This window comes from Callionymus lyra, chromosome 1 (genome assembly GCF_982586985.1).
Source record: "Callionymus lyra chromosome 1, fCalLyr1.hap1.1, whole genome shotgun sequence".
In the NCBI taxonomy this organism is placed as follows: Eukaryota; Metazoa; Chordata; class Actinopteri; order Syngnathiformes; family Callionymidae; genus Callionymus; species Callionymus lyra.
This window is the reverse complement of record NC_141818.1, coordinates 27,508,040-27,568,987: the sequence shown is the minus strand read 5'-3', so window position 1 is coordinate 27,568,987 and position 60,948 is coordinate 27,508,040. Positions and strand designations below refer to the sequence as shown.

At 39.0% G+C, this 60,948-nt stretch overlaps 2 protein-coding genes and 1 long non-coding RNA gene across 7 annotated transcripts; 2 read left to right on the top strand and 1 right to left on the bottom strand.

The window, feature by feature from the left end:
• The first annotated feature begins 344 nt into the window (after positions 1-344).
• On the top strand, positions 345-24,001 carry atf7ip (activating transcription factor 7 interacting protein). 2 transcript variants are annotated; one of them, XM_087798909.1, is made up of 14 exons: positions 345-807; positions 16,140-16,192; positions 16,786-17,255; positions 17,341-17,713; positions 18,129-18,304; positions 18,402-18,539; positions 18,618-18,689; positions 18,765-18,886; positions 20,492-20,553; positions 20,936-21,619; positions 21,984-22,106; positions 22,174-22,251; positions 22,341-22,423; positions 23,185-24,001. In XM_087798909.1, the coding sequence occupies exons 3-14, from the start codon at positions 16,788-16,790 to the stop codon at positions 23,635-23,637; spliced, it is 2,832 nt and encodes a 943-aa protein (XP_087655035.1). In that variant the 5' UTR covers positions 345-807; positions 16,140-16,192; positions 16,786-16,787; the 3' UTR covers positions 23,638-24,001. The 2 variants fall into 2 exon arrangements, with proteins under 2 accessions (XP_087655035.1, XP_087655027.1); XM_087798901.1 differs by having other exon boundaries at positions 16,782-17,255.
• A 4,340-nt stretch (positions 24,002-28,341) lies between these two features.
• Positions 28,342-28,699, bottom strand: LOC148088700 (uncharacterized). Its single transcript, XR_015712811.1, has 2 exons — positions 28,539-28,699; positions 28,342-28,450 (listed from the first exon to the last, which is right to left on the bottom strand). It is a non-coding gene; the product is annotated as an uncharacterized LOC148088700 (long non-coding RNA).
• LOC148088699 (uncharacterized) lies at positions 28,636-35,804 on the top strand. Of its 4 annotated transcripts, none has more exons than XM_087798866.1 (4): positions 28,636-28,723; positions 30,493-30,587; positions 30,718-30,805; positions 30,946-32,312. In XM_087798866.1, exons 1-4 carry the CDS (start codon positions 28,676-28,678, stop codon positions 31,096-31,098), a joined length of 384 nt encoding a protein of 127 aa, XP_087654992.1. In that variant the 5' UTR covers positions 28,636-28,675; the 3' UTR covers positions 31,099-32,312. The 4 variants fall into 4 exon arrangements, 1 of the variants encoding a protein (XP_087654992.1); XR_015712809.1 differs by lacking the exon at positions 28,636-28,723 and adding an exon at positions 34,699-35,804 and having other exon boundaries at positions 30,506-30,587; positions 30,946-34,658; XR_015712810.1 differs by lacking the exon at positions 28,636-28,723 and adding an exon at positions 34,699-35,804 and having other exon boundaries at positions 30,507-30,587; positions 30,946-32,595.
• The last annotated feature ends 25,144 nt before the right edge of the window (positions 35,805-60,948 follow it).

The following is a 60,948-nucleotide window of genomic DNA, read 5'->3' as shown; positions in this document are numbered from 1 at the left end:
GGCTGCCTGTTTGATCACGTCCAGAAAATAAATAGATTGAAACCACGTGTTTTAAGAAGAAGAAGAATAAAAAAAATCAATTTTAGGTCAAAAAGGCGCCGGATTCATTGCATTTGTCTGTCTTCATGTAAACGCTGACTTAGTGATCACATGAGGTGACTAAGTGACATCAGAGAACAGGAGTGTTTAAGATGGCAGGCAGCACAGATGACAAGTCAAACTACAGACGCACACGGACACATAGACAAAGCAGAACAGCTGGAGAGCAGTTGCACAAACTCCTCCCACATCGACGAGACTCCTCCCCTTGGGCGCGAGAGCGGCTCCCCTCCCCCTCCATGCTAATGCTTCTGTGCACTGTTGCTCCTCCAGGCTGCCTTGAGCTTCTGTATGAACCTCCATGCTAGGAGCTAACATACCTTGAGCTGCATATGAGAATCCACTCGCAGGTGCTCACGACTCGCGGAGAACTAGACACCGCGCTCAGCGAGACTGACAGATAGTCTACCCCCGCCGTCTACAGCAACCGACGGCTGACGTCCGGTCTTGGTCGGGAAAGGAGGAGGAGTCTATCGGTGAGCAGGCAGGAGCGTTGTCGGTGAATCCATAACCGCACAGTCGGTGGCACAGGGCTCTGGGTTTTACGCATGCTGGCTGGAATAAGAGGACTTTATGCCAGATCTGTTCGTCACAGTGGCCGCTGCAGTTCCCCGTGATAGTTCTGCGTTGTGTTCGCGAACGACCGGATAGTGACTCGCAACGGAAACGGAAAATCGCGGGAAGATCGCTGAACAACGCGTATTGCCGGTGAGTCGCGGTACTGCAGCTAGCATGCTAGCTAAGTTACTGGTGTTGCCCAGCAAATCAGGATTTGATGTTTTCGTTGCTTAAGCATGTTTACATTTGATTATCTTTCTTGTTTTCTTAATAACACTTTTGTGCATATGTGTAATAACGAATTCTTAGAATATTGTTTACAATATAGTTTAAATAAATGTTTTGTTTTTTACCACTTTCTTGGGAAGTCTTCAATAATGACTTAAAATGTTTTTTTCTTAGAAAACATTTATGTAATGTATGTAATATGTACATTCAAGTATTTTAATGAATTCTAATAACTATTTCTCAAACCATTTACTTACAATGTCAATAACAGAAATTTAAAAAAAAATGCAAGAAGACATTTTTGTTTTTCAAGAAAAGAAAAATGACGGTGCGTTTTCAATTTTAAACCTTTTCTATTGGTATTAACCAATTAAAAATACATATATATTCTTACAAAAATCAGATAGCAAATTTTGATTCCTTAAAAGTCTCGTGTGTTTATTGATTGGTGACAACAAATTCCCAGTTTAAATCATCAATTTGAGTGCACTCTCAAATTGGAATCATATCAATGTGTTTAAAAAAATCATTAAAATTGTATGGTCTGCACTATCTACATTTTATCATATATTATTTTAGTAGTTGAAAAATTAATTTTATCAGAAATATTTTTTCTTTTCTATTCGTTCAGGTAAATTGATTGAACAAGTGGCAGAAAGTAATGCTTTTAAGTTGAAATATTTGGTAACGCTATAGCTTTTCACTTAGTTGTGTAAGATGTTAGCAACTGACAAACTAGTAGTTCTCAATAATAAATTATTATAAACAAATACTTAAACCTCATTCTAGCATGAATTAGTCATAGATAATCGGGCTCAGTGTTACAATTAGACTATACAAGTTTTGTTATTATATGATATACATTACACTAAATGTTACCTGGTTGGCCTTCGGTGATTAAAAACACAAACCACAAAATGTAACAAAAAATTTACTGTAGAAACAGTGAGGAGGATATTTTCTTCGATCTAATGGCCTTTACTGAGGAACAAATAAGGCATCATGCATTACATGATTTAAAAAAAACGCAGAAAATAAACTTAGCCAAAAATCAAGTTGTATGTTTTACGTAGGGTTGCCTTGATGAAGTGAGGCAGGCTAAAAATGCAGTGAGTGGAAAACTGCTGCAACTACACCCCCCTCCTAGCCTGAAATGGTACAGCCCAGTAATTTTCCATGCACCACTTTGGCCTTGTGGGTGTGGCTTAAAGCCCACTGTTATAGTAGGAGTACACATTTTCATTTCCTTTGATTTTCTTCCTAAAGAAAGGCCAAAATCTACTGTCCTTTAATGGGTTGTTCAGATGACCTACCTGTTGACTGAATATGTTGTCTTACAACAAAGTTACTGTTAGTCTGCCTGGAGAAATCACTGGCCACAAAGTTGAATGCAAATGCTGTTTTTAATTTAAAATATTTCCCTCCAGTGAGTGTCTTATGTTGTTTATAACATAACCCTCATTTTCATGCTGAGAGGCAGTGTTGAGAAGCACAACCCACCTTCTATTTGACATGAATCCATTGAAAATAGTGGTCATCTTATTTAGAACTCATTTTGAGCATCCAGTTGCTTTGATTATTCTTGAGACACTCCTTTATTAGCTGCAACCCTCAACGCTTTAAGACAGATTTCTAATAATACAAAGAATTAAGGAGGTTAAAAAAAAGGGAGGAGTTTGTTTCTGAGTCACATGCATCCAAACGTGGAAGGAGAATTCCCCCACTGAAACATTTGTCTGTAGTAACCACTGGTGCATTACTTTTCCTTTAAATGTAAGATACAGATTTTATTTAATAGCTGGATTAAATGAGCACATGATCCATACTGGATCATATAACATAATTGAAAAGACATTCAGTGACAACTATTCTAGACACATTAGATAAGGATGATTATAATACTATATCCTTATTCAACGCGTTTTACTTCTACGACATGTTTTTGCAGACTACATTGATCCTTAAGTGTAGTTTGAAGGACTCTTTTTCTATAGATGATCATACACGCATAAATTTATATCGCATGATATGGACCGTTCTGAATCCTCATGATTTAAAGGTTTTGATTTTTTTTTTTCTGCCAGAAATACACGGCACACAGCATTTTGTCATGTTAGGCAAATTGAGTTTGGTCCTTGCATCCCTATTCTGCTTCCCATGTCGGTTATACAAAATATGCTTTGTGAAAGCTTTATTCTTGTTTATTAACTGATAAAAGATTGTTCTTTGTTATTTAGATACATTAATGTTATGTAGTAAGTAACCGCGTCAGTAGCCTATCGTATCTTTCAGTAAAATATCTCATCAATACAACTGCTGACCATTGTCAAAGTAAACCTGTTTATTTCATGTGTTGGTAAGCCAGGCTTGCCAGACAAATGATAAGATGATAGAAGTGGATGCGTTGGAACTAGCATGAAGTTTGTTTGCCTTTTACAACAAATTGTGTGACCGATTGTCCAGCCAATTTACAATCCAAGCATAAAACCCACCTTTGGGCAGGCATCCCCAAGACATGTTGCATACACTTGCTATCCACATTATAATTTGTCTTTTATGTACTGAGTTATCAAGTCTAGTGCAAGTAAATGAGCAGGTGCAATTATTTTACTTTTGGAACCAAGGCTGGCCGCAAGAGTCGGAGACATGTATAAGCATGAATACATGCTGATGATGATGATGAGACTAGTGCTGTGTCTCATATCGCATACTTCTCTAAGTATGCATCAGGATACTGTACGTACTAACTAATACGGACATTCTTGACAGATAGTATGTCTCAAATCAAACAGTGCCGCTACGTACTAACAGGAAATGATGCAACAGCTTCTACTTCTACTTAACGATGATTGCAACCAGCTGTAAGAACATTATCACTGACACCTGCTGGCAGCATGTTTTGCAAGTTTGGATCTAGAAATATGAGAAACAAAATATTCGCATGATATTTACATCGGTATCGGCACCCAAGACGTGTAATCCTCCTACTGCTATATATATGTATATGTATATATGTATATATATATATATATATTTGTATATATTTGTGTATATATGTATATATGTATATATATATATATATATATTTGTATATATTTGTGTATATATATATATATATATATGTATATATGTATATATGACGCAAGTTCCCTTTACAATGGCAACATCACTAAGATGACTGCTGTTTAGGGTAGAAAGTGACCGTCGATCCATTCCCTGGGCGTTTAAGTACGCCAATTTAGTGTGCATGGCGCACTACATTTCGCATACTAGGAATTCAGTACGCAAGTATGCGATTTGAGACACAGCTTAGGTAAAACTTATGCTGTGTCTCAAATCGCATACTACTCTTAGTATGCTAGACGTTAGTATGCATCAGTTTAGTGTACGTACTAACTAGTACGCAAATTCTCCACAGATAGTATGTCTCAAATCAAACACTGCTGCTACACACTAACCGGAAATCACATGACAGCTTCTTCTTCTACTTCTATTTAATAATGTTGCAACCAGCTGTTTGAACGCTATCGCCGACACCTGCTGGCAGCACGTTTTGCAAATTTGGAAAAAGAAATAAAGAAAAAATATGAGAATCGAAATATTTGCGAGATATTTAGGCTGGTATCCGCACCGAAGACGTGTCATCCTTCTCATGCCGCTGAAAATGCACCTGTAAGTATATATATATATGACGTAACTTTTGTTTAAAACGTCATTAAGATGGAGCCGTTTAGGGTGGTTAGTGTCCATCGAAAATTTTGCATACTAAGAATTGAGACACTAACGCACTAAAAATACTAACTTTGAGTACGCTAGTATGCGATTTGAGACGCAGCATTGGTCACCATTAGGGATGCAAATTATCGATTCATTCATTATCTTATTGACCGATTAGCAATTTTTTGATATGTGGTAGGGCTGCACGATATATTGTAAAGAAAATCCATATTGTGTTATTGGCACGTGCGATATGCATATCAAAGACATGTGCGATAATTTTTTTAATTGTATAAATCAGGCATTTATTAAATATGCACTTAGACCAATCAGTGTAACGTTCTGTAAAGTTTTACTTCTATGTCTCGTTGTTGTTTATGTCTCGGTCTGTCTGTAAGATGTGCGGCACAGCTTGCTAGGCTCAGTTGCTATGTTTACCGTCTTGCCGGCGTGCTGACTTAGCATGGCTAAGTATATACACGGAAGTAAGACTAACTTGTGAGCACTACTCGAACGCGAGTAATCGAGCCAGCCACTCATCTCTTTCAACCACCTTTGCTAAAGCAAAATATTGTAAGTACTTTTAATCTCGTCTGTTGTTTTCAGCGTTCTTATAATATCGCAGAACTTCCAAACAAGTTGAAACCTGTCCGTCTTTGTATGCTAATGAGCTAAGTTTTCAGCGCCAGGTCATTTATAAACTCTTATGTGTGCCTGTACAAGGAGGTGGGATTTATTATTGATTTGGTGATATCGCAACGCGCCAGCGGCTCCTCTCTGATGTCGCTCAGTTTTTGTATCGGTTTCCTGTGAAAATGAGCGAAAGTTATAAGTGATATTTTTCTCCGATAATGATTGCACTGAAGCGTGGAAATAAACAAAAGGGAAATATCGCATCGTTTCCCCCTGACCTCTCCTACAGTACTCGCGGCTAGATTTTTAGATGAAAGAAAACGATATCGATATCGCAATTCAAGACACCAATATCGAATATTGCACTTTTTTCCAATATTGTGCAGCCCTTATATGCTGCAATTTGTGAACCTGAATTTCCTTCTGATTATGTTCCATCTACTGTATACGTAACATAAAATGCTATCTTATAAGTTATGATATAAAGAAAGAAATGCAAATTATATTCCATAATCAAAGATTTATTCATCTGCAAAATTGGAAACATTAATAACAGCACAGTAGCATACAAACATTCTTGAACAGAATAATACAATAAAATGTATGCTATTTTAACTTATCAATTCACTCTTAGCAGCATGATAAAAGAAAATACAGAATACATGTGGACTATCACAAACATTTATAACCCTCCTTAAACTGGGAAATGTGAAAATATCACAATTATGTTAGAATAACTTAAAATATAGCCTGCATGCCTGTCACATACCATACGTCCCAATACTGTAGTGATTGTAGGCTGAGAACCACTCGCTGCTCGTAGCAGGGCTGGATGTGTTGTATTTAATTGATGATGATTTAAAACCTACAGGAAGCTCCTCTGCATGTTCTACCAGTCTGTGGTGGCCAGTGTCCTGTTTTGTGGTGTGTTGGGGAAGGAATGTGTCCAAGAGGAGTGTCAACAGGTTGGACAGGTTGATCAGGAGGGCTGGTTCTGTGGTTGGAATGAAGCTGGACTCATTGGTGACAGTTGCTGAGAGGAGATCTTGATTCATGACTGTCCATCATGGATGATGACAGTCATCCTCTGAACACTGTCATCAGTGAGCAGAGAAGCAGATGAAGTGCACGAATGCTCCTTCCCAGATGCAACACTAATCGACTCAGGGACTCATTCATTCCTCGTGCTATTAGCCCGTTTAATTCTGAGTTTAGGGGCAGAAGTGGAGTGAAAAGATTATTCTATTCCATGTTAATCTTTGTATTTTTTGTCTTTGTTATTTTTTCTTTGATCTATGTTCTTTATCTTTAGACTTAGATTGTGTCATCTTACACTTTCTTTTAATAGAAACTTTGTTCTTGTTTTTTATGAATCTATCGTCTGTTGCTTTGTGCTGGCTGGAAAAACAATTTCCCGAAGGAGACCTCCAGAGGGGTCAATAAAGTGTTATCTATCTATCTATCTATTTAGCTGGTAGTTCAACAAAGTCGTGGAGTTTTAGTACCTTACAATGCTGCCACTTATCGTGCATTTGGAGTCGTTGTCATCATTTATTAACTTAAAGTGATTGCGCTCTGTTTTGCCCTATTCATCCTGTGTCAGTGTTGTTGTCTTTTCTAACTGACAGGTAAGAAACAGAATTATTCAGGGAGCACTGTCTCCTTATCATTAGTGGATAGACATATTTTGACTTTCATTATTGTTGACTTTCATGCGGTCGACTGAAAGTTTCTCTGGTCTCTACAGAACAGCAAAGTTAACAGCTTCGTTTTGTTTCGTCTTTCTTGTTTATACATCTGCTCATATTCTTTGTGATGGTTCGTCTTTAGATGCTTAACAAACTGAGTGGTGTTGAATGTTTTAGCTTGATTTGTCCTCCAACACGCATTGTCACATCTTCACTGCAGCAGAGTCACTGCTGTGAGTTGCTGCTTGACATGCGCCGCTGCGTGACATCAGCGCAAATGTAGTTATTTAATTGCTTCGATCCCAGCTTTTTCAGCGATACCCGATCCGACCTCGAGAGGCCGGATTGGATCCTAATATCAGATCAGTGCATCCCTACTTAAAACGTTTCGTTTTGCAGTGCATGGAGAGAAGCCTGTTGCTCAGTTACTCTTCTGAGCAGCCATAAGGACATGCAGAGGGTGTGGAGGTTTACTTTGGATACCATGCATAATATTTGTGGGGCTTTTGCATCTTGTATCGAAGCCTCGACAAGAGTAATTGTTCTGGAAAAAACTTAAATAAGTCTGTAGTTTAAGAACGCTGACTGGCCAACATTGACACTAGGTAACTGAGAGCTTCCAGTGAAGACTGGAAGCGCTTCTAGACAGGCATGCCTGGATCGAATATGACAATATTTTCTTTCTATTTATCCGACGTCCAACCCGACTTTGAGAGGCTGGATCAGACCGTGTCGGCTAGGGGGAAGGTTTTTTTTATACTGATGAGTACACTAGATTTCCATGATCAACTATATATATATTAGATTATATATATGTTATATATATATATATATATACAGGTACATCTAAAAAAAATTGAATATCATGAAGAAGACACAACCATCTACCAGGAAATCTCCCTCTGCTGACAAGCTTTATGGAGATTTCGATTTCATTTTCCAGCAGGACTTGGCACCTGCCCACACTGCCAAAGGTACCAAAGGCTGGTTCAATGACCATGGTGTTACTGTGCTTGAATGGCCATAAAACTCACCTGATCTGAACCCATGGAGAATCTGTGGGAAGATGAGAGACACCAGACCCAACAATGCAGATGACCTGAAGGCTGCTATCAAAGCATCCTTGGCTTCCATTACACCTGAGCAGTGCCACGCCGCATTGATGCAGTCATTCATGCAAAAGCAGGCCCTACCAAGTATTGATTGCATGGAAATGGCATCCTTTTCAGAAGCCTTACATTTCGGTTTAAAATATCCTTTTTTTCATTGGTCTTATTCTAATTTTCTGACACACTGCATTTGGGTTTTCATTATCTATTAGCGACAATCCTCGAAATAAATGTTTTAAATGTTTACTCTATGTGTAATGAATCTATATAATATATGGGATTCACATTCTGAAATGATAGACAAAAAATATTGAAATTTTGTATGATATTCTATTTTTTTTTTTATGTACCTGTAAATGTGTTGCGGGATACTACGTCCTGCAATATGATGCGATATGATATGAGTCCATTAGTCTGTAAATTACTCGAACTACGGAACTCTTGAGGACTGCAAACCGGATACCTTTCGAAGTCCCCTCTCATCTTAGCAGTCTCAAGCGTATTACTGTAAGTCTGTGATGGTTCCTGTACAGTGAGACAAGTCATGTGGAACCCTCTTAAAAACAATCATTGACTGCAAGTGAAGATAGGTGTGTCCTCTGCAAAGTAATTGTTGAGCTCCTAAGATGTTCCGTTTCCCTTGCTTTAGGTCTGTCAAGGCAATTTAACCCACACTATTGTTGTATATGTTGTGTACCGTTCTGGTTAGCTAAGAAATGTAAAGAGCTCAGCTCAAATGTAATGTGGTAACAGAAATGGCAGCATCCCAACAGGGGTATTCTAGAAACTTACTTGTGACTATTCACAAGGTTCTTAAGATGACACAAGGGTGTTTTCTCTATATTAAGGTGAACTGGACGCCCCAAAATCTGTTTGTGGTGCCACTTCTGATGCCTCTGTGGCAAGGTGTACATCCTTCCTTGCTCCCAGAAATGCATATTTAGTGGCGGAGGATCACAAGGGTTAAATCTTATGGCATCTTTTTTTTTTTTTTTTTTTTAGCAAACTTGCTTTAGAGCATTCTTCAAGACAGGGTGCATGATTTTCCAAAACATTTGAGCATCCTCCATTTTGAATTGAAAAGTCCCACTCAGACGGCGGACTACCTCTGGGTCTGTGTTCATAGGGGGTTGCTGAAATGCACAACTGGAGGAGGAATCTGTATGTTTTCTGCATCACTGGAGTCAGTCTCTGAAATTAATTAAACAAGGCAGTGCAAGTTCAATATTTAAGCAATGATTTGGCACAATGATTGAAGAGAAAGTTGTCAATGCCATTATACAGGTCCTTCTCAAAAAATTAGCATATTGTGATAAAGTTGATTATTTTCCATAATGTAATGATAATAGTTGAACTTTCATATATTTTAGATTCATTGCACACCAACTGAAATATTTCAGGTCTTTTGTTGTTTTAATACTGATGATTTTGGCATACAGCTCAAGAAAACCCCAAATTCCTATCTCAAAAAATGAGCATATTTCATCCGACCAATAAAAGAAAAGTGTTTTTAATACAAAAAAGTTAAACTTCAAATAATTATGTTCAGTTATGCACTCAATACTTGGTCGGGAATCCTTTCGCAGAAATGACTGCTTCAATGCGGCGTGGCATGGAGGCAATCAGCCTGTGGCACTGCTGAGGTGTTATGGAGGCCCAGGATGCTTCGACAGCGGCCTTAAGCTCATCCACAGTGTTGGGTCTGGTGTCTCTCAACTTCCTCTTCACAATATCCCACAGATGCTCTATGGGGTTCAGGTCAGGAGAGTTGGCAGGCCAATTGAGCACAGTAATACCATGGTCAGTAAACCATTTACTAGTGGTTTTGGCACTGTGAGCAGGTGCCAGGTCTTGCTGAAAAATGAAATCTTCATCTCCATAAAGCTTTTCAGCAGATGGAAGCATGAAGTGCTCCAAAATCTCCTGATAGCTAGCTGCATTGACCAGACCATCACTGACTGTGGGTACTTGACACTGGACTTCAGGCATTTTGGCATTTCCTTCTCCCCAGTCTTCCTCCAGACTCTGGCACCTTGATTTCCGAATGACATGCAAAATTTGCTTTCATCCGAAAAAAGTACTTTGGACCACTGAGCTACAGTCCAGTGCTGCTTCTCTGTAGCCCAGGTCAGGCGCTTCTGCCGCTGTTTCTGGTTCAAACGTGGCTTGACCTGGGGAATGCGGCACCTGTAGCCCATTTCCTGCACACGCCTGTGCACGGTGGCTCTGGATGTTTCTACTCCAGACTCAGTCCACTGCTTCCGCAGGTCCCCCAAGGTCTGGAATCGGCCCTTCTCTACAATCCTCCTCAGGGTCCGGTCACCTCTTCTGGTTGTGCAGCGTTATCTGCCACACTTTTTCCTTCCCACAGACTTCCCACTGAGGTGCCTTGATACAGCACTCTGGGAACAGCCTATTCGTTCAGAAATTTCTTTCTGTGTCTTACCCTCTTGCTGAGTGTCAACGATGGCCTTCTGGACAGCAGTCAGGTCGGCAGTCTTACCCATGGTTGCAGTTTTGAGTAATGAACCAGGCTGGGAGTTTTTAAAAGCCTCAGGAATCTTTTGCAGGTGTTTAGAGTTAATTAGTTGATTCAGATGATTAGGTTAAGAGCTCGTTTAGAGTACCTTTTCATGATATGCTAAATTTTTGAGACAGGAATTTGGGGTTTTCTTGAGCTGTATGCCAAAATCATCAGTATTAAAACAACAAAAGACCTGAAATATTTCAGTTGGTGTGCAATGAATCTAAAATATATGAAAGTTCAATTATCATTACATTATGGAAAATAATCAACTTTATCACAATATGATAATTTTTTGAGAAGGACCTGTATACTCTTTGTTTCATTATGTATCAAGACAATCTAGAGAGGATAATTTGGGGGAGTTTTTACAGGGAGGTTTTACGGTTTTGCTGTTTAAGATCTAGATAAATGCTCTCCCTCTCACTACTTCGAAAGGGCCATACCATAATTGTCATGAAAAGAATCTTCTTCTCCTCTTTTTTTAACTACTGTAAACTTAACTAGCTTTGCCGTTTGTCTGTATGACTGCGAGTTGCTTTATCGTTGTCTTTATCGTTTTTAAATCTGTTTCTGATGTTCTCTTATCTTTAGCCTCTTTTGAAAAACCTTTTTTTGTGTATGTTGTCCATGCCTTGCGAACAAGTTCTGGCTCAGTTTCCGTTGTGAAGGTGGATTGTCGGAGTGATTGAAACATTATCTATTATCAATTTGTTTGGTGACATTTTTTCTAATTTCATTTGTATTAAACATTCCTAAATCTGTAAGCGGCACCAAGTTGGTTATGGTTTATTGCTGAATTGACATGTTTTACCATTTTTGGTTCAGCATCATTAATATAGCTAAGATCGAGACATGCTTTAATGCATTTCATGCTAACAAGAGAGGTATGCCCAATCTGACCAATATTTCCTGATTTGGTAGCGATATCCAGCTACAAGAAATCTTGAAATAGTAATATTTATCCGTCTAGCTATCTATTTTTGCTCCATTATTGGAAGCAAAGTTGCACATTTCAACTATTACTTTAGCTTTTTATTTTAAAGCTATACAAAACTCTCATGACCTTTTGCATTATGACGTTCCATTTGTGGATTTGCGTAAACATTGCACTTTCATGAGAACTGTTTTTTCAGTATCCCAAATCTAAACTGTCTGTTGCTCTGATAAAAATGAATTAGAATCTATTTAACTCTACAAGTAAAAACCTATAAAGATTTTTGTTTCACTGCTTGCCTCACAATATAACTTTTAGCATTCACCACAGAGAATATAAAGTTTCCTTCAGGGAAAGTCTGCTGATCAGATAAAGGGTTTCAGTTTGCTGCAACTACGTCGAGCAGCAGGAGTGGTGGCCATTTTGTGAACGCAAGTTTCGCCGGCAATCCATCAGCAGCAAATGGTGGGGGATGGGAATGTGGTACCTTAACACGCAGTTAGTTGTTAGTTAAAGCGCCAACAGTTGTCGTTGGGAAAGTGTTTTACTTCCACTTTTTATTCAGTCTTGTTGCAGATACACCAAACAGATTGAAAAGACTCAAATGCATGTTTGATAAGAAGGTACAGTTAAGCTGTATCCTGTTCTAAATTTCCCTATAACACAAATGGGATCACAGTATTTTTAAGTCCTACCCTGCATAACACCCCTGTGCTTCTTTGGTTCAGTCCTTCTTCGCCTGTATAACACGGCGGTGGAGCAGACTGCTGGTATGGGGGATGGGTGGCGAAGTCACCTCCTTACGATTTTTTTTTTTACTTCAAATTTGACCGTAGCGCTAGCTATAGTTAGCCCATCACACCTCAAATGTTAGTCCTGTTACTGGACTTGTGGGAAAGAAAAAAACTTACCTGAACTCACCTACTTTAAACAGTTTAGTTTTAAGACACCCCCCCGGATTATGTTACTCAATTATTAATATACTTGTGTTGTATTTTTACATGACTTATTTGTCTGCTGTTCATCTCTTAATACGGTTCTTTTGTATCATTTGTCTATAGACAAGCGTGGCTGTCCTCTTTATTGAAACTCTGCGCTCCCTCCCTCCCTCTTCCTGTTTTTCTTCCCTTTTTTCCTTCCACCCAGCCTGAGCTAGCTCAGCTTTATGATCAATGAGGAATTTTTTTCAAGTTAAGCTGGCTTGAATTTATTTAGCACTCGTGTAGGTTTTCAAATATTAATGAAAAAATGTGTCTACTTATCTAAATAAATTCTACATGTTTTTCTGGAGACATTTCACGTAATATCAAGTGGAAGGTTTAGAGTGAAAATAAGTTTGCCGTATTATTCACGTTCACCAGTCTGCTGCTGAGAAATGCTTATTTACTAATGGACGACTGGCAGTGTTTGTAAATAGATTTGCTTTCTTGGTAGCTTGTTTAACTCGGCTCTGTCGTTAACAGTGCTGGGCTTTCTTCACCTCTTGTCTTACAACTAGTGCAGTGAAAAGCCACGAATGCTGATTAAATAAGAATGTCGACGTTTTGATGTGATGGAATAGAACAGCTCTGTATGAAACTGCGGATATTGAAGAATTATTTTACATATCTGCGACAATACGCTGTTTGTATCAATAATGCAAGTTCTTTGACATGAAAGCTGCACGTATGATCACATCAGTGATTATGACGCTTTCTAAATTAGATGGATAAAACTAGTTATTATCTGATTGCTAAAACAATTATTCTGTCCGTCACTACCTTCATAACATTTGATTATTCTTGATGTGTTGAACGATGATTTTCTTGTATATCATAATCTCATGAACCCATGCAGACTCGTTTCCGGGTATGTGCGCAGAGCAGACTAGCGGACATTTTGAGTCTCAGTGTATCCAGATGCTTGTAGTGTTGGTGGGGAGGGTTGTACGCTCCTCCTGCACATAATGTATGATGGATTGGAGATTTTTCTGTTGAATATCTTTTAATAACTCACTTTAACCGGAAGGTTGTCTAAGGAATTCAAGTCTGTCTCATATGTAAACACACACCGTTTGAATTGCAGAAACTCTAAGGGGACGACATGACTCGGTTTTTTCACGGTTATCATTTTTTTTGTGTTTCACTAGATGAACCTTTTATGCCCAGTGGGCGGAGTTTGTAAGAGGATCTGCTCTCGACTGTGCTCAGCATGCTACTCGCAGCAGCGCTTGTGGCCATTTTATGATTCCGCAGTAACAAGTGGGGGATGGGCATAGAACGCCCAGGAATTATTTGTTTACTCTGACATTACCTTAGTTTGAGCGATTTATTTTCTGTCTAGAGTAGATTCAATTGCATACTTGTTTGTGTTATGTAATCATATTATTCTGTTTTCAAAAATCCTATGCAAACTACAATTTGAGTGATTTACTCTCACTTTAACTTTTTTAATTCTCCAGCAGTGTTCAAGTTTATTCATAATTTCAGATTTTCTTTGTTCCTTCTGAGTAAGGAGCCTCCCCCATAGTGCAATGGTTTAGTCTGTTGAGCAGTAGCTTTAAGGGGAGAGGCCGGGCCTGCCATAGACTCTATAGTGACCTGATCTTATTTCTTCTTTTGCGCAACGCACGTTGGTCCAATGTTAATAAGCAGTTACAGGTTTTTAATTCAAGCCACATGAGTTTTCTTTCGAGGTTGTCGCCTTTAATGATTAATATGAGATTTTCTTTCTTGAATGTTATTTTGCTTTAAAAGGGGGACAGTAAGAATTTAGAATAGTGTTAGAAATGTTGTATTGAAAGTATTCATAACATGATACTTCCAGGCAAATATGTGTTTCTTAAAGCACCATCACGTTTTTTTCTTTTTGCATTTACCCTCCCCCACAGGCACCCCCTTCACCCACATGGTTTAGTCCATTCTGGTTAAAAAGAAGCACAGAGTGTGTGCATGTGTGTGAGAAAGATGGGGGAGGGTGGCTTCGGTGGTTTATACATGTAAGCTGTGCTTTGATCTTAGGCTAGTCTATGGTTGAGTTCCATTTTGTGATATTTTATATAGTCTTTTATGCTAAATGTAGAGGAGAAATGAACGTGTGAAATTATGAGGGCTTTTTCCGCAAAGCTGTTTTAATACATAAAGTATCACATTTAACATTTAGCCTCTTTTTTATCCTTGTTGGTTCGGAACAATTGAAGAGCTTTTGAAAAAACAACACAACCTATTTGAGCATTAGTTGCTCATAGAACGATATTCTGTCTAAAATGTTGTTGTCGACATGTGAGCAGAGTTGATGGTAAAAAGTACAAAAGAAAAACTACTTCTTTTTTTCAATTATAGTGTTGTGCTATCGTTGCTTGAATGGGTGACACTTTTAAAACAATGTGATTATTGTATTTAGATCAAAACTCCAACTTTACCTCTAACTGTTCAGAATTTTTCAAGACCACCCTCCTTGTCTGGATGAATGGTTTAGTCCATGCAGCTGAAAAATGACACCTTTCTAGTATGTGCTAGAGTTGGGGGATGGGGGTTGCTAGGGAACTTTGGGCAGTTACTATGTGATGTTGATGATTTAAACTGTCACGCCCGAAATAAACAATTTATTCTTCCCTAACAATTTAGTGTTTTTTATGATAACTGAAGCTTATATTAAGCAATACATCCTAATATAAGGGCTGTGATTATCAGAAGTTTTGATTACAGTTGATTTCATATAACACATGAACTTAAATAAAGTTATGTGAAGTAAATCCTACTAATGTCTAATCCTAAATATGTACATGTTTTCTTTAAATTGATTGAGACCCCTATGTAGGACACACCCCTATAACCTATAAAATGGACTATTCCTTTGGGAGCCCCTCCCTCGTCCTTTCATGCTGCGCTGCCTGTGTAGGTCACACAGCTCGGCCGCGTTCTTGTTTATTTTCGTAGCTGTATGAAACGTCTTCCCTACGTTAGTTACCTACATTGTTAGGGCTTTACATTTCCCCTTATTATGACTAGAACATTACTTTTTACATTTTCTGTACTAGTTTAGCTACTCTCTAGTTTGACTTTATATATTTAAGATTTTATATTTGTCAAAAAATGCTTCAGAAGTAAGTGTTTCCCGCTAAATGGGTATACAATTCTTCTTCAGAAGTTTCAGAGCATTCAAAATGTTTTATGAGATATTCCTGAAAGCTGCTTGAATCCAGCTAGGTAAATTACAGTCAGTCAACATGAGGCAACAGCAACCCTGACAGCCATTTTAAGTTTCTGCACTGCATCTATGTGCAGTAGGCAAAGCTGCGCCTTGAAAGAGAGAGGGTGGAAAGGCCGACTGGACGGTACAAGCCAAAAACAGTATCTATTTATGTATTCTTTTGAAAAGTTTTCTTTGTACACTACATTAATAAATGCAAAATAAAGGAGTTTGAATTTGAAACCTTTAACAATGTGGGGTCCACAGTAGTTTGTCTTTGATTGTATTTTATTGTCTGAAAATTATAGTTATACATCTTAGGTCGCCCCTTGTTACTTGAGCTAATAACGTAAAATTAAGGAAATGTAAAAATTCTTGCTTTGGGCTGTATTTCCAGCCATGTCAGACATTCACTAAATAAACTCAGAAGATATTTCGGGTAAATATCTCTCATTCTTATTATGTTTTCTTCATAGGTTATCAGCGAAGTCTCTGGCAGATCCATGACAGGAAGATATATTGCTTAAAGGTAAGTGTCCTTATCTTTAACTCATGAACTGATTGATAGTGGTGTTTATACAAAACATCATACAATTAGAGCTCTAGGTACTAGATCGTTTCCATGAAGTTGTGCCTTAGTGCCTTTAATGGGAAAGCAGACCATAAAATGAGGCTTGCATACATTTTTTAGGATGTCTTATTAACTAGCTCTACATCAACATCCCGCAGAAATCTTTTCTGTTGACAACCCCTTTGCTTTCTGCCAACACAGCCTTGGCTGTGATTGGCTGAGGTTAGGTCCAATGGGATAAAGCAGAGAATGAATCAAATATGATTGCTTGGCTTTAAATTGGTGCTAAAGCCCAGAAGTAAGGCTTTAAAAGTTGTTGGGCATGAAAATTGTTCTACAGTACGAGAAGTCAAATGCTTCAAAAAAGGTCTGCAGTGCAGAGTAGTCAAAGGGAAATGGCTGAATAAATGGCATTAGACATGAAAAGGCTCCACAGTGTCATCTAGTGTTTCTTGTAGGCTGCTGCAACCATTTTGTTCCCCTCTGGTATGGATTGAATTTCTTATCCTGTGTCTAAACAGTTTCACCTTTAACCTTGTTTCCTCAGGCAGTGATGGAAATTCTTGTGACGGAGGAGAAAAAGAAGATTTTTCGTGCTAGGAAAACCATGAAGATAAGTGACAGACAGCAAAGGGAAAGTCTTCATGGTACACTGTTGACTGCACCTCCTGCCTTGCCTGAACCATCTCCACCAGCGCTGGTTAATGGCTCTCACAAAGAGGAGCTCCCTACATCAGGGGACACTGAGCAGAACTGCAACATGGACTCTAACTCGCTCTCGTCTGTGTCGCCGACCTCACAAAGCTCCCCAACCCAGTTCCTGTCCTTAAATCTTTCCCCATCCTCGGTGTCCTCACAAAGCCCAAAAGAGAAAGAAGACTCGGTTTCTTCCCCAGCGTCTCCATTCCATTCCCTTAACCTTGAATTGAAAAAGATGGAGGAAGAGGATGACATTACAGATAAACCAACTCCTTCACCCGAATCAACTGAATTAAAGGATCAAAAGAATAATATTTCCAAGGTGAGCTCACATTTCAAATCTGTAATACTTTGAAAGAAAGCTGTCCAGGAGGAGTTTCACTGATGATTTTAAAAATATTTTCCAGACTCCAAGCAATGACCAAACTGTGGATTCAGATACTCCCAATGGTGTTGTCCCATTGTCGCCTCAATCAAGTGCAGTGCCTGGTTGCACAATGGAGACAAAAACTGAAAAAAAAGACTCCACAACCTCTATAGCAAAAAGTTGCTCGGCCAAATCCACCACTTCCAAAACATGTCACGCCCAGCCAATTACAGAGTTAAAACGTGGAAAAGGTGACTATGCAGATGAGGTGAAAGAGGAAAGTGACCAAGATGTAAAGCAAAACTCTCTGGAGGACAAGATGGATGTGGATTTTGTGAAAGTAGAGATCAAAACTGAAAAAACAAAAGAAACAAAATCACTCCGTCCATCATCCACTCCTTCAGCAAGTGCAGGTTGGTCCACTGGAATTCACCATGTACAATACATCAGAAATGTGCTGTTTAGAAAGGCAACAAGTAATGAGTATAATTGTTGTTTTGTGTACAAATGAGAAGTGAGTGCATGAAACGTAAGTATGTTCTTTTATAAACAAAGGTTTTTAAAGCTATATAGTTACGTTTACTTAACTTGTTTAGATGTAACTTTTTCTGGTAGCATTAGTAATCAAGAAAGTGCTGGTTGAAATGTATTTTTGAATTGACTACTGAATTTCCTTTTTACATACACAATAAAAAACACATAGTTAAGAAAACAGCTCAGCAAGAACACCATCTTTTGATGGTAAAAACATGTTGAATAAATGAAGCCTTTATGATTTGTGTCTGTGATTTTTGTATAACATTTAAATTTTTCCTCCTAAATCACCAGTGACGGATGATGCCAAGGGCTCTACCTCGGGAATCAAGCGGACTTTATCTGAGAGCCATGAAAATGAATCAATTGTGAAACGAGAGTTAAAGAAGCCAAAGGTGGATAACACATTGCAGGATGAACTGGAAGTTAAAATAACCACAAAAGCCAGGGATCACCTTAAACTTGAAAAGGTTTGTGCACAACTACTCTTTGTATTATTTCTACATACTTTTAAAATCCTTTTTTTTTTTTTTTTTTTTCTAAAAAACTTTATTCCTTGCTCTTCAGATTGTGCAACAACTTGTGAATGAACGGCTGGAGAGCCTGCAACAGACCTTCTTCGAAAAACACTTTAAAGAGCTTAAAGGGAGAGTGGACAAAATTGACTGTGCTGCTAAACATCAGTCCGCCATAAACCAGCTACAAGTATGCTTTCAAGAAATGTTGAATGCATTTTTTTGGAAAACCAATGAATCTAAATTTGTATGCACGTCTGTCTCACAGGGCAAAATAGCCCGTCTATCAAAAAAGTTTGGAGAGGCTAATCAGGCTTCAGAAAACAAAAGGAAACAAGAGGTTAGTTGAGTCATTGAATCTGTGTCTTGTTTCTTTATTAATGACTCCTGAATAAATACTTATTTGTCTTTGTAGGCAATAGCTGCTGCTGCTGCACAAGCTGCTGCTGCTCAAGCTGCTGCTTCAACAGCTGCAACAGCCTCGATCGCTACTGCTCCAAAAACTTCAACTCCTACAAACATGTCACAAGCACAGCGGTGAGTCATTTTCATGTTTCACTGGTACGCGTTCAAGACCACGTGTTAAGAGGTCATTACCAGCAGTGTGTTCAAAGCTTGCAGCGGGCTAAATGGATTTTCTTTGTTGTTGTGGCTTTTGTATGAACGTGACAATACAGGACTGCAGCCTGTTTTTTTTTTTTTCTTTCTTGGAAGCCTTCATTGCCTAAGTTGTTCACAATGTCCCAGGAGGGTTTTAGAAATCTCTAAATGTTGAAACCTTTCACTCTATTTTCATGCCCTTTTTGTAACTATTCTCCTGTCAAGGTCATCCATATAAACCCCACCTAATATACGTTTCTACTGACCCGTTCTAAATATTAAACAAACACTGGCCCAGCTCGAGATTTGCACCTGCAACGTAACCCTACACTGGTCCAGGTCCTGAGTCTTGTGACGTTCTACAATGTGAAGCCTGAGCGTTTCCTCCGAGTGTAGTTTAAACTGCACCTCTCCTTCCAACAGCGTGCTCCGTCGGCAGACTGTTGAGCCGCAGTCCGTGGATCCTGGAGAGGCTTTGGCGCCCTCTGATGGGAAGACTCCTTCTTTCAGTTTCCAAAAAGAAGAACAGGGGACAGATAGGTCACCAGATATGTCCATGGCAAGAAGGCTGGCAGAAACAAATGAGGGCAAATGTAGAGCGGACATTAACCTCCGAAAAATCACTTCCCACTTGGAAAAAGTATTGTTCCACAACTGCCAGAGGAACTCAGAAACACCCCGGGCTGAACGCTACGCCTCTTACCTCTTTCGCTACTTGGTTCCATACGACACCTACTGCAGCTGGGTTGCAAAAGTCAACTATATTGGATTACTGGGCAAAGAGGCACTACCTATAAATCTGCGCAGGACCTTGAGAATGTACATTGAGCGACGATTTCCTGCACTTTCCTCAAACAACTGGAGAGCAATTCGAGACGCTATCAATGAAATACTGCGTGTGAGGAGGAAGTCAGATTTTTTTAGAGAATATGATGAAAGGACTACAGTATTTGTATGAGTCATATTCTAGCAATGGGTATCCTGGGACATTGTTGGACATTCTAAATAAACTGCTTATCGCGTGGTCGCCTCACAGCAAGAATGTTGCTGGTTCGATTCCAGGCAGAGACAACCTTTCTTTGTGGAGTTTGTATGTTCTCCCCGTGTTGCGTGGGTTTACTCCGGCCACTCCGGTTTCCTCCCACAGTTCAAAAACATACAGAGGTTGATTGGGAACTTTGGGAAATTGTCCATAGGTATGAGAGCGTGTGTGAATGGTTGTCTGTCTTTGTGTGCCCTGCCTCTTGCCCTATGATACTGGGATAGCCTCCAGTCTCCCCGCGACCCCGACCCCGGGATAACGCGGTAGACAATGAATGAATGATTTTTTTGATGACTTGGTCAATCTAAAAAAAATGTTCAAAGCTGCGGGTTTGATTCTTGACGCGGCTATCGAGAACTGAGAAATGTACTGGTGTCGTTTCAAATGGAATAAACTGATCTGATCTTAAGACTTGAGATCAGTAGTCATTGTTCTGATTTAAATTATATCGTGTGCATGTGCTTGGTAAAGACTCTAAGCCAAAGCATCTTTTTAAACAGGCTGGTCCGGGCTTCTATTGAGCTCAAGCAGACTCCAAGCATTCCTTCTCCCAATAGCAGTGGTAAGTGTAACACTAAACATGTGTATTTATTTTGTCCATATTTCAAACTCCATCATTTTAACTCACAGTAGCCTTGGTGAAAGTGAAAGTAAAATCATCATGTTCTGCAATTATTAGCCAACGCTAAAGAAGGAATAACACTAAATCATATGCAGTTACCTAAACGATGAACGAAATAGTCATAACATCCCCTACTTGGATGCAGTCATAACTGTCCATGTTCACATCCCCCTTAAGTTGTGTTCTTTATTCTGCCCCTTCATTCATTAGTTCTGTTGTTTTTCACTGATAGAGCTAATGAGTAAATGGTTTTTCAGAAATATTCTTGACATAAAAAAAACAACTCAAAATTGTCTGTAAACTCGCCTTTCTTTTCTTGCAGTAACTTCAGCTTCAGTAGCTTCCACTCCAACAACCGTGCCAGTTACAGTTTCAGGAGTAGCGGCTCCATTAACAGCTCCAAGTTCAATGTCAACAGCCACCAAAATAGTTCAACAGGCCCCTATCCTCCAGCTGATACCAACTTCCAACTCCAATGCTGTACCCACCTTGGGGACTGGAATCAACAGCTCAAGTTCTGCAGGAACTTATCTTCTTCAGGCACCCAGTGGAAGTAGCATGATGACTGGTGGGCAGCAGGTCGTGTTCGTCAATGTGGCAATGTCGCAACCAGTGCCCAATTCCCTGGTCAAGTTCCAACCAGCCAACACCTTCAACAACGCAAAGACAACTGCTACAGGGACGACGTTGATATTCAAGCCTGCACCGATCACCACCAGTGCTGCAATGTCTGCTCCAACTGTTGCGATCCCAGCGCTCCAAACCACAGCTGGCCAGAAACCTTCTACGCAGATCTCACTCCCCCGAGCTGTATATCAAGGGGGCACTGGTGCAATTGTTACTCCTCATGCTGGAGTTTCTGTAACAACAGCCAGAAACCAGACTCAGTCTATCTCGCTGGCTGGGGCTCTGTCTTCGACATCTTCTCTTGTTACTTCTGTACCAGCAGCAACAGGGTCCACTGCCCCTGGACCCCCACAAGGAGTGTCACTTACATCCAAGACCGGTACGTGACCCCTAATTTGCATGCATTAGCCGATTAGACCTTTATTAATTCCTAAGCTTATGAATTAATATAAAGTTTTCTTTTAAGTCAGTAGCACACTGTTTGCATTATTTTAATTGTCTTTCCATTTCATACAATGGTTATGTTACAAAAATCCCTTAATTTAAAATGATGTTCTAAAAGTCTAAAACTATTTCAGTTAGGTTGGCTGCTTTTTTAAGTTGCTCAATAAACTCTAGCACTAGTTTCTAACCCAACCCTTCAATAAACTTTTAATGAAACGTAATATTGGACTGGCGTTGTTGAAGCTTGTGCATATTGCATCATAACTCGAACTGAATTAATGGTTCTGGTGCTTTCTCAGACAACCAGGCCTCTGGACCCTCTACAGCCAAAGCACCTGCAGCACCAGCGGCATCCACAGCACCTGCAGCTCGCCCCAAAGGCTCAGTCATTGATCTCACAGAGGATGATGATGATGTGCAAGGTAAAACATTCATGCCACTGTACAACTAGTTCCGTAGCAAGATGACAAGAATATGTTTTACTTACAGTGACGGGAGTGAAGAAAGCAACTGTGGTAACTCCCTCAACAAGCCAGCGTTCACACATGGTCGCCTCCGTTTCTAGCAGTAAGAGAAGCCTGCTCTGTCCATCTGTCCATATAAAGTAGTTTGTACAGTGTCACAGCTGACTAACTTCTGTTGTACTTTTCTTGAAGCTTCTGGAGCCAGGTCATCTCCACAAACCAGCCTGAACACTGCCACTAGTTCTCCAGTGACGATCCACTATCGCCCCCCATCGGTGAGAATCAGTTTGTATGCTACACAATCATTAAAAAAATACTGAATAAAATGAATACTTCAAACTTTATTTTCCATACTGAAATATATTTTTAAAAAATGGTAGTTTTGGTTTAGGTATTTTTTGCTATTGCACATCACCGAAAGCAACATACTGTACCTAGTCACACTACCACAACGAGAAAACATGACGCAATTAAACGTAGACAGAAAAAAGACATTTGGCTAAGATTTACTGACATACAGTATTAGAAAGTAAACAAGTTTTGAATTTCCATCTTCTTGCCGTATCACGGGAGATTTGAGGGTTTCTTAAATTGATCTTGGACCTTGTACTCATCAGTATTTGTCTTTTTGAACAAAACTAATTTATTAATCGTATTAAATATTTGCATTAGAAAATGTTCTTAAGCGTTCAAGACGCCACCCAGAAGGGTCTTGTTTTATAAACAAAGCACGGTGTGATTACACCTCGCTGGAGGAGTGAAGCCCGTTTTTACATCAACGTGGGCTCTGCTCTCGTAATCTCTCAGTCGCTGAGATTTAAGACATGGGCAAACTTTATAAAGTAATACTTTATAAACTGAGAATTATTTTGATGAGGGACTTACTGTATCTTGAAGAGGAAAACTTTACATTAACAAGAGATATGGGACTATCGTAACGTAATAATAAAAACATGTTCAAAGCGTGACTGAAATTTATAATGTAAAAATAATATACAACGATGGACGGATTCTTATTCTGTTTTTTGTTTTTTAGAACTCACCGGTAAAGCCCCGCACTACCCCTGCTACACCATCCCGTGGCTCAAACTCGAATCCACCCCCGCTCCCTGTTGCACCGATACCTCCAAACCTACCAGCGGAAGCTGAACGAACGTCCACTCCTCAGCAGCCTCAGCTGAAACTCGTGCCAAGTCAAACTGGTATCGTGCTGTCATGGTGCGTGTCAGAAACTGACCTGTCGTGTGCAGCGGTTGAAAGCTACCACTTGTATGCCTATCATCAAGAAAACCCTAACAGTGCTGTGGGTCAGCCGCATTGGAAGAAGATCGGCGAGGTCAAGGCCCTTCCTTTGCCCATGGCCTGCACTCTGACTCAGTTCCAGTCCGGCTCCACGTATCACTTTGCTGTGCGAGCCAAGGACATCTACGGACGTTTCGGACCTTTTTGTGAGCCGCAGTGCACAAATGTCAATTCTTCGTCCAGCTGAACTCTTCCGGGATGCTGATCTACCTACATTTTACAGTCTACGAATTGTTGAAATATTTTGTCTTGGAAATATTGTTCATCGTAAACAATCAGTATTTGTAAATACTTGCAGAATACCAGGACTTCAGTGGTTTCTCCCAAATGAATTGATCTGATTGTATCTTGGTGTACTCTTTGTGACTCAAACTGTGTATAGTATATTGAATTTTGCTCAAGTCAAATGTTGACTTTCAGACACAAAGGTTATTCACAGGACTGTCCAATAGAAATGAACTGCATAAAGCTATGTGTGGGTAGGGACTTACTTTTCTAAGTTTTTGTCTGGCAACCAGACTACAAATATAATAAAGCTTTTTTTAAATGCATTTTCATCTGTTTCTTACATATGTATCTCAGACAAAGGTCAGTAGGATGCAATTACATGATAGACTCTTTTAACAACAACATGACAAACTGACTTCAGTGTTGTTAAAACAACATAAGAATATACAGTAATAATGGGCTAAAACAAGAGAAGAGTACCAAAGAAGGGAGTGGGCTGTGCGCTTTGCCCCATAACGAAAAAACTATGAAAGCTAGAAAAGGGTAAAATCTCACGTTGATCATTTGGACTTGGGCCTACATTTTAAAGTTTGGTGTTTCTGCATGAACATATGCCAAAGCAAAATAAACTTACTAATTCATGAAAAATCTATATTCAGGGGAAAAAAATTATAGCAGTGCAAGTCCGATCGAGCCGCAAATTTGAGGAGGGTTCATCTGCAGCCTCAGAAGGAACGTTTATCCAGACAGGAAGTTGTTTCAGACAAGGGATTTTGTTTAAACAGCGCCATTTTTAAATACCTGTTTGCGAACATTTTAAACTAATCTGTAACACATTCAAATGATAAACATGATTTTCATATCGAACGACAAAGTGTAATTAAATTTAACTAAACGGGGAGTTAATTGAACGTTCAACACATATTTAGTTTATTTATAATAAGAAACGACAGAATTAGTAAGAGCGCTTTAAAGATACTTCTGGCAGATAATGGATGATCTAATGATACCTGCTCCGTAATGTGACTTAAATAAAAAATAACATGTTTTGAAAACTATACTGCGCATGACAGGCATTTAAACAGGTGTGACAGGCTCATTTTATTTTCATGAACTATTCACTCACTTGTTTATTTTTACCATTATAGAGAATCCCTCAATGTTTTAAGATAAAAGTTTTTGCTTATTGTCTCAAAATCAAACATAAATTAGTGTTTATTGGTATAAAATCCTGAACAGTACACTGTACACAATATCTTGGCAGTGTCATTCTTCGTATATTTGAATAACCTGAAAACCATGCCAATATAATGCTTAAATATGAGACACCTGCAACAGTAGTTATCATCTAATGTATTCATTTTTGCATTGCTGTGAAGGTTCATTTAGATGTTAACAACACATATACAGTGAAGAAAATAAGCATTTGAACACCCTGCTATTTTGCAAGTTCTCCCACTTAGAAATCATGGAGGGGTCTGAAATTTTCATGGTAGGTGCATGTCCTGAATCAGATGGACCTGTGTGAGGTCGTTAGCTGCATAAAGACACCTGTCCACCCCATACAATCAGTAAGACCCAAACATTCAGCATGGCTAAGAGCAAAGAGCTGTCCAAAGACACCAGAGACAAAATTGTACAACTCCACAAGGCTGGAAAGGGCTACGGAGAAATTGCCAAGCAGCTTGGTGAAAAAAGGTCCACTGTTGGAGCAATCATTAGAAAATGGAAGAAGCTAAACATGACGGTCAATCTCAATCGGAGTGGAGCCCCATGCAAGATATCACCTCGTGGGGTCTCAATGATGCTAAGAAAGGTGAAGAATCAGCCCAGAACTACACGGCAGGACTTGGTCAATGACCTGAAAAGAGCTGGGACCACCGTTTCCATGGTCACTGTTGGTAATACACTAAGACGTCATGGTTTGAAATCATGCATGGCATGGAAGGTTCCCCTGCTTAAACCAGCACATGTTAAGGCCCGTCTTAAGATGGCCAATGACCATTTGGATGATCCAGAGGAGTCATGGGAGAAAGTTTTGTGGTCAGATGAGACCAAAATGGACCTTTTTGGTCATAATTCCACTAAGCGTGTTTGGAGGAAGAAGAATGATGCGTACCATCCCAAGAACACCATCCCTACTGTGAAGCATGGGGGTGGTAGCGTCATGCTTTGGGGGTGTTTTTCTGCTCATGGGACAAGACGACTGTACTGTATTAAGGAGAGGATGACTGCAGCCATGTATTGTGAGATTTTGGGGAACAACCTCTTTCCCTCAGTCAGATCATTGAAGATGAGTCGTGGCTGGATCTTCCAACATGACAATGACCCAAAGCACACAGCCAGGAAAACCAAGGAGTGGCTTTGTAAGAAGCATATCAAGGTTCTGGAGTGGCCTAGCCATTCTCCAGACCTAAATCCAATTGAAAATCTTTGGAGGGAGCTGAAACTCTGTTTCTCAGCGACAGCCCAGAAACCTGACTGATCTAGAGAAGATCTGTGTGGAGGAGTGGGCCAAAATCCCTCCTGCAGTCTGTGCAAACCTGGTGAAGAACTACAGGAAACGTTTGACCTCTGTAATTGCAAACAAAGGCTACTCTACCAAATATTAACGTTGGTGTTCAAATACTTATTTTCAGCTGTATTACACGAATAAATTGTTAAAAAATCATAGATTTTGATTTCTGGATTTTTCTTTTTAGATTATCTCTCACACGGTGGACATGCACCTACAATGAACATTTCAGACCCCTCCATGATTTCTAAGTGGGATAACTTGCAAAATAGCAGGGTGTTCAAATACTTTTTATAATACTTAATTTCCTTCACTGTATATTAATGACATTATTGAAAGACACAGTCGCACTGTTCATAAAACTTTATTTACATAAAACATTCACACAACATAAAGGAACTAACAAACCACCAAACCCAAACTATGAGATAAAAAACTAATGGTTTAATAAAAGGCGGTCAATGCTGGCCCTCTCTTTTATCATGGTTTTCTGTCCTGCAATGAATTGGTTATACATGGGTTCTTCACACAGTAATTCAATGTTGTAGGACTTGTCTTTCATGGAAGTCCCCAAAGTTCTCCATCAGAACCAGGGTCCACCATTTCCTTATTGTTGGAAGGTCAGACTGGAAGACAAATATGTATTGGAAGAACTCAGTTTGTTTGAAAAAAACAACAACAGGGGTTAATATTTTCATTTGCACATACTGTTGTGAAGTTGTATGGTGCCGCAAGGCATACTAAAAGAAAACAATAAAAAAGATAAATTGGAAACAAGTTAAATGATAAACATGTTAAGTAGAACCCGAATTTGAAATACTTACAACCATATCTCACCATCAGCATTAAGACTCCACAGTCAAGCCCACCAAATTATTGTTCTGTATTGAGATGTGAAACTAAAGGGATTTAAAAATAGTTAACACAGATAATGTTTCAAATTAGGAAAATTAAAAAAAAAAATACAACAATACAACAATAAGTAAGTAAGTAATTAGTATTTGTAGAGAGCTTTTCTAGACCAGAATCACACACAGTGAAGTAATAATAATATTAACTAACTTTTTGTCTATGCTTATTTGGTGTGTGTGTGTGTATATATATATATATATATATACATATATATATATATATATATATACACACAGTATATACTGTATATATATTGCTAGAACCTCAATTGCTTTTCAAATAAAAATAACTCACTTAATTGCTAATTAATAAACAATAAGTTGTAAGCCTACATTTGGCTGAGGTTATATATCTAGAAAAACAAGTTAACAGAAGCATTGCTGAAACTACGTGGAAACGTTAGGACATGAAATTACCGAAAACATTTTAAAAGCGTAGAACTTGTCATTTAATTATGTGAAAACATTATGACATGAAATAACAGAAAACATTTAAAAGAAATTTAAAAATTGCCATTTGTTTATTTTACCGTGTTGTCTGCCATGGTTGTCACAGTTTTGATTCTTTTTGTGTCTTGTACAAATTCCTCCATCTTCGTATTCGATAAGTCTTTCACAAAATAAAAAAAGGCGTAGTTATTCTGAGGCCACTTCCGGAATTGGCCACGCCCCAAACGATCGTCTAAACCCACTTCCTGTCTGAATCGACGTCGGTCTGAATCCTCTCCCACTGCAGCTGGATATACTTGGCAAATTTTGAGGTATTTTTTGTCTGTTTCAGTCTCTGGTCATAATGTTTCAGTCTTTTCACGCTGTCAGTTGGCCCCCTCAACTGCTGCACGAGCATTCCGCCTAAGGTGTTTGTTAGTAAACATATCTTCAGATCTTCAAGATCTTCAAGAGCAACTTTATTCGGCAGTACACAAACATGGAATGTATACATACATGAAATTCTTGTGGCTGTGTACATTCCGGAATTGGTTTTAACAAAAATTAGAAGAAAAAAATAGATAAGCAATATATACAAAAAGATAATAAACGCAGTGCAAAACACCATCAAACAGTGCAACAAATGGAGTATAACTGGCAAGGTCAATCAACAGTGAGATGGCGGAGGGGTAGAAAGTGTTCTTGTGGTTGGTAGCTCCGCAGGGCTCTGTAAAGCCTGCCTGAGGGCAGGCGCCAGAAGAGGTGTGATTGGTGAGTCGGGTCTTTGATGATGTTCCCTGCTCTCTTCCTAGTCCTGGTCTCGTACAGTTCCTGGATGCAGGGCAGGGGCGCACCAAATATCCGCTCTGCAGTCTTCACAGTCCACTGAAGTCTTCTGCTGTCCTGCTGTGTGACCGCTGCAAACCACACAGTGATGTAGGAGGGAAGCACTGACTGGATGACTGCACTGTAGAAGTTATTCAACAGATGCTTCAACAGCCCTACCTTTCAACTCCAATCCTCTGCTGGAACTTCTTCCGGGAGATTATTGTTCCCCGGGAGATTATTGTTCCCAGGAACTTGAAGGAGTCCACGGCTGCCACAGAGCTGCTGTTGATGGCGAGGGGGCACATGGGTGAGGGATGCCTCTTGAAGTCCACCGTCATCTCCACAGTCTTGAGCGTGTTAAGGTAAGGTAAGGTAAAACTTTTAAAAGTAAAAAATGTTTTTTTTCCAATAGCCACAGAAAATACAGCAATTTTTCATAACAAATTATCAAAATAAAATAAGAACAAGAACAAAGAGAAACAAAGAGAAAGAACAAGATGATACAATCTAAGTCTAAAGATAAAGATAAAGAACATAGATAAAAGAAAAATAACAAAGACAAAGGATACAAAGACTAACATAGAACAGAACATCCAGATACTTTCACTCCACTCCTGCCCCCGAACTCAGAATTGTACAATTTAATAGCCCGAGGAATGAATGAGTCCTTGAGACTATTTGTTTTGCACCTGGGAAGGAGCATTTGTGCACTCATTCTGCTTCTCTGCTCACTGATGACAGCAACTGTCACCAGTGAGTCCAGCTTCATTCCAACCATAGAGCCAGCCTTTCTAATCAGTCTGTCCAACCTGTTGACACTCCTCTTCGACACATTCCCACCCCAACACACCACAGCATAGAACAGGACACTGGCCACTACAGACTGGTAGAACATGCAGAGGAGCTTCTTGCAGATGTTGAGCTCCAGGTAGTTCCTGCTGCACCACCTAACCAGCTGCTCGACCTCAAGATGATCAGGCCGATGACGGTTGTGTCATCTGCAAACTTCAAGGGTTTGACAGCAGGGTGTTCAGAGGTGCAGTCGTTGGTGAAGAGAGGGAAGAGCAGTGGAGACAGTATGCATCCCTGGGGTCGCCGGTGCTGGTTGTCAGAGTGGTGGAGGAGGCTTCTCCCAGTCTCGCCTAGTGGCTCCTGCCTGTCAGGAAATTAGTGATCCACTGACAGATGGATTCGGTCACATTCAGCTGAGAAAGTTTGTAGGAGAGCATGCTGGGTTTGATGGTGTTGAACGCTGAGCTAAAGGCTGAGCAAAAAGGATCCTGGCATATTTCCCTGGGCTGTCTGTCCATCAGGTGCTGCAGGACATGGTAAAGTGCAAGGCTGACTGCGTCATCCACAGACCTGTGAGCACAATAGGCGAACTGCAGGGGGTCCAGCAGGGCTCCAGCTCCAGACTTCAGGTGATTCAACAACAGTCTCTCAAAGGTCTTCACGACTACAAACGTCACGGCAACTCGTCTGTAGTCGATTCTGGCAGGTTCGCCTCTCTCCTTGAGAAACATCCAAGTCAGCTTTCATCACCAGTGCTGTGTCTCAAAGTGAAACTAGCGTACTCAAAGTTAGTATTTTTAGTGCGTTAGTGCGTCTCAATTCTTAGTATACGAAATTTAGTGCGCCATGCACACTAAATTGGCGTACTAACACGCCCACAAAACTGAGTATGGTTTGATGGACACTAACCACCCTAAACAGCCGCCATATTAATGACGTTGACGTTGTGAACGGAAGTTACGTCACTACCAGTCAAATGGAAGCGGCAAGAGAGCATGTTGAGAGCGACACCCCCTCGGTCAATTTTTCAACTTTATACTGATGTAAGTTTTTCATTTCATATGTTTGCACTAGTGCTGTTGTATAGAAACGTCAGTAACGCTTGTTTATGTGTATTTTGGACGAAAACGTGAAGGCTAATGTTATTTCGCTAGCTTGCGAGAGAACAGTCACTAAACATACGTCATGACATGTACGTTACGTTTATTGTGGTATAAGATGTGTGTTCAAAGCCGAAATGCTGAAGCTAGCACACAGTATATAAACAATATTGTTTGTACTGTTCTGAGTATAGATATTATTGTATTTATTTTCATTTAAAAATGTATTTATTTTTAAGGGGGAGATGAAGACACAAGGGCCCTCATTGAGTGGTGATCTGCTAACGCCTCCCTGTAAAAAGGGAGGGGTTAATGCAGCTATCACTGGCTATGAGTAAGTGAATGAACAACATATTTTATCATGCTTACATGAATGACACCTTTCATAACTTACATGTTTGTAGACATTGATGTTACTGTAAGGAGTGTCATTGCATAGTTGTGTCAACTTTTATTTCAATCAGGGTGTTCATTAATGCCCGTGAGCTGGGGAGGAAGGTGACCCCAGCCTACGTCAAAAAGAAGTGGGAAAACCTTAAACAAGCATACAAGGTTGGTTTTCAAGCTAAGATGTCCTGCTGGCATACACATTACTCAGATCCCAGAAACAGTATTATAAGTTAAATGGCTTCATATGACAATAAGGATAGAGATGTAAAATATATAATACCCTCTAATTCTTTCCTTCACAGAAGCTGAAGTGCCCCTCAACTGGGGTCAGCACAGAGGGGGGTGAAGTCACTGCCGCATCCTGGAAGCGGTACACCTCGATGGATGAGGCGATTGGGGCCAAGCCTTCAATAACACCGCATCGCCTCATCCTCCCAGGACGCGGTTGTGGTTGAACCCCCCTCCGTGCAGACCCCACAGCAAAGCGCATCCACAGCATCTACCCAGAAAAGGCGGGTGGATGTTGTGGATGCGCTGAATGAGCTCCAAAAAAAGGATGGACACTTTTTGGAGCTCCAGCAAACCAACGCAAGAGAACTTATGGAGAGAGAAGAGAATAGTAGAAAAGACTCTGGCTCAAGCTCATCGCCGTTGCTGAGACAGATGTTGTGCAATATGATGCAGCAGGCGACCACCTCCGGGACATAACGGACGTCCACCTCCAAGGCCTTTATGGAGATGGACCTCCACCTTGTTTTAAGTATGCCAAATGCTCTCTCCACAACACATCTGGCTTTTGCCAGGCGGGCGTTGTAGAGGGCCTGAAGATGGTTGTGGAGAGGCTGGCGGTACGGCGTCAACAGGGTGATGGGCTGGCGCAGGCAGGGGTAGCCATCGTCTCCAATGATGCAGTACCCTGGTGGGGGGTACCTCCGTTCATAATAAAGAGGGCTGTGCTTTAGCACCCTCGCATCATGGGCAGACCCTGGGAACCCCACAAAAATGTCTATAAATCTAGCTGTGTGGTCACACACAGCTTGAAACTGAATAGAATAATTTTCTATTAAGGTAGCAGTCTGCGTCCTTGTTGGGTGGCTTCACCCGGACGTGGCAGCCATCAATGCTGCCAACAACATTGTGGAAGGCTGCTGTCTGTGAAAGAAATATTGCTTTATTACAATATTAATGTGTTTTAAACTGCTTACTACATTATCACAATATTAATATGTTCGCTTCTTTGCCACAAATGCATATGTGTTCGAAATCACTAATTGCCTTAAGCACAATGTGTATGTGTTTTGAAACTCCTCACAAGATATATCCCATCAGGGGTCAGCAAGGGCAAGTGAAAGAGCAGGGAACGAGTTGGGAGACGGAAGGTGAACAGATAACGGTGGGATACTCCTTAACCTTGAGTGTCATCTGTAAGACTGTTGTGAACTGCTGATGCCAATGCTCTGATGTAACCTGCACAATGAATCTTACTGAGGACAAACTAAGTTGGGAGGGGGGATGAGCAGAAGAGAATGCTTTTGATGTAACCTCCACAATATGTTTTACTTGTAACAAACTGAATAAAAAGGGAGGGACGCAAGGCCTTCGTTGAACAGTTGGTGCGAGCTAACTTCCGCGTTGGTTCTGCTGTTCCCTCCGGAGTGAAGAAACAATCTCTTACTGGTGTGAGTCTGAATCTTTTGCTATTGAACTGATTTGTCTGTGAAACTTTGTGAACAGTTTTTCTGACATTTTAACTTGGTCCTTCGAGCCGGATGCCAACGCCCTTTCTTCGGTGGATGATCGACGACGCCTGAACCACACGGTGCACCGGCCAGTGGGTCTTACAAACCCCTGGGAGACCTCCTTTCCACGAGGCCAGGAGTCGGACATCATCTACCGGAGAGAACGCTGACGGCATCCAAGACCAGATCAACTCCACCAGCGAAGAGATTGAGGTCAGTTGTGTTTTTCTGACTAAGTTGTGTCATTGTGATATAAAGCATCGTTGTATCAAATGAACGGAACGTGGGACTAAAGGGGACCACGAGATCACTGAGTGATCTAAGGCCGTATTGTTGTAATACGGAGTATCATTGTGAGTATCATTGTGACACAAGGTACAAGAAAATAGAAAGAGGTTTAATCTTTTCTGTTTAAAGGCCGTACTTGCAGTACGGGGTGTTACTGTAACACCAGGGCCATTTTCTCACTGAGAGGTTGTTGGGATTCTTGTCAGTCGAAACCTAAACGGTAATAAACGTAAAACTGACCAAGAATTTACAAAACCATCATAGAAATTGGAGTCTTGAGTAAAAGAAAGAATCTAAAACTGGTAAAACGACTGTGAGTATAAACACCCAGGGGTACCCGCCTCTTTTGAGGTAGAAGCTTGGTATCCGGTCGTTCCCAGGCATTTAGCATTTTCTTTCGAAAAAACTCGGCAAGACACATACCAGAGCATGAAGAAGGCAAATAAGACTTCTACGGGTGTAGAAGCAATTAATAAAAAGAGAGAAAAAGAAGAACGATTGCGTAAAATTGAGTTGGCAGAAAAAGGCAATAAAGGTTGTTGTAGATTTGTGGAAAAGTGGCGAAAAATATATGATTTTTCAGGAGATGTTGATGATGAGACAGAATTGAGTGACTTGTTGAGTAAATTGTCTTTGAAAGATACAGAAAAGGGAAAGTTGAACGAAGCACATGGAAAGCAGTGGTACTTTATCAAGGGAAATTAAAATCAACTAGTTCAGCTCAGGCAGCTGAGCTAGCAGCCCTTATAAAGGCATGTGAAATGTTTGAAGGTGATGATGTAACTATCTGGACAGATAGTCAATATGGATATGGTTCTGTGCACGTGTTTTGTCAATAGTGGGCGAGAAGAGGGTTTAAAACAACAACAGGGAAAGAAGTAGCTCACAAAGAGTTACTCGTTAAATTGTTGCATGTCATCCAACTACCAAAGAAGTTGGCAATATGTAAATGTGAAGCACATTTAACAGGAAATGATCCAGTCACTATTGGAAATAGACTGGCTGATCAGGCTGCAAAAGATGCAGCACATAAAAGCTCACAAGTGGGAACAATGCTTGCACAGAAGACCACATCCTCACAAGAAACACCTGTAAAAGAAAATGAAGTGTTAATAAGCAGACAACAAAACGCACCTCACACAGAGAACACATATTGGGGAAAACAAGGTGCTGAAACAAACTCAAAAGGTCTGAGTACACTATCAGATGGGAAACCGTGGTTACCAAAATCTATGTTTGAATGGGCAGCAAAATTGAGTCATGGTTTGAGCCATGTCTCAACAGGAGGGATGGTAGCACAAGTGAAGCAGCATTACCACGTTCAAGGGTTCACTCTATATTCAAAATTTTTTTGTCACAAGTGCCTTATTTGCATAAGGAACAATGCACAAGGGTATTTAAGACCCAAACGGGGAAAGTTCCCAGAACCACCAGAACCATTTCACACCATACACATGGATTACATTGAACTGAACAAAGCACAAGGTAAACAATATTGTTTGGTAATCATTGATGTGTTTTCAAGATGGGTAGAAATTTTTCCAACAGCACATGCTGATGCAAAGACAGTTGTTAAAGCACTGTGTGGTCGAATTATTCCTACATTTGGTATTCCATCGCTCATTCGAAGCGACAATGGTTCACATTTTCTTAACAAAGCTGTAACCAAAGTTGGTGAACTCCTGAACATTGATTTGAAACGACATTGTGTATACCACCCCCAGTCCGCAGGACTGGTTGAAAGAACCAATGGTACTGTGAAATCAAGACTTGTGAAAACAATGAGAGAAACAAAAAGACAATGGCCAGATTGTGTTGGTCTCGTTGAAATTGGTATGAGAATTGTACCCGCTGAAGGGAAGACATTGTCTCCATTTGAAATCATATACGGTAGACCTTATACCTTACCTGATCTTGCACCCAAAGGTCAGAGTATAACAGGAGGGTCAATTCCAGCACACATGAGAAGACTGTATGAACAGAGAGAGGTTCGTAAGCACAGTTTGTCCTGACCCACAGACTTTCCAGGTGCAAATTGGAGACTTGGTGTTTCTAAAAGTGCTGCGACGACTCAAGTGGGACAGTGAACGGTGGGACGGTCCTCACGAGGTGGTGGCTGTCAGTCCAACAGCGGTAAAGGTCGACGGCCGGACCGGTTGGATTCATCAATCTCAGTGTAAACTTCGACGACTGCCTCCTGGTCCTGACGGTTCTGGAGCCCCAACCACGTTTCAACAAGACAAAAAGACAGAGTGATAAAGGTCCTCTGCTGAGCCCGGCAGCCCTGTCACTCCGACGAAAGACCACAGCGCCCCATCCTCAATTGCACGTGTCAAAAAGACCACAGCGCCCCATCCTCAATTGCACGTGTCAAAAAGACGGACGAGTGAGGAAAGGTTCTTTGCTGAGCCCGGCAGCCTTGCCCTTCACTCCAACGCATCGGACGAGAGTTTATCCGCGGTAAACGCACGCTCTCGAGGGTTCAGAAGAAACCCCAACGAATGGAAAGAGAGTTCTTCCGCGGGAAACGCACACTCTCGAGAAGAATGATCAACCAACCACAGAGACTTCTCCGTTCCAGATGGGTGAGAAACTTTGGACGATGTATGATTGTATGTACTATGATTATGGGAATGGTTTTAGTCTTTTTGTGGGCATTGTACATCTTAGAGTGGGGTCCACCTAATTCTAAGGTAGTAGAACGAAACTTCAATCAAACTAAGAACCTGACTAGAAACAAACGAGATAAGGAATTTGATGACAGTTGTCGTTGCGGAGGGTCAAGCCTTTGTCTAGCCCAATGCAATGAAGGTGTTTACTTAGGGAAGGGACAACCAGGTTATGTCACACACAAAGACATTAGAGATATTAGTCGGCTACAACAATATACAGGCACCTTTATCAATCTTACACAACTAACTAATGACACGGTTTTGACAATTCCGTTAGCCAACTTCCACACTGAAACATCCAACAAAAAACGAAAGGCTGTACGGTTCAATGAATGGTCAACATATTGGTTCTATCTCATGTCCCAAGAAACCTTGGCTAAGAGAGATGCATGGTGGGGATGGGATAATTATGTAACGACAGAAAGAGGTGATTATTGGCCAAAAACCAAACGAAATAATGGCGCGAAAAATTGGAAAGATAAAGTGTACATGACGCACAGCGGAATGAATCTGATATTCACTTTTAAAGCCATGACAGAACTCCAGAACAAAGATAAAACAGATTGTAGCGTTTTGACACTATGGGCCTGGTAGGCAAATGGTGCAGATCCATTCGTCCTAATAAAAGTATGCTACAGACCAATCTTAGAAACCAAGACACACCTCCTCCCAACGGAGAAACCATCAAAGAATTGTTGGCAGTTGACACAGGACTCACTACTGATAACAATCTCTACCTTGAGCGTGTTGTAAACATTGCCAGATCCATCAGAAAGGATTGTGCAGTTTGCATGAGACCGAGGGCAGCAGTAACACTGGTTGAGCCGATTGGAAACTCGTCATGCGTGATGAACATGACACAGGGTTTCAAAGTGACAAGTTACTGCATGCCATATGCTCAAAGGTACCCCATAATCGGAGCAACGTCCAGACCCTTCTTGTTCCATCCACCGACAGAGGGCAAATTTATTTGCTACTCCCGAACATCCTGTGGTAATGACGTTTGCAGGGACTATGGGAGGTTGAATGCATCGTTCTGTGATCAAACCGTTAACTTGTCAAAGAATGTCTTGAAACACGTCATTCGATCCCAGTTATGGTGGTGGTGTGGAGGTGGGGTTTTGAGAAACAGATTGGTGGAAGAATGGACAGGTAAATGTGCTTATGTAACAGGAGTACAAGAGAAAAAGACTTATGTGTTGGATGATGATGACCAAATTGTAGACATGAATTTAACCGACGCGAGAGCTAAAAGAAGCATTCCTGATTCACCAATGGTTAGTAATACACCTGTGTACTTTGATGCCAAACTCAAAGCATGGAAGGTGTGGTCCCCAATCCAGTCTTACAATGGTTAAACGACACGTTCGGTAGCTGGAAAAATGTAATCCTAACTGTTGCCGGTATAGTTGTGTCTATTATCTCATTTTTAATTTTCTTAATAGCATGTGGTGTTCCTTGTTTGCGTATAATGATGGCTAAGATGATGAACGCAGTTAGCGTCAAGGTAGCTGCTCATGTCACTATAGCTATGGCACAATACGAGTTGGTGCCACTTGAAGACGACTCAGAATGCGAAGTCTAAAATGTATCGATGATATTCCAGTTTATTTTGACGCTGTAACTGAAAAGTCTACCAAGGCAGAGGTTATGAGCCGAGTGTTTTACAAATTGGAAATGTCGGGAAATGTTGTATATATATGTAATGGAAATGTTGGCTTCTTGCTGGGAAAGGGTTTCTATCTTCTTTTTGCCCCCAGGAAGGGTTTTTGGGGATAGTTTTCTTCCCATTTCAGCAATCAGTCTTTTAAAACACTGTTTAATATTGATAAACAGGAGGGAAATGTGAAATAAATATTGCTTTATTACAATATTAATGTGTTTTAAACTGCTTACTACATTATCACAATATTAATATGTTCGCTTCTTTGCCACAAATGCATATGTGTTCGAAATCACTAATTGCCTTAAGCACAATGTGTATGTGTTTTGAAACTCCTCACAAGATATATCCCATCAGGGGTCAGCAAGGGCAAGTGAAAGAGCAGGGAACGAGTTGGGAGACGGAAGGTGAACAGATAACGGTGGGATACTCCTTAACCTTGAGTGTCATCTGTAAGACTGTTGTGAACTGCTGATGCCAATGCTCTGATGTAACCTGCACAATGAATCTTACTGAGGACAAACTAAGTTGGGAGGGGGGATGAGCAGAAGAGAATGCTTTTGATGTAACCTCCACAATATGTTTTACTTGTAACAAACTGAATAAAAAGGGAGGGACGCAAGGCCTTCGTTGAACAGTTGGTGCGAGCTAACTTCCGCGTTGGTTCTGCTGTTCCCTCCGGAGTGAAGAAACAATCTCTTACTGGTGTGAGTCTGAATCTTTTGCTATTGAACTGATTTGTCTGTGAAACTTTGTGAACAGTTTTTCTGACACTGTCCCAGCCAAATGGGCAAAACCAGCTCCCACCAGTGGCAGTTCCTCTTCTGATGGGTGACGGACGACCTTGGAGAGGAGGGTGAGGACCTTCGTGCTCGTTTTGTGTATGGCACGGTGGACTGTGGCTCGGTGCATGCCAAAGGCTCTTCCCACCACACGGTAAGAGGTCCCACTAGCTAACCAAAAAAGAAAAACTATGGCCTCAATGACGGGTCCCCAGTCATGGTCACTCGCCTCACCTTGCAACCTCGGCAACCATCAGGGCATTAATAGATGGCCTGGAGACGCGGAAGTCGGGACGGAGGTCTCCACCATCGAAGTACAGTGCCAAAAGTGGCACTGTGGCATTTATTTGGCAGTACCGCCTGGGGTTTGGAGCCTGTTGGAGGAAAAAAAGTTCATGTTTTAATAAAGTTATATTAAGTAAATCTTCTTGTGTTTTCCTTTGTATTGCACTTTAAATGACTGAAACAAGCTATAAAATGCAGTAGTTCATTAATGCAGAAGTCATGCTCAGTATCCACTTTGAGACTTTATTTTAATATTGGAATTTTTATGATGCTAATATGATGATCAGTCACAATATAGACAATGCTGACTTACAATTATGCTTGACTTGTAGGGGAGCAGTTATACGTTACTGTATAATTCGTTTTCAAAGGACATTAACACCGTCACTGCTGTAGGACTACAAGATGTTTTCCCACACCTGTTATGATTATTTTTTCATCTTGAAGTCTACATATCCTATTTACAATACATTCACCTGTTATACCTCTTGGTCAAGTTGACCCAATCTGTTTCCTTCTTCCATCCACAATAATTTTTTCCTTCCCTTTATCACAGACCTATGTTTTTTCTTTTTTTAATCCGATTGACCTGTTCCCTACCTCTAGTCTGTCCTCCCTTTTCCCTTCTTTCCTTCCTTCACATAAAGTTTATTAGCAAAGCACACAGTTTATCAGGTAAAAACAATAAAAATATCAATATATATGCATATCTATAAATTTATATATGCATATATATTCATATACTTACAGGTACATTTTCTGCCAGCAGTAGAAGGATGAGACGTCTTCGCTGCTGATAGCGGCGTAAATACCTCTAGAATATTTCGTTATTCATATTTTTCTTTATTTCTTTTTCTCCCAAAGTTTCAAAACGTGCTGCCAGCAGGTGTCGATAGCGTTCCAACAGCTGATTGCAATCATCGTTAATTAGTAGTAGAAGAAGAAGCTGTCGCGTCATTTCCTGTTAGTGTGTAGCGTCAGTGTTTGATTTGAGACATACTATCTGTGGAGAATTTGCATACTAGTTAGTACGTACACTAAACTGATGCATACTAACTTCTAGTATACTAAGAGTAGTATGCGATTTGAGACACAGCACAGTTGTGGTCTATAGTCTGGTCTGTATCTTGGTGTACCCTTTGTTACTCAAACTGCGTATAGTATAATGAATTTTGGTCTCCATAATGCTCCTGCCACATTCGAGAGACTTATGGTCTCTTGAATGTGTCAAGTTAGGGTGTCGTTTTCTTAGACGACATCCAGCTGCTGACTTGAAGTTGCATCCACAGAAGTGCAGTTTCCTGAGACATGAAAACACATTCCTTGGTAGTAGACTCAGGGGAGGTGGAGTGCACACTATGGATGAGAACGTGCAGGCTCTGAAAGACTGGCCCACTCCCTGCTTGGTGGTGGGTGGGCGAAGGAAGTTGGGCGAGGTCGCTGACTTCATTCGGTCTGGTGTGTCGGTATGTCGGTCTATTGCTATTGCTAGTTAGCGCGGTCGCCTCACACCAAGAAGGTTGCTTGTTCGAGACAACCGTTCTGTGTGGAGTTTATATGTTCTCCCCGTGTTGCATAGGTTTACTCTGGGCACTCCGGTTTCCTCCCACAGTCCAAAAACATACAGAGGTTGATTGAGAACTTTGGAAAATTGTCTGTAGGTATGAAAGCGTGTGTGAATGGTTGTCTGTCTTTGTGTGCCCTGCGACAGACCGGCGTCCTGTCCAGGGTATCCCCTGCCTCTAGCCCTATGATACTGGGATAGGCTCCAGTCTCCCCACGACCCCCATGGATCGCAGTCTCCTGCCTGATGGCAGAGTAAAGAGTCTGTGAGCAGGGTGAGAAGGGTCAGCTGTGATCCGACCCGCACGTCTCCGGGTCCTGGAGACGTGGATGAGGTGAGGATGGACTCGATGGTAAAATTCAGTCGGCAGACGGGGTTTCTTCAGCTGCCACAGGAAGAACATCCTCTGCTGGGCCTTCTTGGTGAGGGAGCTGATGGTAAGTAAGTCAAGTAAAGTAAAGTAAAGGTTATTTGCAAAGCGCCTTTCTAGACCAGGGTCGCAAAGCGCTTTAACAATCAAAAACAGTACACAGTTCAAATAGATACTTTAAAAGGCCAACACACATAAGACAAACACAGGAGTCCCAGAAAATCAGGGGAAATCAGGCACAAATAAGAATATCATAAGTTGTTTCTTGAAGGAGTCAGTCTCATAAAACGCAGAGGGAGAGGAAGATTGTTCCGAAGATTGGGAGCAACAGCCTGGAAGGATTTCTCTTCTTTGGTCCGAAAGCATGTGCGCAGATCCATCAATATGATCCACAGATCTAAGAAAGGTGTAAGGCTGGATCAGATCACTGATGTAAGGAGCAGCCCTTACCATAAATAGCTCAGAAAAGTATGAACCAGAATTTTAAAATTGATCCTGAAAGAAAATGGCAGCCAGTGAAGAGTTTTAAGGATCGAGGAAATGTTAGTTCTTCTACTAGAGCCGGTCAGAATTCTCACTGCAGAGTTTTGTATTAACTGACACGAAAGTAAAGGATTACAATAGTCTAATCGAGAAGACACAAACTCATAGATTATAAGCTCCAGATCGTGTTGTGACATCATTTTCCTAAATTTAGAGATTTCTCTCAGTTGAAGGAAACAGTTGCAGTGTTACTGCACTACTAGATACATGTCTTTGTCAAATACAACACCCAGGTTTCTCAGGCTCAGTTTGACAGACTGGCCAAAGTCACCCAAGTACTGACTCAACCCTGGAACCTTATCATCAGGCGAAATAACCAGTTTCACTTTTGTCCACATTTAGCTGCAAAGTGTTTTCACTCAACCACTGTTTTGATTTCTAACAAACAATTTACTAAGCTGTTCAGCCTCATGGGCGCAGTTGGATCAAATAGGCAGTAGAGCTGGATGTCATCAGCAAAAATGTGGTAAGAAACATCAGGAAATCTCTGAATTATTTAACCCAGGGGAATCAAGTACAGCAAAAATAATAAAGGACCCAAAAGGACCCAAAAGAGAACCTTGAGAACCACACAACAGATCCGCTGATTCAGATCTTATTTGATTGGCAGATACACTGAAACTGCGCCCAGAAAGGTATGATGAGAACCACTATAGCACAGACCCTGACAGTCCCACTTCATCCCTCAGTCTTCTCCAAGAGAACCAGAACCGTGTATTTACCAGAATCAGCCGACATCATGATGTCACTAGACACTTTTAGTAAGGCTGTTTGCGTACAGTGAGGTTTGCTGAAGCCATACTGAAACTTCTTATTGAAGTCACTCTGATCCAGGAACAATGATAGCTGCTCAGACACCACCTTCCGGTGAGCCTTTGAGCGGCTGCTTGAATGTGAGCTCCTGCAATGATTGCCCAAAACAGTCGTTTTAAAGACTACTTGACCTGATATTATGCTCATATCACTAAAGATATGGCTCTTTTCAACATCAGAGAGTCGATGGAGGACTTCACTGTTTTCTCCTCCGCTTCTCATCGACACATACTATATCGGTTGATCTCTCGGGTTCCGGGCGATTTCCACAAGAGATCGAGGAGATCTGGAGTACAGGTCAGGATGAGAAGCGCAGTCACGATTGCTCTGAAGAACTCCGACGCCATCGGACGTCATCGATGTTTGATCAACGTTCCTCTCACTGAAGAGTGTGATGACACGTCAGCGCTGCCTACTGCCCAGACCTAAACGAAAACAAAAGTGACTGCTGCTGTTCTCTTCCCCCTCTGTGCGCTTATCAGTGACACGGTTTCATCGGTGCTGAACGTGGGACTTTTAAATGTTCGCTCCATTACTAATAAATCCTTTTCGCTGAATGATCTCTTCACAAGAGTAAAGTTGGATTTATTATGTCTGTCTGAGACTTGGCAGAGAGAGGAAGAGTTTATTCATCTAAATGAACTCTGTCCAGTAGGGTGCGCTGTCCTAGGGAAGCTTTGTCTCTCTAACTTTAACAGAAGCCTCTAAATTTGAGCAACATGTTTCTGAACCCACCCATCAAAACAGCCACACTTTAGATTAGTTTTTACTCTAGGCCTGGACATTTCTAATGTATCTGTACATGATACATACATACAATGAGATGGTAGAAACTGCCAGATCTGATTACATCAGGAAACTGGTACCAGCAAATAAGAAAAACCCCAAAGTGTTGTTTGACACGATCCATTCTCTCATGTCTTCTGCTCCTCAAATCACGCCTTTCTTCTGTGAAGCTGACAGCAATGCATTGTTTAGATTTTTCTTCCTTGTAGGCTCTTTATCAAAGTATTTGATGTTATTGGCCTCCGAGCTACCAATATGGTGAACCTCTCCCTTTCCACAGGGGTTTTTCTCTATGCATTTAAACATGCCATTGTGGAGCATTTGCTTAGAAAGCCAGACTTAGACCCGACTGACCTAAGTAATTTCAGGCCTATTGCTAAGATCCCTTTCTTGTCCAAGATCTTGGAGAAGGTGGTGTCTGAGCTGCTGTCTTTGTTCCTGGATCAGAGCGACATCCATGAGAAGTTTCAGTCTGGCTTCCGCAAACATCACTTTATGGAGACAGCCTTACTGAAAGAGTCCAGTGACATCATGATGTCGGCTGATTCGGGTCAATACACTGTTCTGGTTCTCTTGGATCTGTCGTCAGCCTTTGATACAGTTGATCACCAGATCCTGCTGAGAAGACTGAGGGATGAAGTGGGACTGTCTGGGTCTGTGTTACAGTGGTTCTCGTCATACCTTTCTGGCGCAGTTTTAGTGTATCCGCCAATCAAATGAGGTCTGAATCGGCGGATCTGTTGTGTGGAGTCCAACAATGTTCTGTTCTGGGTCCTTGTTTTTGCTGTACTTGAATCCCCTGGATAAAATCATTCAGAGATTTCCTGATGTTTCTTACCACATTTTTGCTGACAACATCCAGCTCTACTGCTCTTTTGATCCAACTGAGCCCCGAAAGCTGATCAGCTTAGTCAATTGTTTACTAGAAATTAAACAACGGCTGAATGAAAACCCTTTGCAGCTAAATGTGGACAAAACTAAAACTCTAGTTATTGCTCCTGATGATAAGGTTCCAGGGTTGAGTCAGTACTTGGGTGACTTAGGCCAGTCTGTCAAACTGAGCCTGAGAAACCTTGGTGTTGTATTGGACAAAGGTATGTCTCTAGAAAACTGACTAGAAACTGTTTCCTTCAGCTGAGAAAAATCTCTAAATGTTGTCACAACATGATCTGGAGCTTGTAATCCATGTGTTTGTGTCTTCTCGTCTGGACTATTGCAACAGTTGTTTTCATGTCTTAACTAGAAGGAGCTGTCTCACCTCAAGTAGAAGAACTCACAGTTCTCCTATCCTTAAAACTGTTCACTGGCTTCCAGTTTCTTTCAGGATCAACTTTAAAAATCTGGTTCTTACTTTCAGAGCTATTCATGGTCAAGCTCCTCTTACATCAGTGATCTGATCCAGCCTAACACCACAGCTCGGAGGTCTGTGGGTCAGAATCTACTGATGGTTCCTTGCACTCGGTTCAGGACAGAGGAGAGAAATCCTTCCAGGCTGTTGCTCCTAAGGTTTGGAAAGATCTTCCTCTCTCTTTGCGCTTAATGGAGTCTACTGACCTCTTCAAGAAACATATTAAGACATTTTTATTTGTGCAGGCTTTTCCTTAATTTTCTGGAACGCCTGTGTTGTTCTCAGTGTTATCTTGATCTTTTAAGTATATATTTTATTGGGTATTGTTTTGATTGTTTAAGCGCCTTGTGACTTTTGTGTAAAATCTATAAATATAAATTACTTACTTACTAACTTACTTACTTACTAACCTTCTCTAAGATCTTGGACAAGAATGGAATCTTAGAAATAGGCCTGAATGTGTAAAACAACACTTTGTTATTCTTATTAACTGTCGCCAGTTTCCGAATTTAATCAGATCTGGCAGTTTCCATTATCTCAGTGAATAAATAAATGAGGTGAAGTCTGTGCACCTCAAGTTGAGTGGACTTCCAGAGACGCTCTATCTGTCTCTTCAGACTCAGGAGATCTTCATTTGTCCAAGGGCACCGTTTTTTTCTTAATTGTCAAGTTCGATTTAACAGGTGCTACCTGATCCAGTATTTCAACACAATGATTAGTGAAACAGTGAATCAAACTGTCCACGTTAAGGCAGTCATCAAAGAAAAGAGGGTCAAACATAGCAGAAATAATGTCTGCAGTATCAGCTGAGATAAAATGCCTCTGAGACCTAACTTTCACGGGCTTAGGTTCAGGGATGAAGTCCAGGATAAACAAAACAAGAGAATGATCACTCAGATGGACATCATGCACAGATACATTAGAAATGTCCAGGCAAGGGGGGCGTGGCTGGCTTTTTGTTGACTCTTTTCTAGGTACATTTTAAATTTAAGTAAAAAAAGAGGGTGAGGGTTGCCATGTTTATGTTTCTTTTGCTTTATTCCGTTAAATAGCTTTCCTGGTTAGTTTACCAGAGTCATGGTGTGGTCCACGGACACACAGTCCCTTTATTATGGGTTTTTATTTTCTTCTCCTCTTTGTAGGAGTTGTTCACTTTTTTTCTTGTTTTAATTTTGTTTTGTGGATAGATAGCACAAACTTATCAGTCACCATTATTTTAGTAAATCACGTGGTATGGCAATATTGATTGGAAAAAATGTGCCCTTCAACCACATATCAACCCAGATTGATCCAAATGGTCACTTTATAATTGTGACAGGTATGATGTTGACGTCATATGTCACTTTTTGGAATAATTACGCGCCAAATTTTGATAACCCGAGCTTCTTCCGTGGCATTTTCAATTGTATTCCTGACTTGTCGACAACTACCTTAATTTCGGGGGGTTATTTGAACTGTGTCTGTGATGAAATAATGGATAGATCTTCCTTGCATCAAACAAATCCACTTGACTCCACAACTTTTTTTAAATAACTTGATGAAGTCATTGAATCTAATCGATATTTGGAGGATCCAACATCAGACTCAGAGAGAGTATTCCTTTTTTCCTCCAGTTCATAAAACCTACACATGGATTGACTATTTTCTCGTTGACGGCAAATTAACATCTGCAATCTCTTCATCAAAATATTGCAACATTTTAATTTCTGAACACAGCCCGGTCATTTTAAACATTGATTTTGGAAGGAAGAAAGGGTATTATAATTGGCGACTGAATCCAAGTTGACTCAATAATGAAGAATTCTCAAATAGATTTTCTGAAGAGATTAAGGAATTTATTAAATTGAACGATAGGGAGACGTTTCTGATTCAATATTATGGGAAACTTTTAGGGTAGTAATCCAAGGTACAGTGATATCTTATGAATCTATGCAGAAAAAGAAAAGAACTCTCAGGCTAGTTGAAATTGAAAGAGATCTCTGAAGCTGAAAAACAGTATAGGGAAAATCTATCTGCAACTACACTTAAAAATATTGTTAGGTTGAGGCATGAATATAATAAAATTATTACCAACCAAGTTAACAGACTTCTTCTCAAGATAAAACATAAACACTTTGAACTCGGTGATAAACCTACATCGTTACTTGCTCGACAACTGAGAGGAATCCAAGCCAGCAGAGCCATACATCAAATTCTGTCTCCAGAAGGAGAGATTCTGACCGTACATCAAAAAATAAATGATTGTTTCACATTTCTTTTTTACAGAATTATACACATCTCATACTAAAACGACAAGACTGAAATTAATGGCTTTCTCAGTTCAATTACATTTCCGCAATTAAATGACAATGCACAAGAAAAACTTAATGCTGATATATTACTACAAGAGGTCTCGAATTCCATCAAAGAATTCCCAAATGGTAAGTCAAGTGGACCAGATGGATACTGCATATAGTTTTATAAAGCATATGCTGAGGAGGTGGCTCCTTTATTGCTTAGAATGTTTAAAGAGTCCATCAGGAATAAAAGACTACCAAGTTCGTTATATTATGCAAATATTTCATTGTTGTTGAAAAAAGAGAAACCAGAAACTGACCCATCATCAAATAGACCTATAGCTCTTTTAAATTGTGACCTTAAAATATCAATGATAATACACCATGATCAGACTGGTTTTATCCCCCGAAGATATTCTTTTTTTTTATTGTCCGCAGATTGTTAAATATTGTCTCTAATAGATGGAGCAAAGGGTGCCAAGGCTCCCATTCTTGCACTTGATGCACAAAAAGCTTTTGACCAAGTAGAATGGAAATACATATAAAAAATGTGGCCTTGTTAATGGTTTTGTTTCCTGGGTGGTGATGCTTAATTTGTCACCGACCGCTGCAATTATATCTAACTCTGACCGATCTTCTTCTTTCAACCTTCAGTGTGGGGTTCGCCAGGGATGCCTAATGAGCCCTCTACTTTTCGCTTTGTGTATAGAGCCACTTGCAATTGCCATCAGAAACAACCAAAATATTATTCCTGTACACCTGGGTAAAGTTGATCACCGCATCGCTCTGTATGCGGACGACATTATCTTATTTCTTGAGCAAAGTGAAGACTCTATCCCTGTATTACTTAATATTATTGAAAGAGCTGGTAATTTATCCGGATACACTGTGAACTGGCAAAAGAGTGAATTAATGCCATTAGGAAATGGGATAGATCCGCTGTTTTTGAGTCATTTCCCCATAAAGATAACCGATCAAATACAGTATTTATAATATATTTGGAACCATAGTTAACAACCAGATTCTTTGTATGATTTAAATTACATTAAGTTAATCCATCAACTCCAAAGAAATATTGAGTATTGGCGAACATGTCCAATGTCAATGGTCAGTAGAGTGAATGCCAAGATGATTGCACTCCCTAGATTTTTATACATGTTTCAAAATATACCAATATTTCTGCCAAAAACCTTTTATTTAAAGCTTTAGATTCAATCATAATGCCTTTCATTTGGGGTTATAAAACACATCGGATTTGTAGGAAACATCAAAATTCAAAGGAATTAGGAGGTTTGGCTCTCCCTGGGTTTCAACATTACTACTGGGCAGCTAATGCTCATGCTCTTGGAGCTATTGGAATAATGCATTCCATGGGGAACTTAAAGACACAACACCATCCTTTGCTTTTGAACAGGATATTAATGGTACCTCTCTCCCATCACTACTACACACTAAAGAAGGGAAAAAGAAAATAGAAGTAATAGAGAAAATAGAGAAATCTTAGTTTTATAGTAAAAACTCTGGAAACAAATAAAAAAATATTAAAAAAAATATATATATATATATTTAAGGTACCAGAAACTTCTAGTTTGGCCCCAATTTGTTATAATCATGTATTCATCCTCTCAAACTCGATTTGGTTTTCATAGCTTGGATGAAAAAAAGACTTATTTCTGTTGCAGACTTGTATGTTGACAATGTTTTTACATAATTTTTCCAACTATGGCAGAAATGTTCTCTTCCTACGTCACATTTCTTCTAAAAGTAAGGAACTTTGTAGAAAATCATCTCAAATTAAACAGTTTGGCTCCACCTACTGACCGTTAGAGGATCTTGTGGGAAAATCACTACCAGGCACCAATTCATACAATTCAAGGTCATACACAGACTTCATCACTCCAGAGAAAAACTACACTTTAGCCACATCCCCGATATGCGTCAAATGCAAACAATCAGTGGGAACTTTAGCTCACATGTTTTTCTTCTGCTGTAGACTAGCTAAGTTTTGGGAAGAAATATTTCATATTTATTCTGCAGTTTTGCTCCTGATCCTGGGACAGCCATTTTGGGCTGCTTACAACAACTGGAACATTTAAATGACTCTGAGACAAAGGCAATTGTGTATGGAATGGTTTTAGTGAAACAAAAAGTTATTCTTCAGTATTGGAACAAAGAAGTACCTCCTAGTTTTGAGATGTGGCTTATGGAAGTTTCAAAGACACTTTATATGGAGGCAATCCGCTAAGAATGGACAAGAAAAGCAGACAAGTTTCGACAGATATGGCTGCCTTTCTTGGACTATATTTTGGCATGAAGAATGGACTCCCAAAATGTTATATTTTTCTTTTGTGTACAATATGTAAGTGTTTGACTGGATGGTCTATTATTGTTTTGTAAGTTATGTTTTATTTTCTTTTTCACTTTTTTCTTTTTCTTTTTTTGAGTGGGGGTTGGGGTGATGTGTTTATATATATATATATATATATATATATATATAAATATATATATATTTCTTGTTTGTGTGTTTTGTCTTGGTCTTTGAAAAATAAAATAAAACAAAAAAAAATGTTTAGACAAAGATTTAGAAAACTAATGAGTGTAGTAACTTGATATGAAGGTACTCCATAAGTGACATGAATTTGGTGACCATCAGAGTTGAAATTACAAAGCTATTACAAAATGTATGTGAAATATTGCACAAATAGGCTGAGTTTGAAAATTTAAAGAGGAAATTTGAAAAACTAATGAGTGTAGTAACTTGATATGAAGGTACTCCATAAGTGACATGAATATGGTGACCATCAGAGTTGTAATTACAAAGCTATTACAAAATGTATGTGAAATATTGCACAAAAATGATAATCTTGAAATTTTCAAGAAGAAATTAAAAAGGATAATGAGTGTAGTAACTTGATATGATGGTACTCCATAAGTGACATGAATTTGGCGACCATCAGAGTTGTAATTCCGAAGCTATTACAAAATGTATGTGAAATATTGCACAAAAATGCTGAGTTTGAAAATTTCAAGAAGAAATTTGAAAAACAAATGAGCGTAGTAACTTGATATGAAGGTACTCCATAAGTGACATACATTTGGTGACCATCAGAGTTGTAATTACAAAGCTATTACAAAATGTATGTGAAATATTGCACAAAAATGGTGATTTTGAAATTTTCAATAAAAAATAAAAAATATAATGAGTGCAGTAACTTGATATGAACGTAGTCCATAAGTGACATGAATTTGGTGACCATCAAAATTGTAATTACAAAGCTATTACAAAATGTATGTGAAATATTGCACAAAAATGATGATTTTTTAAATATAAAGATGACATTTGAAAAACTAATGAGTGTAGTAACTTGACATGAAGGTACTCCATAAGTGACATGAATTTGGTGACCACCAGAGTTGTAATTACAAAGCTATTACAAAATGTATGTGAAATATTAGCAAAAGAAATGTGATATAAAAGAATTTAGAGGAAAATTAAAAAAAACTAATGAGTGCAGTAACTTGATATTAAGGTACTCCAAAAGTGACATGAATTTATTGACCATTAGAGTTGTAATTACAAAGCTATTACAAAATGTGTGTGAAATATTGCACAAAAATAGTTATTTTGAAAATTGAAAGATTAAATTTGAAAAACTAATGAGTGTAGTAACTTGATATTAAGGTACACCATAAGTGACATGAATTTGGTGACCACCAGAGTTGTAATTACAAAGCTATTATAAAATGTATATGAAATATTGCACATAAATGGTGTTTTTTAAAATTTAAAGATGAAATTTGAAAAACTAATGAGTGTAGTAACTTGATATGAAGGTACTACATAAGTGGCATGAATTTGATGATATCACAGTTGTAATTACAAAGCTATTACAAAATGTACTGTATGTGAAATATTGCACAATTATGCTGAGTTTGAAAATTTTAAGAGGAAATTTGAAAAACTAATGAGTGTAGTAACTTGATATGAAGGTACTCCATAAGTGACATGAATTTGGTGACCACCAGAGTTGTAATTACAAAGCTATTACAAAATGTATGTGAAATATTAGCAAAAGAAATGTGATATAAAAGAATTTAGAGGAAAATTAAAAAAAAACTAATGAGTGTAGTAACTTGATATTAAGGTACTCCATAAGTGACATGAATTTATTGACCATTAGAGTTTTAATTACAAAGCTATTACAAAATGTGTGTGAAATATTGCACAAAAATAGTTATTTTGAAAATTGAAAGATTAAATTTGAAAAACTAATGAGTGTAGTAACTTGATATTAAGGTACTCCATAAGTGACATGAATTTGGTGACCACCAGAGTTGTAATTACAAAGCTATTATAAAATGTATATGAAATATTGCACATAAATGGTGATTTTTAAAATTTAAAGATGAAATTTGAAAAACTAATGAGTGTAGTAACTTGATATGAAGGTACTACATAAGTGGCATGAATTTGATGATATCACAGTTGTAATTACAAAGCTATTACAAAATGTATGTGAAATATTGCACAAAAATGCTGAGTTTGAAAATTTCAAGAAGAAATTTGAAAAACAAATGAGCGTAGTAACTTGATATGAAGGTACTCCATAAGTGACATAAATTTGGTGACCATCAGAGTTGTAATTACAAAGCTATTACAAAATGTATGTGAAATATTGCACAAAAATGGTGATTTTGAAATTTTCAATAAAAAATAAAAAATATAATGAGTGCAGTAACTTGATATGAACGTAGTCCATAAGTGACATGAATTTGGTGACCATCAAAATTGTAATTACAAAGCTATTACAAAATGTATGTGAAATATTGCACAAAAATGATGATTTTTTAAATATAAAGATGACATTTGAAAAACTAATGAGTGTAGTAACTTTATATGAAGGTACTCTATAAGTGACATGAATTTGGTGACCATCAGAGTTGAAATTACAAAGCTATTACAAAATGTATGTGGAATATTTCACAAATAGGCTGAGTTTGAAAATTTAAAGAGGAAATTTGAAAAACTAATGAGTGTAGTAACTTGATATGAAGGTACTCCATAAGTGACATGAATTTGGTGACCACCAGAGTTGTAATTACAAAGCTATTACAAAATGTATGTGAAATATTAGCAAAAGAAATGTGATATAAAAGAATTTAGAGGAAAATTAAAAAAAACTAATGAGTGTAGTAACTTGATATTAAGGTACTCCATAAGTGACATGAATTTGGTGACCACCAGAGTTGTAATTACAAAGCTATTATAAAATGTATATGAAATATTGCACATAAATGGTGATTTTTAAAATTTAAAGATGAAATTTGAAAAACTAATGAGTGTAGTAACTTCATATGAAGGTACTACATAAGTGGCATGAATTTGATGATATCACAGTTGTAATTACAAAGCTATTACAAAATGTACTGTATGTGAAATATTGCACAATTATGCTGAGTTTGAAAATTTTAAGAGGAAATTTGAAAAACTAATAAGTGTAGTAACTTGATATGTAGGTACTCTATAAATGACATGAATTTGGTGACTATCACAGTTGTAATTACAAAGCTATTACAAAATGTATGTGAAATACTGCACATAAATGGTGATTATTAAAATGTAAAGATGAAATTTGAAAAACTAATGAGTGTAGTAACTTGATATGAAGGTACTCCATAAGTGACATGGATTTGGTGATCACCAGAGTTGTAATTAGAAAAGCTATTACAAAATGTATGTGAAATATTAGCAAAAGAAATGTGATATAAAAGAATTTAGAGGAAAATTAAAAAAAAATAATGAGTGTAGTAACTTGATGTTAAGGTACTCCATAAGTGACATGAATTTATTAACCATTAGAGTTGTAATTACAAAGCTATTACAAAATGTATGTGAAATACTGCACATAAATGGTGATTATTAAAATGTAAAGATGAAATTTGAAAAACTAATGAGTGTAGTAACTTGATATGAAGGTACTCCATAAGTGACATGGATTTGGTGATCACCAGAGTTGTAATTAGAAAAGCTATTACAAAATTTATGTGAAATATTAGCAAAAGAAATGTGATATAAAAGAATTTAGAGGAAAATTTAAAAAAAATAATGAGTGTAGTAACTTTATATGAAGGTACTCTATAAGTGACATGAATTTGGTGACCATCAGAGTTGAAATTACAAAGCTATTACAAAATGTATGTGAAATATTTCACAAATAGGCTGAGTTTGAAAATTTAAAGAGGAAATTTGAAAAACTAATGAGTGTAGTAACTTGATATGAAGGTACTCCATAAGTGACATGAATTTGGTGACCACCAGAGTTGTAATTACAAAGCTATTACAAAATGTATGTGAAATATTAGCAAAAGAAATGTGATATAAAAGAATTTAGAGGAAAATTAAAAAAAACTAATGAGTGTAGTAACTTGATATTAAGGTACTCCATAAGTGACATGAATTTGGTGACCACCAGAGTTGTAATTACAAAGCTATTATAAAATGTATATGAAATATTGCACATAAATGGTGATTTTTAAAATTTAAAGATGAAATTTGAAAAACTAATGAGTGTAGTAACTTCATATGAAGGTACTACATAAGTGGCATGAATTTGATGATATCACAGTTGTAATTACAAAGCTATTACAAAATGTACTGTATGTGAAATATTGCACAATTATGCTGAGTTTGAAAATTTTAAGAGGAAATTTGAAAAACTAATAAGTGTAGTAACTTGATATGTAGGTACTCTATAAATGACATGAATTTGGTGACTATCACAGTTGTAATTACAAAGCTATTACAAAATGTATGTGAAATACTGCACATAAATGGTGATTATTAAAATGTAAAGATGAAATTTGAAAAACTAATGAGTGTAGTAACTTGATATGAAGGTACTCCATAAGTGACATGGATTTGGTGATCACCAGAGTTGTAATTAGAAAAGCTATTACAAAATGTATGTGAAATATTAGCAAAAGAAATGTGATATAAAAGAATTTAGAGGAAAATTAAAAAAAAAAAATGAGTGTAGTAACTTGATGTTAAGGTACTCCATAAGTGACATGAATTTATTGACCATTAGAGTTGTAATTACAAAGCTATTACAAAATGTATGTGAAATACTGCACATAAATGGTGATTATTAAAATGTAAAGATGAAATTTGAAAAACTAATGAGTGTAGTAACTTGATATGAAGGTACTCCATAAGTGACATGGATTTGGTGATCACCAGAGTTGTAATTAGAAAAGCTATTACAAAATTTATGTGAAATATTAGCAAAAGAAATGTGATATAAAAGATTTTAGAGGAAAATTAAAAAAAAATAATGAGTGTAGTAACTTTATATGAAGGTACTCTATAAGTGACATGAATTTGGTGACCATCAGAGTTGAAATTACAAAGCTATTACAAAATGTATGTGAAATATTTCACAAATAGGCTGAGTTTGAAAATTTAAAGAGGAAATTTGAAAAACTAATGAGTGTAGTAACTTGATATGAAGGTACTCCATAAGTGACATGAATTTGGTGACCACCAGAGTTGTAATTAGAAAAGCTATTACAAAATGTATGTGAAATATTAGCAAAAGAAATGTGATATAAAAGAATTTAGAGGAAAATTAAAAAAAACTAATGAGTGTAGTAACTTGATATTAAGGTACTCCATAAGTGACATGAATTTGGTGACCACCAGAGTTGTAATTACAAAGCTATTACAAAATGTACTGTATGTGAAATATTGCACAATTATGCTGAGTTTGAAAATTTTAAGAGGAAATTTGAAAAACTAATAAGTGTAGTAACTTGATATGTAGGTACTCTATAAATGACATGAATTTGGTGACCATCACAGTTGTAATTACAAAGCTATTACAAAATGTATGTGAAATACTGCACATAAATGGTGATTATTAAAATGTAAAGATGAAATTTGAAAAACTAATGAGTGTAGTAACTTGATATGAAGGTACTCCATAAGTGACATGGATTTGGTGATCACCAGAGTTGTAATTAGAAAAGCTATTACAAAATGTATGTGAAATATTAGCAAAAGAAATGTGATATAAAAGAATTTAGAGGAAAATTAAAAAAAAATAATGAGTGTAGTAACTTGATGTTAAGGTACTCCATAAGTGACATGAATTTATTGACCATTAGAGTTGTAATTACAAAGCTATTACAAAATGTGTGTGAAATATTGCACAAAAATAGTTATTTTGAAAATTGAAAGATTCAATTTGAAAAACTAATGAGTGTAGTAACTTGATATTAAGGTACTCCATAAGTGACATGAATTTGGTGACCACCAGAGTTGTAATTACAAAGCTATTATAAAATGTATATGAAATATTGCACATAAATGGTGATTTTTAAAATTTAAAGATGAAATTTGAAAAACTAATGAGTGTAGTAACTTCATATGAAGGTACTACATAAGTGGCATGAATTTGATGATATCACAGTTGTAATTACAAAGCTATTACAAAATGTACTGTATGTGAAATATTGCACAATTATGCTGAGTTTGAAAATTTTAAGAGGAAATTTGAAAAACTAATAAGTGTAGTAACTTGATATTAAGGTACTCTATAAATGACATGAATTTGGTGACCATCACAGTTGTAATTACAAAGCTATTACAAAATGTATGTGAAATACTGCACATAAATGGTGATTATTAAAATGTAAAGATGAAATTTGAAAAACTAATGAGTGTGGTTACTTGATATGATGCTACTCCATTTGTGACATGAATTTAGTGACCATCAGAGTTGTAATTACAAAGTTATTACAAAATGTATGTGAAATATTGCACGAAAATGGTGATTTTTAAAATGTAAAGATGAAATTCGAAAACTAATGAGTGTAGTAACTTGATATGATGCTACTCCATTTGTGACATAAATTTAGTGACCATCAGAGTTGTAATTACAAAGTTATTACAAAATGTTTATTGTTAATTTAATTATAAATTAATTCTAACCCAGAGTTTGAATACGTGATTGAGCAGTAGGTCGGCAGTCTCTATAGCGGAACGGAGTTTAGGCAGAGGGATAAAGTGGACCATCTTTGAGAATCTGTCCACTATGGTGAGGATAATGCTCATGCCATTTGAAGGAGGCAGACTAGTGACAAAGTCAATACACAGGTGAGATCAAGGACCGCTGGGAACAGGGAGCGGTAGGAGAAGGCCGGCAGGAGGTCGGTGGGAGGACTTACCCCTGGAGCACACTGAGCAGGCCGCCAAAAAATCTTAACGTCCTTGGCTACCTCTGGCCACCAGAAACGCCGCCTGAGGAAACTGAGGGTACTTGTAACACCTGGATGACAAGTTACCTTAGAGCAGTGAACCCACTTGAGGACCTGGCGTGTTTCCAGGTGTTGGGTGATCCCTTTGAGCCTCCAAGACCACTCTTTCAATTTCCCATACCGCTGCTCGGATAAAGCAGGTCTTCGGAAGTATCGTCTCCACCTCAGTAGTCTCTTGGGGGGGCTGAAACTGGCGATAAAGGGTGTCAGGCTTGGTATTCTTGCTCCCAGGTCTGTAGGAAAGAGAAAAATTAAAACGTGCCATGAACAGTGCCCAAATCTACGAGCATCTCTGAGGTAGGTTAAATTCTTGGTCAGGACTAGAAACGGCATCTCTGACCCTTCCAACCAGTGTCTCCACTCCTGAAGAGCTGCCACCACAACCAGAAGCTCCCGGTATCGTAGTTCCGCTCCGCCGATGTTCGCTCCCGTGAGAAGAAGGCGCACAGGTGGACCTTGTTGTCTTCCGGGTGCTTCTTGGAGAGTATTGCTCCGATGCCCGTGTCTGAGGTGTCCATTTCCACAATGAATTGTTGCGAAGTGTCCAGATGTTGAAGAATAAGAGCACAGGAGAATAGTTGCCGTAGATAATTGAAGGCGGAATCGGCCTCTGGTGTCCAGGTGAACCTCAGTTTGGTGAATGTCAGTTGGGTGGGGGGGAGCAGCTACCTTACTGTATCCCCGAATAAACCTTCTGTAAAAATTGGCAAAACCAAGGAACTGCTGTAGCTGCTTTCGGTTAGTGGGTGCCTGCCACTTGGCGACTGCCTCTATCTTGGCCGGATCTGGCCGGAGCTGACCTTGCCCTAGAATAAAACCTAAAAAGTTCACTGAACTGACCCCAAACTCACACTTCTTTCACAAAGAGTATGTTCTCCAATAAGCGCTGCAGAACAAGTTGCACGTGCTGGGAGTGTTCTTCATGGGAGCTGGAGAATATGAGGATGTCATCAAGGTACACGTATACAAACACGTTAATAACATCACGGAGCACAGCGTTTATCAGGGATTGAAAAGTGGCAGGGCATTAGTCAGACCAAACGGCATCACCAAGTACTCGAAGTGACCAAGAGGTGTTTTAAAACCAGTCTTCCACACGTCACCTTTCCTGATACGCACAAGGTGGTAAGCATTGTGTAGATCTAATTTAGTGAAAACCCCTGCTTTATTTAGTGGTTCGAATGAAGGATCGATAAGTGGGAGGGGGTAGTGGTTCTTAATAGTAATCTCATCCAAGCAGCGGTAATCAATACATTGTCGGAGAGACTTATCCTTCTTTTGGACAAAAAATAAGCCATAAGAGCCATAAGAGGATAATACGCCATGCAGCTAGTGATTCACGAATATAAGCTTCCATGGCCTCCCTCTTGTGACAAGCTAAATTAAATAGCAGTCTGCCAGGATAAGGCCGATGAGGAGGTAGAGAGAGTGCCCGATCTTTGCTAAAGACCTCTCCAAAGTTGTGATACTCCGGCAGAACAAAGGTGAGATCAGGCAAAAATAAGGGAGCCTCAGCAGACCGCAGACAGTGAGAGTGACAAAACGGGCTCCAAGCAGAGATGGAGGACTTAGACCAGTCAAACTGTGGGTTGTAGAGACGAAGCCAGGGAAGACCTAGCACAACATACGAAGATGGAGAAGGAATTACAAACAATCTGAGGGTCTCTGAGTGGTTGCCAGAAACCGTGAGGAACACCAAGGAAGTCTGATGGGTCACGTTAGGTAAATAACTACCATCAATAGCGCTTATATGTCTAGGGGCTTCAAGCTCAATAAAGGGAATATTAAGGGTCATAGCAAAAGCTGCATCAATAAAAACCTTAACCGAGGTCTTGGTGCCTCCAAAGCAAAGTGACCCGGGAAGGTGGATACGGTCAATCAACTCAGCATTAGACAGTGTGTGGTTTACCTTGGTAGAGGTGGGGGCCGAAGGTACAAAGTGGGCAGGAGCGAAGAACGTGGCCCGAACGCCTACAGTACAAGCAACTACACTTAAAAGTTTTCTTAGGTTGAGGCATGAATATAATACAATTCTTACAAACCAAGTTAACAGACTTCTTCTAAAGATAAAACATAAACACTTTGAACTCGGGGATAAAACTACATCGTTACTTGCTCAACATCTGCGAGGAATCCAAGCCAGCAGAGCCATACATCAAATTCTGTCTCCAGAAGGAGAGATTTGACAAAATCAAAAAATAAATGATTGATTTTTTTATCTTTAATTTACTTTAATTTAATTTATTGTTATTAAGCTGTTACTTCATTGACAAGAATGACAAAGTATTTCGATCTTTCATTATTTACCGCGGTGACTGTTTGTTAGTGCCGTTAGGATCCTTTGAAGAGTGATGTTTATTTGTGATAACTAATAAATAGAGTAAATTAATATATTATTAGTGCACTATGGTTGGATTTAAAACACATTATTTATTCATGATTAGGGGGCGTTTGCACTGGAAATTACCTTTTTTTCGTTTGATCCCTTTTGGATCCACACAATGATTAATCACGTACTTGTTCTCACGTTCAAGTAGCATATATTGAATTTAAAACAATTAACTACATTATGTTATGTATGCAACTATTTGTACTGACTTTTGAATGCTTTGATTGCTTGTATTAAAATATTTTGAATGTTTCTATTGAATGTTTAATTGTATCTTTAAATTGAATTTGAGATGGTATTTCATTTTGATTAGTTTAGATGATTCTGGGTATCTTGTATCTTATAGATACATTGAATTTAAGTTAATAGTTAACACTTAAGAGCTTTGATTTCCTTTCCTTCCTTTTCATTTGTCTTTTTGACCCTCTGATAGGGCCGGTTTATGTTTTTGATGTCCTTCCTGTCCTGTTTTACTTCACTGAGATCCACATTGACTCTACATGCTTTACTGCCGTTGAGAGCCTGAGATTCTGGTCGGACAAGTTTTTGATCAATTCATGATCACACACGTGGTCAAAAGACACGTGCGTCCCACAGAGGACGCTTTCCTGAACTAAAACTAACTTTTGCGTCTGTTTTTTTCCTTTGCACACAGCTTGTGCTTATTATTATTGTCATTGTTTTTTTTTTTCAGTGTCCCACTTTCAAAATATTGTGTACCAATTTGTGCAATACATTCACAAAACTTAACTCACTGTTTTGTGTCATTCATTCACTTTTACACAATCCAGACTCCTTAAGGAACCAGTCTTCTGAATAGTGAGTAATTAGCAGTCACATCTGGCCTAATTTACCTGTTGTTAAAGCGTTGCGAGCTAGCCAGGAGCCTCGTGCATTGTGATTGGTTGAATGTGTGTGATTTAATTGTAAAAAAAAATAAAAAAATAATGGAAATGGATTTGCTTCCCAAAGTACATGTAAATGTTAGTCATTCTGTCGTAATTTCCGGTGTAACTAACACCTATTCAGATGATGAGATAATACAGCATTTGTAGGTAGGAAGGTAGGTAGATAGGAATAACTTTATTGATTGTTCGAAATTGTTTGTTTCCAATTAGCCACAGCAATACAGCAATTATTCATAAAAATAAAATAAGAACAAGAACGGAGAGAAATAAAGAGAAAAAAAAAGATAATACAATCTAAGTCTAAAGATAAAGAACATAGAACAGTTTAGGAATTGTTCGCACAATTCCTAAACACACTTCAGGACCACGGAGAGCAACCATCCACGTATCTTCAGAGTCTTCAACTCACACTCGCACTGTAGTCAAACGTGGCGGAATACCAGCGACTGACACAAACAAGTATTTGCTGAAACAATTCTGCAGAGGCTGTTGTAACAATGACGTGATTTACAAGTTTCAACTTGAACAGCTGAAAAGTCGTCCAAGTCAAGTCCAGCTAAGAGATACTTACTTCCCTTGCCTTTTCGATACTGGTTCCCAAGTAACCACGGTCTATGAATCTGTTTACAACCATCAATTACAAGATCTGGTGATAAAACCGCTCAATAACCTTCTTGAAGTGGAGGGTGCGAATGGACAATGAGTACGTTATCTTGGCTACATCGAATTCTGCATGACATTTCCACCGGATTTCATTGGTGAAGCCACACTCATCAACACACTTGCCCTGGTTGTCCCCGACACACGGACATCCCAGCCACCCATTCTAATTGGCACTAACGCTCTAGACGTCCTCTATGACGGATACTGGCAAGCTCATGGGACCGTTTTTCAATCGGAGCCTTTTGGCAATAGAGCAGTGTTGAAAATATTGGACATTAGACGGAAGCTAGCAGGTGAGGACTATCCGGGCGTCCCCAACGACAGTCCACTGTTGTGCTTGTTACATCCAGCCTAGTCGACCTCCCTCATGTCCAGCCATTCTATTTGCCAGTTATACTAGTCAATGAATCTGACCATGATGTAGTGCTTCCTGCCAGAGCAGCCATTTCGGACATCAGTGCTATTCACTCTGTTCTGCACAAAGAGCATAGTGTACTGCACCCGACCAGCCCTACAGAACCAATGAATGGAAACAAAGAATAACCTCTAAGCTGGACAGTATGCCAGAAGTGTTTGCGAAACATGAACTTGATTTCGGCTGTACAGACAAAGTCCGACATGAGATAAGCTGATCCATCTCCGTTTAAGCAGCATCCACGTCCAATCCATCAGCAAGATCTTGATGCAGTCCGGAAACACAAGTTGAACAATCAAACCATTGAAGACATATTCTAAATTACTTTCCTATAGGTGTATCCATTGATGAGTTGAATGTATGTCCTTTGTGTAATCAACTGTTAAACATTGATAATGTCATCTCTCATTCAGATCTTAAACATCCTGTGTTGTGTTTTACGACCGCTCCCTTCCTCACAGCAGGGGTTATGAAGTTTCAGGGCTCAGGGGCTCTGGCCAACTGTGTCTTAACTTTTATGGCCCTTGGTGACATGGCTTAAAGGTGACTGTGAAGATAACATACTGTATGTATTGGGGGAGGAAGGATAAAGCCACAGTAACAAATGTTGTGATTGTTTAGACAAGGATGTTCCCGACTTTTGAAGTATCAAGACACGGAATTTAGGGCCCTCGAACCTGGTTGGAGATAACAGGTGTGAAGGAGGTCAGGAGATTCTTTGTTTAGATTAGTGATCAGATCAAACAACATCTGTTGTGCATTATGGAGTCAGATTTGGTTCTGGGAGTGTCTTGAGTGTCTTGAGGGCTTTAAAAGACGAGACGATCTAAAGATTAAGTGCCACTCTCTGGGAGGACCTGGGTGAGCCAGGATGACTGACAGAGACTGGACCAAGCGCTGGAACTGTGGTATTTCTGAACAATCTGAACAATTTGAATAATTTGCATTTCTTTGTTTAACTGTTGTATTTAAGGTCTTGTAAGGCCTACTTTGGTAATCATACTTTGTTATTAATAAATTGACTGTCTTAATTCTAAAATGTCACTCTTCCTTGGATCAAACGAATGCGCAGAACTCATTAGACAGGAAAGAGATTTGAGTTCCTTTAAATTGGTGGACCCTCGACGTGATCCAAGGAGGAAAAGACGATTCCGGTTGAGGTGACGGGGCCTGGATTCCTGGAATCAAAAATTACAAGCTGCGCAGCATAAAACAGTAAGAAGACACCACTTTATTGATTAGAAGTCTTCTTTTGGGTCCAGATCCAGGTTTCGTGGCTGAGATCAAGATAAATTTAAATTTAAATAAGTATAGAGCAAAGTGTGTTTGATTGTTCGGAAATACCAGAGGTTGATTGTTAAATTTTGTTGTTGTTGTTAAATATGTGTAAGGAATAAGGTCAGATGTGCTGCTTTTGATTTGAAATTTTATAAAGTAAGAAAATAAGGGTCATTTTTGATTTAATGAATCAAGTTTTATGAAC

Excerpts from the sequence above, each read along its gene's own strand:
- atf7ip (XM_087798909.1), top strand. The coding sequence starts at position 16,788 with ATGGAAATTCTTGTGACGGAGGAGAAAAAGAAGATTTTTCGTGCTAGG. Across the intron at positions 17,714-18,128 it reads CACTCCTTCAGCAAGTGCAG|TGACGGATGATGCCAAGGGC; the intron begins GTTGGTCCACTG and ends CTAAATCACCAG. Across the intron at positions 22,252-22,340 it reads GGTCGCCTCCGTTTCTAGCA|CTTCTGGAGCCAGGTCATCT; the intron begins GTAAGAGAAGCC and ends CTTTTCTTGAAG.
- LOC148088699 (XM_087798866.1), top strand. The coding sequence starts at position 28,676 with ATGCCTCTTGAAGTCCACCGTCATCTCCACAGTCTTGAGCGTGTTAAG. Across the intron at positions 28,724-30,492 it reads ACAGTCTTGAGCGTGTTAAG|GGGGAGATGAAGACACAAGG; the intron begins GTAAGGTAAGGT and ends TTTATTTTTAAG. Across the intron at positions 30,588-30,717 it reads GCAGCTATCACTGGCTATGA|GGTGTTCATTAATGCCCGTG; the intron begins GTAAGTGAATGA and ends TATTTCAATCAG.